Source organism: Vitis riparia, chromosome 13 (genome assembly GCF_004353265.1).
Source record: "Vitis riparia cultivar Riparia Gloire de Montpellier isolate 1030 chromosome 13, EGFV_Vit.rip_1.0, whole genome shotgun sequence".
In the NCBI taxonomy this organism is placed as follows: Eukaryota; Viridiplantae; Streptophyta; class Magnoliopsida; order Vitales; family Vitaceae; genus Vitis; species Vitis riparia.
The window spans coordinates 9,195,707-9,267,795 of NC_048443.1; the positions used below are offsets into that span (position 1 = coordinate 9,195,707).

Here is a 72,089-nt window from a genome sequence, read left to right on the forward strand (position 1 = left end):
GGCGAAATTTATGGATATTTATGTTGTCGATATTTCGCCCTCCTCTTTTGTTTCGCCGCCGCCCGAAACACAAAAATTCGTCTAAATTTCGGTGAAAAAAACAGAATTTTCATCCTTACTCCTTCCCACGCTGGCACGAGGGCATCTAAGACTTGTGTTGTGAGCCTACTAAAGAAACCATAGGCGCAACGCCATGGTTCGATGGGGCACTAGACGCACAGCTAGCTCGAGCCCATGATGACTATGCATGGCACAGAGGCGCAATGCCTTATGCACCAAGAAAGAACAATCATGGGTGCAATGCCATGGCTTGTGCTGTGGAGCTTAACCTAATAGTGGGAGCTAGCAACACGCCCAGGCCATGGGTACCTTGACATGGCATGGGCTTACACATCAATGTGGGAAAGGCACACTAATGCACCAGACACCTGGTCAGCTGGTTGGTGCATGTTGCTGGTTCAAAAGGGCTCGATCAGAGACATGTTGGTGGCCATCCATTCACAAAAGGCACCTTACAAGGAGGAGGCACCTTGTTAGGGGGACTCATTAGTAGCTTAATGGGAAAGGCTTGAGGGGATGGCAGCTAGATAGTGGTAGATAGCTAATGACGGCTAGCTAGTGGCAGCAAGTGATCAGGACAGCATTCAGCTACAAGGAACTGGAAGATGGTTGTGGTGCTGATGGCTAGTGCAAGGAAACATTTTGGACTAAAGCAATGTCTCCAGGTGGGTGGTTATGCAAGCAGTTACGACGGTTGTGGCAGTTGCATAAGCACTAGCAAGCCCTCTGGTTTTGAAATTCAAATTGTAAACTACAGATTTGGTTTTTTAAAAGGGTCTCCTGCATCTCTAAGATAGAGCATGAGCTATGGATAAGGTCTTTGAATGCTTAAGGGTTCTAAGCATTGTACTCTAACTCAGACCAAGTGTTAAGACACTTCAGTAAGACAATTTTGTATCTTGTAGAATTGAATAATACAAGTTGGGAAAGGTGTTCACATAATCTTGTGGTTGCCTGTTACTTGTTTCTAAGGGCTGGAAGGAAAGGTTGGCTTAGGAAGGGTCCTTAGCACCGCACACTCAGTGAAAAAAAATTGGGTTGATATTCAGGGGTGTGACAACTACCATATAATTCAATCCACTATTGAATGAAGATGTATGCCATTTTCCTTTTTTTTTTTTTGTTAAAATTAAAATTATGAAAATGTTTACCAATAAATAAACCATCTCCAACCTCTTGTTCTCCAAAAATCTTATAAAACAATTGTTTACACAAGTTTGAATCTCACAAAACAAACTTCAATGGTCATAGATTTAGTAAAAAAAAAAAAAGTTTCTAAAAAAACATTTCTTCTTAATTTTTTTACAAAATTATTCTTATTCTCAATGGGCCTCAATTAAACATGGACATGAAACATTTCTATCGACTTTTTAGGCTATGTTTGATTTTATTTTTTTAAATTTCTTGGAAATTTTGAGGGGAAATGGGAAAAACAATATAAAAAATATATAATGAAAGAAAAAATGAAGGAAAAAAAAAATAGATTTAAACTTAATAACTTATTTTTATATATTTTTTTAAACCTATTTCACTTATTTCTCTCTATCGTATAAAGACTAAATAATTTTAAAATATATAAAAATTTTAAGAAATTTAATTATATTTGGTTTTCTTCTGTTTTTTTTATGATGAAACCATACAAAAGAAAATCATCTTCCTTATTATTTTTTTCTTTTTTTAGTACTTTTTGGAACCAAACATAACCTAAGAAAAAAATGTTAAAGAAAAATTATTTTTCTTATATTTCATCATATTTAAAATATGTCTTTAAATGATTAAAATTATTTAAATGATTTAATCATATATATATATAAAGTCAAACATAATTAAAATTAGTAAAAAAAAAAAAATATGTCTTTAAATGATTTAATCTTTATATAAAATAATTAAATAAGTAAAATAAATTTGAAAAAATATTTAAACTATTTTTATTCTCATTATATTTTTCCTCTTTACTTTCTTTTCCTCACATTGTCTCCCAAACTCTTGGAACCAAATATAGTGATAAGGCAAAATTTGTTAGTACTCACCTACTTAATTTTAACAACAATAAAAAAAATAAAACAAAATAAAAATAAATAAATAAATTATTCTTTAGCTTCTTATTCATCCAAATTTAATAAAAGAATTAAAGAAATTGCATGAAAAGTATGAAAATTGAGAATTACAATCTTTTTTATAAGATATATCAATAAATAATATAATAGCAGTAAAATAATTTGGAAAAAAAATATCTTTGGTTACCTTAAATTTTATTTATTTTTCCTCTTTATAGATATAATAGATATTGTTTTTAATATACTAAAAAAAAAGGAAAATACATATTTTTTATATAAAAAAATAAAAATAAATAAATAAAAAACCTTAGGATACCTGTAAAAACATTGTATTAAACATTACTAGTGCTAAAAGAAGGCAAAAAATTTATGCTAAATTCATTCTTTAAAAGTGAAAAAGAATTTAATGTATTCATAATAATAAATAAATAAATAAATAAAGTAAAATAGAATCTTATGTAATGTTACGGTTTAAAGCCGAAAATAAAAAGGAAAAATTGAAGTGGAAGGTAAGAAAATGAAAGAAAATAAAAAATATATTTAAAGTCAATAAATTATTTTTTTATATTTTTTAAAATTCACTTCACTCATTTTCTTTCATTATATAAAAATATGTAAATTTTTTAACAAATTTTAAACACATTTGATTTTCTTTTATATTTTTCATGGTAAAAATAAATATGAAAAATTATTTTCCTTAATATTTTTTTTCTTTACTTAGTACCTTTTAGGGAAAATAAACATAGCCTAACTAAATTTCCCAAATTGTAGATAAACATCATCATGTAGTGTTATAAACTATTGTAATTATGTCATTATTAAGCTTTCCTTTTATTGTAAAATAAATTATTATGAAAAGAATATTTGATATTATAATCCAATTTTGGGATAGTAATAAAGAGGTTACATAAAGTTGTATTGTTGTTATTTGTATAATACTTATTATTATTATTATTATTGCTAAATCATTGATCGGGTCCAAGTTGAATTCGAATGTAAAACTTAATACTAGGTATTAAACATTTCCTTGTTAATCTTTTACATGCTATCACATAAATCCAGTACTAAACAAAGATGTGTTTCCATTTTTTTTCTTTATTTATTTATTTTGAAATGTACTGGGAATAAATATCAATACTAAATAACCTATTTGGTAGTATGATTTAAAAATAGTTTTTTATTTTTAAAAATAGAAAACTATTTTTAAAATTTCTTAACATTGACCGTTGTTTTTTTTTAAATAATTTTTAAAAACAAAATGAAATAAAGAATAATTTTTAAAAAATAAGTATGAGTTGTTTTCATTGGTTTTTAAAAACAAAGGAAAATATGGACCCATTTGACTATGTTTTCTAAAACTTATTTTAAAAAACTGTTTTTTATTCTTTAACTTAAAAACAATTTTTGAAAACAAATTTCATAAAACATGACCAAACGGGCCCTAAACTTTTTGTTATTATTATTATTTTTTTAAGATTGAAATTGTATGAAAGTTTTACTAAATTATACCAAAGATGGTAGGTAAATTTTTTCTAATCTTGTATGATTAAAATTGTGAAAAAGTTTAACCCTTAGGAACCAATGATAGCGTTACTGTCCCAACTTTTTATTCATAAAAAATAAATAAAATAATTACAAAAATACAATAAAAATAAAAGTTTGTATTTCTAATGATAAATTTCAATTGAAAAAAATAGTAAGAATAAGATTGTTTGGGGACTATAACTATTTAGATAGCTTAAAATTTTCTTATTTTTACATATAAAGAATATTATTTTCAATATTCCACAAAAAAACAAGGAAATAAATATAAAATATTCATAAAATTAACAGACATAATCACAAAAATCACAACAACAATATGAAATATAAGAATTACAATCTTGCTACGAGATACATCAATAAATAGTAATAGCAATAACATAATTTAGGAAAAATAATATCTCTCAATACTTTAAGACTATATTTGATTCCCAAAAAGTACTAAAGAAAGAAAAAAAATAAATTAACAAAAATGGTTTTCTCATATTTTACTGTGGAAAATAAGAAAGAAAATCAAATATAATTCAAATTAGTAAAAAAATTATCAATTTTAAAATTATGTAGTCTTTATATAATGGAGGAAAATAAGAGAAATAAGTTTGAAGAAGTATATAAAAATAATTTATTAATTTTAAATCTATTTTTATTTTCCTTCATTCTTTCTTCCCTTTCACTTTTCCTTTTTATTTCTTTCCCTCAAACTTTTCAAAACGAAACATAGTCTAAAATTTTCTTATTTGTAAACATAAAGGATAATGTTTTTAATGTACCACAAAAAAAAAGAGATATAAAAAATGGATATAATTAATATACCTATGGAAGCATTTTATTAAACATTGCTATCCCAAAGGAAAGAAGAAAAAATTATACCAAACTTATTCTCTAATTTTTATTGCAAATAGAATTAAATCGATTCATAATGAAGGAAAAATTAAAATAGAATGTTATATAATGTTGCATTCATAATATGCTTTTTCATTTGACTTTTACTTTTTAGATAGATACTTTTTTCTTGAAATAAAATTTATTCTCCAATTTTTTGCTAAATATTCCCTTGATCAAAGTTGAGAACATCTTCTAGTATTGCTTCTACTCTTTTTTTAGATGGGCTAGGGTTTTTTTTTTTTTCTTATGGATTTTTTCCAATATGCATATATATATATATATATATATATATATATATATATATATATATATATATATTAAAAAAATTGTAGACGAATATATACATTCTTATGAAACACAAAATATTAACATAAAAGTTTAATAAATAATTTAATTTCAATTATCTTATATTCAAATTTGATTTAACAAAGTATTAAAATATAAAAACCATTATCATAATTTTTTAATGAGTCTTTCTTAATATTTTTTATATTAATTAAACATAATAAAAATACAAATTTAAAAATCAAATTATAAATATTTTTAAAATCATAATTACTACTCAAAAAGGAAATATTTTAGATAATAATTCTCATAAGTTTCACATCTTTTTAGTAGTAATTATGCCTAAAATACTCATTTAACATGTTATTGCCTTTAAAAGAGTTACTAACAAATTTTACGAAGTTTTGAAATCATTTTAAAGTATGATTTTGATAAATTGGTAACAAAAAAGATAAATCAAATTGAAGAGAACAAATAATGTTGATGATGGTCCAAATGCATAATGAAAGAAGTAATGCAATTGGTTTAGACCAGGATTTGGAGTTCATTTGGAGGTAGTTGAAGTGGAATCATAAGAAGAAAATAGAAGAAATGGCAAAAAAAAAAAAAAAAAAAAAGCTTAAAAATCAAATATTTCCATTTCACATAATTATTCAAAAATTTCGCATGACTATGCGAAATGGACCAAAAGGTGGAATTATACTACAGGCTAAGGAAGATGTGCAAGCTAATTTCGCACAGTCATACGAAATGCTCCAAAAAGCTATAACTGTTACTGCTGAATTACTGATTTGCACAACCATGCAAAATTGGTTAAGCTTGTTCGAAAAGGTCATTTTGTTGTTAAACTTCAGATTGCTTGATGAAGAACCTTTCGAAAGACCTCTTAGATGATGTCAAGTGTCCACTTGACCTTGGCCTATAAATAGAAACTTGAATTTCTCATGTAAAAAGAATGGGTTTTTGAACACTTCTAATTGTAGAATTTTCCAGATTCTCTCTTTCAATAGAATTCTCTATTTTCCTTCATTTTCTCTCATTTTTTCACTAGCTAAACATGCCTTGTGAGACCAAATCTCCAAACATGAGTGGCTAAATCTCGTTTTGCTCGGAGGAAGGAGGATCTAGAGACAAAATTTATGGTGAATTAGAGAAATGAACTTTAATTGCAAAGGTAATTTGATTCAATTGATTGATTAATTGAATTTTGGGGATTTTTCTCTTCAAATTGTCTTGGATGACTACTACAATGCAAACTAGATAGATTTATTAAATTCTTAAAGCTATATTTGATGAGATTGAATAGATGCATTGTGTGGATCATTAGAAGATAATTTAAGATAATTAAACATATGATTTGAATTGATTTCTTGAATTAAATAACCTAATTTGAAGATAAATTAGATCTAAACTTAAAACTAAATCAAAAATCGATTTAGATGAAAATTTAGGTTTTCAATCTAACTTAATGAAAATTAGATCTCAACATCTATTCACTATGGAATTTGTTTTCTAGAAAATTCTAACTCCAAGAATTTCATTTCCTATTAATTTTCTTCTATTTCACATTTCAATGTTCTTCTCAATTAGATACCATTGTTAAAATAATTTTTCACCATGAATTTTCAAATCAATTTCAGTTGATCACAATCATTTCTTCTCCTCTCAGTCAAACCTTAATTACCGAGAACAATCCGCCCTAGTGGATGACACTTACAAACCACTACACTACAATAATTTGTATTAAAACCACTTTTTGATCTGGTACAAGTAACTCTAAAATAGTGAATTATGTTATAAATTGTATTTTGATCCAATAAATGATGAAAAATCAATCGATCAATATGACATTATTTCTTTTATATCTTTAAATATATATAAATAGATAGATCGATATAAAATGTGTTTTCAAGGTCTATATATTATTAATTTATTACCAAATGTTACAAATTATGCTACAGATGCATTATTTCTAAAAATAATAATAATAAATAAACTTAAATATATGTATTATTTCTTGTTTTATCATTTTTGGGATTTTGCACAAAATTTCTTTCATCGATATTTTTTATTAAAATTTATATCAATACTTTTCGATATATCCATCAAATCTAATTATTACTAATATATCTATGACAACCGATATTTTCATCAATGATAATGATATTTGTAAAAATCTTTTTTTCTTTTTTCTTTTTTTCCTTTTTTTGCTCCTGCGGTTTTTCTTTTCCTTTTTGCAAACAAGAAAAGACTAAATTCCTTCTTTTTTTCCCAAAAGAATCATATGAACTCAACACATGATGTTTGTGATTCGCTGTCTCTTGTTTGTTTTTTTTGTGGGGCAAAATAAAAACTTAATATTATATTTGTATTTTTCAATATTTTCATAATCCTACCAATCATTTAATTAAAAAAGATTCGATGGTACCCAATAACATTATAAAAATATAATTTATATATTTTATAAAATTTAATAATGATAAGAAATTAAATATATATATATATATATGGAAGGAAAATTATAATTATTTAATTTTATATATACGCCAAAAGTTATATATCTTGTTATTTATAATTTTAAAAATTATTATATTATTTCATACTTATAATTATATAATCATTATAAAAATAACTATTAAGGTAAATTCTAATATTTATTTAAGAGTTTTAAATAATGAATCTTTTAAAAACAAAAAAAAATGTGCAAATATTTATGTTTATTTAAGGGTGGTGAAAATTTGAAGAAAAAAAATCAATATTCCTATTTATTATTTTAAAACAATATTTAGCAAGTTGTTTTGTTGTGTAAGGCATCCTCTCATTTTGATAACATGGAGATCGGTGGCTCGAGTCCTCCAAGCGCAGAAATTGTTTTTCTCATCTCATGAGTAATATAACAACAAGGTGGTTGAATATCAGACTGCGGACGATGTTGGGCCCAAACGTGTAGCAGCCCGTTATTATTTTGTTGTTATAAATTACTCGCAACAGTAGAAAATACAAGAAGTTGGATGAGTGGAGGGGACCGTGCATGGTATTGGGCTCAAATGTGTAGCAGGCCTTTATCATTTTGGGGTCAAGTAGGAGCTAACCGGTTCTTAGAGAACCGACCATCTTCCTTTTTTTTTCCCTTTTTTTTTTGTCATACCTCTTCTTGGGTTTTTTTGTGGGGCAAGATAAAAATTCAATAATATACTTGTGAACTTCTTCTTCTTAAAGCAATTCTTCTTAGGTTTTTTTATATTTTTGAAATGATCAAGGACGAAAATCTCGAGAAATATCGTCAAAATATCAACTTTTGGATCTAAGTGACCAACGAAGTGAGATACATGGGAGAATTCTTGATGGATTTAAAAAATCGGTAAAAAGTCATCAATACATCTAAGAAATATCAGTTGAAACAAAACTATAGCCAATAAAAATCGGTGATTTATTGTTGATGATTTCATTTCATTTCATATATAATTCAATTGAAATCTTGTTGATCTTATATTACTCTAATTTTGTTTGCGATTTCTCTCAAAATTTTATAATTTTGAAAATTTAATGTTGAAGTTGTGGATTAACTCCAAATCAAGACTCATTAATTATTTTAAACTATGTATCTAATTCAATTTAAATTATTTAATCAGTAAAAATTGAATAACTTGAATGATTAAAATGAGTAGTTTTATCTTAATAATGGTTTAATATTTAACTTAAATTATAGTTTGTATTTGCATATTGAATTTCATTTATGTGCATAGTTCAATTTTAATTTCAATTATTAATATTAAATTATGAAGCAAGAATTGAGGGGGAAAAAGTAACATTAGTTTGGACTCAAATGAAAATAGTTTGGCAAATGTTGTTGTTGTCTTTGGACATAATCCCCAAGGGAAAGAAGCAATTTAGTAATTTTGGTTAGAATTTATCTAGTGGACTTTCTAGTGGCCATGGGAATTTTCCCTAAAATTTTCCTAGTGGACAAAACTTTTATAATAGAGAGGGCTTTACTTTAAATGGTCTTAGAAGAGGAAGAAATAATTTCTTTAGTGGATGAGGTGTCTGAAATTCTAACAAACCACAATGTCAATTGTGTGGTATGCAATGCTAGTATAGGTTTGACCAATCATTTCAAGAGCCTTAAAATGGATCTCAGGATCATCATTAGGGGCTTCAAATGTCTATCATGATGGCTGCACCAAAGCCTATTCTTGATGCCAATTAGTATCCAAATTTTGGAGCATCCAATCACATTACCTCATATGCCACCAACTTGATGACAAAAGTTGAGTATTTTAGGCCTAAGCAAGTTCACATTAGAAATGATAAGGGTCTTGCAATAAAACATGTTGGTTAATCAAGGTTTTCAGCTCCTTATACCTTAAAATTACTCTCTCTAAAACACTTCCTTCATGTCCCTAAAATTACCAAGCACCTTCAAGTATGTCAAAATTTGCTCAAGATTGTAATGTCTTTGTTGAATTTCACTCACACTCTAATTTTATGAAGGATTAGGATTCTAGAATAATGCTATTGGAGGCCATGGTTAAAGATGATTTCTATGTTTTTTTATCAGTCTCAAATTGATGTCAATAATTAGTGTAAGTTTACTCATTCAACTCCTCATCTATCAGTATGTTAACAAAGATGTTCAACTTTTCTATAGTTTCAATACTATCTTCTTGTTGTTCTATCTATGAATTATGGCATAATAGGTTTGGCCACCCATTAGAAAATTTTGTCAAAAATGTTCTTTCAATGTGTCAAATACCTTAAAATCAATAAAATTAGCTCTACTTTTTGCTTAGCCTCCTGTGTTAGTAAAATCCATAAATTTCTCTTTCCTTAATCGTCAATTTAAACCTTTATAGGCCTCATCTACACAATCCTCAAATGGGTACAAATATTACATCAACTTTGTTCATGTCTTTTTATGTTTTACAAGGGTTTATATGTTAAGAAACAAGCCAAATGCTCTTCAAGGTTTTGTCCATTTCAAAACATAAGTGGAGCTACAACTTGGCTATAAGATTAAAGCAATCCAAATAGATTAGGGAGGAGAATACAAAGCTTCTACTTAGTCTCTTGTATCTAGTGGAATGGTTTATAACACTTAGAGTGTATTTTGGAAGTGATTCTAGAAAGTGTTTCTAACATTTTTAACACTTGAATGATAAAATTTTTCAAGTATTATAAATATTAAAAGTGTTTCCTAAAATCACTATCAAACAGACACTTGTTATGATTGTTATGATTGTTTTCAAAACACAAGACCATATAATAGACATAAAATGTACTTTTGTTTAGTTCAATGCACTTTCATTAGTTATAGTCTAAATCATAAAGGTTAGAAGTGTTTAGACTAAAATGATAGAATTTTCATTTCTAGGGATGTAATTTTTTATGAAAAATCCTTTCCTTTTTCTACTATAAAGTTATCTAATTTTGCTCTCGTTTCTTCAAGCCATTTTACTATGCCTTTGACCTCACCATCAAATCTTCATGATCAATCCAACACTCAATCTACTCAGAATGAGGTAACTCTATTTGTTCTGGATTCTTCTTAACCCATTGTTCATGTATAACATACTATTTATCCATTCTATTCCACAAATACTCTTAGTCAATCATAAGAAAATCCTATTGACCAACCTATTGTATTGTTAGAACCCGAAATTACTACTAATGAGCATGCTTTAGCTCCTTTTGGTCAACTTAGCCACATGTTGGCAATACACATCCATTGGTGACTAGGTCCAAAGCAAACATCAATAAACCAAAAACATTCTTGCAACTAAGGAACTCAAATCAATTATTAACGTTTTACAACATGAGTTGTGGTTAGCATTTATGACAAACAAATTCCTAGCACTAATCAAGAATTGAACTTGATCTCTTATACCTTTTCCAAAAGAAAGAAAAACAATTGGGTATAAATGGGTGTTCAAAGTGAATGAGAATCTAGATGAGACAATAAACAAGTATAAAGCTAAGCTTGTAGAAAGGGATTTCATTAGACAACTAGGTTTGATTTCAATGAAACATTCACCCTGATAATTAAACAAACTATTATTAGAGTTGTTTTTACCATTGCTCTAGCTTAAGGGCAAAAAATAAGACATCTAGACATCAACAATGTCTTCCTGAAGAGAGATCTATAAGAAGAAGTTTACATGACACAACCTCTTGGTGTTGTAGATCTCAAAGCTCTAAATTTGATATGTGGGTTATACAAATCTTTACATAGGCTCAAGCAAATGCTAAGAGCTTGGTTTAAGATATTGTAATTCTCTTTTCACATTTGTCTTCTCATCTCCAAAGTCAAAGCAATCTCTCTTTGTCACGATCACATCTACTCATTCAAAATTTGTTCTTATATATGTTGATGACATTTTGGTAATAGGCAATTGTGAGAAGATAGTATAACTTCTATAAATTACTTCTTGGAACTTCAAGTGAAGAAGATTGCAAATGGTATTCACTTATCTTAGATCAAATATATTACATATCTCCTCTACAAGGCCAAGATGCAACTTGCTAAGAGCACTACCACACCAATGACAAATGGTCATAAGATGACAACCTTTGGAAGTGATCCAAGTAATAATGATTAGATGCATAGAGTTTGTCAATTCATGCAAAATCCACTAGAGTCACATTGGCAAGTTGTTGAGAGGATTCTTAGGTACTTAAAAAGTTCTCTAGAATATGGTCTACATCTCAAGAAGTCAACAAGTTTAGACTCATATGGTTTTTGTGATGGAGATTAGGCTATTGATGTAGATGATAAAAGATCAACCTCTACCTACTATGTCTACTTGGGTTCTAATCTATTGTCATGGTTTTCCAAGAAACAACATATAATCTCAAGGTCCTTAACTGAAGCCGAATACAAAAGGCTAGCTAGCATAGTTGCAAAGATGAAATGGTTATGGTTTTTACTAGGAGAACTAAGAATAATAATTTTTAAATCCCCTTTGTATGGTGTGACATTGTCAACACTATTTTATTGGCAGCAAATCTAATATTACACCCTCGGACAGCACATCGAGTTGGATATGTATTTTGTTATAGAAAAGGTATTGCAAAAAAAATGTTGAAGTTCAACATGTGTTATCAATTGATCAAATTGCTGATATTTTCACCAAGTCTATTTCAAGCTCTAGATTTCCTTTCTTAAGACACAAACTTAGAGTAGAAGATTTATCTATTCTAAGTTTGAGGGGGGTTATTAAGGAAAACCGATTAGTAGTTAAGTCAATTGTAATTAGTTTTCAAACTGTTATATTTAGTAGAACGTCTTGTACAAGTATCACTAGACTAATGGAGCTATTGGAAGGTAGGTAGAACTTAGTCTCCTATTTAAATCCCTCTCATGTGAGGCTTTCCAAGATTGAAAGAATGATTTGCTTTACAACTTAGTTTTATTTATAGACCTAAGACATGTTTACTTACTAAAGCTACTTTTTTTTATGAACAAGAACTTTAAAAAAAAAAAAAAAAAATCTTCTTGGATTATTCTTTAGAACGGATTTTTATAAAATAATCATTAAACAAAATTAGTTTTTTTAGATATTATTAAAAAATAAAAGATCATCAAGGATGCATGGAAAAGTAAAGAGAGGAAGTAGGATTAAAAGATGATTTAAAAGAAATAGCCTAAAATCAAGCAACTTAAAGTTAGGTTGAATGATAAAAAAGGAAAAGGAAGTGAAGCAATAAAAAGTTTATTAAATAAATGATAAAGTTAAAAAATAAACTAATATAATCATAAAAGGAGGCTCAAGTGTAAAAATACAAAACTATCATGCTCCTAACATAATATTCATAAAAATCACTGTCCTTCAATGCTGGCCGTTCAGAAGGCCATACAAATCTGTCCTCTCCACTCACACCCATAGAACAGAGCTGCTACAAGATTATCAGAATAATAGCTATGATGGAGACACTCGATTTTCTATACCCATCCTCTTCCTTCATCACAACCATGTCTATGATAAATATTCTAGGATTATCCTTCTTTGGATTCCTTGAAATGATGGGAATTAATCTTCAGTATTCCAAATTATGGAATCCCAATTCCAAGAGAATCAAAGTCTCCAGCAGAACGGGGATGCTTCTACTTTACACTCCGGCCTTTCTGGTGGGTTTTGCTTCCTTTTGGATTTTCCCAGAAAAAGGTTTCCGATCTCTGTTGGTCACTGCAGCTCTTACCATCCATTTCTTCAAGAGAGTTTTGGAGGTATTTCTCTTCTATTTTCTTATCTTTTTGTCTGAATTATATATCATCCAGAAGTTATTGATGTAATTTAATATGATGCTTTAACTGTTCCATTCAAGAAAGATGGGAAAATACAATATGATCTTCCAAGAACAGAAGTTGAGAAAAAATATTATTATTATTATTATTATTATTATTATTATTATTATTATTGATAGGGTTTAAAACCTATATATAAATACTTAAAATGATAAAAGATATTTATGTCAAAAATGAATCATCATTTTATTCCCCTTTAACCAATTAATTCAGTAAATTTTGCTCTTGTTTATTTTTGTGTGAAAGAAAGTTGATAAAAATGAATTATTAACTTGAAACATCTAAAAAATTATGTGTTGAAAATAAAATAGAAGGTTTTCCTGCATATAAAAAAATAAATATTAAAAATAAAAAATCTAGCATCATTTGGGACAGTTTCCTATTTTTTTACTCTCACTAATTTTTTTTTATTGTAAGTAAAAATTAAAATTGAAATCAAAGTCATAACTTTTACAAAACAACATTTATATTGTAAACATTGTACTAAACATAAAAGCATTTACTATATAAGTCTAAATATAACTTCTACAAGAAGCAACTATTTTTTACTTCTATATTAAGCTCTTTTTTAGTTTCAAACTCTTAAAAACTTTTATTAAGAGTGTGTTTGCTAATGTTATTTTTAGAAGTGATTTTAATTAAAATGCTTTTTTTAAAAGTGTTTTTAAAAAAATCTTTTATCAAGTGTTATTCAGAAAACACCATAAATAATTTTTCAACTTTTAAAAATATTTTCTAAATTTTGTCAGACACCATATTTTTTTTTTTTTTTTTTTTCTAAAAGCACTTTTTATGTTGAAAGTGTTTTCTAAAAACACAGTGAAACATGCTCTAAGCTTATAAAATAGAGTTTTTAGCTCATCGAAATTAAACCTTAATTCTCAGTTGATAAAGCAAATCTGGTGTGTTTCTTTGCAGGTGCTGTTTGTACACAAATACAGTGGTGGCATGGTCCTGGATTCTATCATTCTCATCTCTTCTGGCTATTCTACCACCACTGCAACCATGATCCATGCCCAACACATTGCTCAAGGGTTTATGGAGCCAGCAATTGATCTCAAATGCCCTGGGATTCTACTGTTTTCAGTGGGAATTTGTGGTAATTTTTACCACCACCACCTCCTTTCCAAACTAAGGGGAAAAGGTGAGAAAGGCTACAAAATTCCAAAAGGGGGTCTCTTTCACCAAGTTATATGCCCACACTATCTTTTTGAGATTCTAGAGTTTGCTGGGGTATTCTTCATCTCTCAAACACTCTATTCATTATCCTTCACAATAAGCACAACTTTGTACTTGATTGGAAGGAGTTATGCTACTAGGAAATGGTACATATCCAAATTTGAGAATTTCCCTAGGGAGACCAAGGCTCTAATTCCATACATTTTCTAGATGTATATTAATGAATTTGGTATTTGCCTAAACATATTATGCACATATGATGTTGAATTATATATTTATATTTGTATGTTTACAATGAAGTTCACAATATCCATTCAATTTTTACTATGCATCATATTGTTAAAGACCACCTAATCATTAAATTATGAGCAAACTATTTACTTAATGCTGCAAATGAATGTAGAAAGGTTTTTTCATGTTGATATTCTTTGGATCATTACTCTTCTTTTAATCACCACAAAAGCCCCTAAAGGGCTACTCAAGAACAACTCAAACTTGGATTTGGGAACAGGCTTTGTTAGCATATGTGCTAGGTTTTCACCAATAGAGATCTTTTTAACTTCACCAGTCATTTGATCAAACATATCCTTTATTAAATGCAGTCTAATGTCAATGTACTTTGTTCTCTCCTGAAACAGTTGATTACTTGTGAGATAAATTGCAAATAAAAACCTTTTGCTACCCCTATAATGCACCAACCAGACCTTTACCATATTAGATTTCTTCCCTACTTTTATTGAAGCAATGTACTCGGCCTCTAAATCCCTATTGACAGTAAAGTTGCTTCCCAACTAATAGTATTTCCCCCCAAGAGTGAAAGTATACCCTGTCATTGATCTTCTCTTGGCACAATCCCTAGCAAAATTTGAATCAACATAGTCCACTATATCCTTTGTTTGTTCTACCACTTTTCTCACTCCAAACCAACACCTGTAGAGCCCCTTAATTATTGCATATCCATTTGAAAGCAATCAAGAGACCACACAACCACAGAAGCAATTGGTCAAGAAAACAAGAAGTTGCAGCAAGAAAGGAATCAGTGAGGACGAATTTATGTGGTTCAAGTCCACAAGGATCCTACTGTTATTCTTATTAGTCTATCTTTGCTTGTGAAATGAACACTATTAGAATGGGCTCATTGGTTGAGATTCATCCAGACCTATATCCACATGTAATCAAAGAAATATTCTTATACTGTACAAATGAGAATTGCATAAAGCAATCTTTCCTCATTTTCCCTTGGCTCAAACAAGTCCCACAGCAACTTCCCAACCCTAAATTCATAGCACTCCCATGTACTTCAAGAATTGATCTCTCAAAATTAAATCTCCTCTCAGTTAGTTTTCCCTGTATTTATACAAAGTCCCTAGGCTTGTAACTATGTAACAAATTGATTAAAGAACTAATTAACAATCAAACTTTGATTTTGAACAAACACGAGCTTTTAAATCAAGCTTTGACCATCTCATCAAAAAACCAACTAGTGTCTAGTAAGGTAGGTCAAACCTTTTATTACATTTGACATCACACCCCATTGACTTATTCTAAGAGCCATCATTTGGGTGATGCATCGTCTTGCAGCATTGTTACATCCCAATATGACGTTCTCATGACTCAAACTCATGACCTTTAGCTCTAATACTACTTATCATCTAAAAACCAATTGGTGTTTAGTGAGGATAGATCAAATCTTTTATGGTATTTGGCATATCACCTTGTGGGTCTGTTCTAAGAGTCATCATTTAGGTGACCCATCCCCAAGAGCAGCATTGTTGCACCCCAAACTATTAAAACCGTTATTGCCACTTCAGGCAGCCAACCACCAAGTCATGTCTACTGAGAAGATAAGTGAACCACTTATTCATAACACCATCTATAATAGATAGTAAGGGTGTGAGTTTCAGCACCCAAGATAGGTTTCCCTGTAGTCCTCTACATGAAAGATAAAATTATGCAATTTGTCTGTAATTTGTGTAGACATGTTTCACTGTCCATATGTTGGTTCTTTCTTGGGCAAGGTGGGGACTAAGTAGGACTCTCTGTGTTGCCACATACTACAAAAAGTTGTTTCTGAGCTTGGTTTTGTAGCTTCTTTATGCATTCTTATTGTGATATCCTAGATTTAATAGCAAATCAATCTACAACAACCATGTAACAGAAAATTAGAAGATGTGGAATGACAATCATGATGAAGATGCATAAATCTCTCATAAATCTTTCACAGATAATAATAGAACACCGAGAGAATTTTTAGAGAGGAGCCTTTTGCAAATAATAATCATGATGAAGATGTTGTATCATATTTTTTAAAAATGACAAAGGAGAAAATAATTCGTAAATTACCTTCATTGCACAGTAAATCATCTTTTGAGAAAGGTTTCAATATTTTGAATACACGAGTTTACACCAAAATACTGAAATTATTTGTTCAAAAATTATTTCAACATGCATTTTTACTACATATGGCAACTGTGGTATTTTTAGCACATAATTTTTAACGTGCCATTACTTGCAAATTTTTGTATAAAATAACATTAAGATAATAATAAAAAATCCTGTAACATAATACGAGAGACCATCATACACAAGAGTCACTAGGTTAAAACATAACCTATTAATCATGTTAACTTTCCTTATCTGGATCACTTGGGAATGATTTCACTTCTTGTTGCATATCTATTCGGAACTTGCTAGCTACCTATACATGAAATAAGCTTATTACAATTTCTTTTCCTTTTTCAAAATATGAAATTAATTAGACATAAAAGCATGGAATACTATATATATTTGGAAAGGCATACTCATGCCTTGCTAGTGTAACATACCTAACAGTATAGAACTATATAGTAGCCTCCACCTATTTATCCAAGTAAAGTATGAGAAACAGGAAAACCAACCATTTGATATGCTACATAATTCCACAGCCTCCATCAGGATAAGTGAAGAAACTAAGAATAATACAACTGTATATTCAATCGTATATAATTTACATAATCGGGTCCCTATTTAATGTATACACAGAGAGCAAAATATGGAAATATAAAAATCAAACCAAACATTTAACCTAAATATCAAATCTAATTGGGGCCTCAATCTTCTACCACAATATCCTCCAAATCACCCCCCAAATCATACAGGATTTCCACACTTCCCCTCAAGTTAGATCATAGATATTGACCATGTCCAACTTGCAAATAAAATCTTCAAAGCTAGATCTCTGTAACCCCTTGGTGAATATATCTGCCAATTTTTCCCTTGTAGGGATATAAGTCATGCAAATCGTCCCCTTCTCAATTTTCTCCTTTATAAAGTGTTTATCCACTTCTATATGTTTGGTCTTGTCATGCTGAACAGGATTATGAGAAATACTAATGGCGGCTTTGTTGTCGCAATAGAGTTTAATGGGGAGCTCTACTATAATGTGTAGTTCTTCCAATAGTTTCTGCAACCATAGTCCTTCACACATATCTTATGCAACTACTCTAAATTCAGCCCCAACACTGCTTCTGGCTAGTACACTCTACTTCTTACTTCTCCATGTTACTAGATTTCCCCAGACATAGGTACAGTAGCCGGTAGTAGACCTTCTATCTTCTTTTGATCCCACCCAATCTGCATCTGTATAGATCTCTACCATCTTACTGTCACCCTTCTTAAAGAATAGTCCTTGCCCTAAAGAACCCTTTAGATATCTAAGGATCTTATACAATGCTTCCAAGTGACTTTCCTTTAGTGAATGCATGTGCTAGCTAACCACGCTTACGGCGAAAGCAATGTCTGGTCTAGTGTGAGAAAGGTAGATCAGTCTACCTACTAGTCGCCGATATCTCCCTCTATCCACAGGTTTTCCATCGCTTTCCGTCCTTTTTCTTGCCTTGATAGGGGTATCGCTTGGCTTCCAACTAAGCATACTAGTCTCAGTCAACAAGTCAAATACATACTTTCTCTAGGAGATACTAATTGCCTTCCTTGATCTGACAACCTCCATTCCTAGAAAATATTGCATTTGACCCAAATCTTTTACCTCAAACTTTGTGGCTAAGACCTTTTTCAACCTCTCCACTTCTCCTGTGTTATCTCCAATGAGAATGATGTCATCAACATACACGATTAGGATCGTCATCCTTCCATCGTTGGATTGTTTAAAGAACATAATATGATCTAAATGTCCCTGTTGATATCCTTGGTTCTTAATCACCTTTACAAATCTATCGAACCATGCTTTCGAAGACTGCTTGAGACCATATAGAGATTTCTTCAATTTACATACCCTAGTTTCTTCTTCTTCCTTACACTTCTTCGATAGTAGCGTCATAAACACTTCTTCTTCTAATTCACCATTTAGAAAGGCATTCTTGATATCAAACTGATGGAGTGGTCAGTCTAGGTTTGCTACCAAGGATAAGAGAACTCGTATAGTGTTCAGCTTTGCCACTGGTGCAAATGTCTTGGTGTAATCGATGACATAGGTCTGAGTGAACCCCTTTGCAACCAGGCAGGCTTTGTATTATTCTACTGTGCCATCCGCCTTGTATTTCACTGTGAATACCCATTTACAGCCCACTAGTTTCTTCCCTCTTGGAAAAGTCATCACTTCCCAAGTCCCATTTTTTTTCCAATGCCCTTATTTCTTCCATCACTACCTCTCTCCATTCTGAAATCTCCAAGGCTTCTTGAATGTTTTTAGGAATCTGGATTCTATCTAGGTTAGTCACAAAAGCACGACACTTTGCAGAAAGAGCATTATAAGACACAAATTTCGAGATAGGATGGAGAGTACATGAACGAGGTTGCTTCCTAAGAGCAATGGGTAAGTCATCTGTTACCTTATCAGGATTAGAGCCAGACTCCTGAGGGGTTGGAACTATCACCGATTCTGACTCTCATTGGACTTCGATTTTGGCCTCCTTGAGTAAATGAGTGTTTCCCTATTTGTTTGTATTTCCGTATCTCCCCCTAAGTTCAAGTGTCCTTCTGTATTAGGCAAAGGGGTAGATATAAGGCATAGAGTGGATTTGAACACAGCAACATCGAGGTAGTCTAAGGTTAAGGGTGGTCTATCTTCAGTCACGAACTCCCCTTGAAGCGAATAGTAGGGAGTATGCTCAAAGAAGGTGACATCTAGGCTGACGTATAGCTTCTATGAAATTGGGTCATAGCATTTGTAGCCCTTTTGTGTAGAAGAGTAGCCAAGGAAGACACATTTAAGTGCTCCGGGATTCAATTTGTTTCGCTTGGGTGCGTGAGCATGGACAAGCACAGTGAATCCAAAGACATGAAGTGGAAGATGTGCACCGAGTCTAGAATGGGGAAAAAATTCTTGGAATTTCTGGAGAGGTGTGACAAAAGATAGGACCAGACTGGACATTTAGTTAATAAGGTATGTGGCTATCAAAATGGAGTCACCCCAAAATTGTGAGGCAATGTGAGAAGTAAACAACAAGGCACGAGCAACTTCAAGAATATGTCTATTTTTCTATTCTACAACCCCATTTTGTTAAGGGGTGTCAACGCAAGAACTTTGATGGATAATACCATTTTCTTGTAGATAAGTGCTCAAGGAGTGATTGAAATACTTAATACCCTTATCAATACGAAGAATTTGAATTTTGGTGTGAAACTGAGTCTATATCATAGAGTGAAAGTTCATGAAGACTGATCAAACCTCAATTTTATCAGTCAACAAATATACCCAACACAAGCGAGTGTGATCATCAATAAAAGTATTAAAACATTTTTTATGGGTCTTACTAGGGGTACGTGAGGGTTCCCATAGATCACTATGAATCAGAGTAAATGGTATGGATGGTTTATACTTAGATTTAGGAAACGATGCACGATGGTGTTTAGCAAGTTCACACACTTCACACTGAAAATCTCATGAAGCTTTATTTGAATATAGTGAAGGAAATTAATGTTGCAAGTACTGAAACCTAGGATGACCATTCTTTTGTACCATAACAAAAGTTCACTTTCCCCAGGACTAGATGCAGAATTACAAATAGTAGGACACTATCCACTCACATTAGCTTCGTCGAAGTAATATAGCCCTTCACATTCCTTAGCACTACCAATCGTCTTCCCCGATGATAGGTCCTGAAAAACACAATGAGAATGTAGGAATTTAGCTGAGCAATTAGACTGTTTGGTTAACTGGCTAATAGACAGCAAATTGCGAGATAAATTAGGAACATGTAGGACAGGGTTGAGAGTAATAGACTCACAAATACGAATACTCCCTTTGCCATCAATTGGGGAAAAAGCACCATCTGCAATTTTTACTTTTAAATTATCGGCATGAGGAGAGTATATAGAAAATAAATTATGAGCATCAGTCATATGATCAGATGCACCAGAGTCAATAATCCAGGGAGTAATATGAGACGTGGTGTTAAGTGCTGTCAGAAAAGTACCCTTATGGGCTAAAGAACCAGAGGACAGAGTAGTAGAAAACTGACCAGAGGCTTGGAAATTAAAAAGAAGCTCATATAATTTCGCAAGCTAGTCGGAATTAAACCTCACACTAGAAGTTGACTGATGATTTTCTATGGGTGTTTTGTCTGTCTGGGTTTCGGTGGAGGCCTGATGACCATGGGCTTTATTGGGTTGTCTGGGCTTCCAATCCACGGGCTTGCCATGTAAAGTCCAGCAAGTGTCTTTAGTGTGGCCCATTTTCTTACAATGCTCACAGTAAGTCCTCTTAGACTGTCTTGGGCCACATCCAGTGTGAGGCCTACGGGTTACAAATGTTGAAGCCTTGGGCCCAGAAGTGATATGTTCCTACAACATCACTTTCCTTTTGCTCTCCTCACATCGCACCTCAGAGAAGACCTCTCGGATGGAGGGCAGCGGTCGGCGACTGAGAACTCTGCTCCTAACGTCATCAAGCTCGTGGTTCAACCCCGCCAGAAACTCAAAGACTCTCTCATTCTCCATTTTCTTCTTAAATCGTACACTATCACCCATGCACTCCCATTCCTCTTCGCAACTGAGATTGAGTTCTTGCCACAAACCCAGCATCTCGATGTAGTATTCTGTGACTTCTTGATCTCCTTGCTTCATCTTCCAAAGCCGTGTCTTGAGTTCGTAGATTTGGGAAGCATTCTCGGCATCGGAGTATGTTTCCCGTATCACAACCCACACATCATTTGTCGTCGGGAGGAACATGTACATTTTGCCAATGACTAGCTTCATGGAGTTGATCAAGCATGAGGGGATGAAGGAGTTTTCGAACCACCATTTCTAGGATGCTATTGCAGCGGTTGGAGGTGGTCGTCGAGTCTCATCGGTAAGAAACCCGAGTTTTCCCTTTCCATCAATAACAAGCTTGATTGTCTGTGCCCACTCTCTGTAATTCTTACCATTCAATTTTTAAATGGTAAGATGGAGTGGGGAGTTGTCAAATGCACCGGCCGAGCCCATGGAGGAGATTATCTCCGACTCTCCTTCCTAGGTTGCCGATTGGCTAGGCTCATGGCTGTCGCCTTTTTGGGCAGCCATGGATTGATTAGGGTTTTAGAGCAACCCGAGCTCTGATACCATGATGAAACTAAGAATAATACAATTGTATATTCAATCGTATATAATTTACATAATCGGGTCCCTATTTAACGTATACACAAAGAGCAAAATATGAAAATATAAAAATCAAACCAAACATTTAGCCTAAATATCAGATTTAATTGGGGCCTCAATCTTCTACCACAATATCCTGAAAATCACCCCCCAAATCATACGGGATTCCACAATAAGTTCCTTGTGTAAATGCATGCTTACCACGGGGAGAATTTCCCTATTGTGTCAATGGTAGCTGAGATGAGTAGCTCAACTGGAAACTGTATCCTACCTAGCAAATTGATGAATTAAGAATGCACCATTTTTCCTGCATGACAATAGAGTTACAAGCTATACAAATTAATAAAGCATATTAGCATTGCCAATCATTATATATGTCTCTTTGAAATAACAGACATGCTGACTGTTTATGGCCCCATATACATGCAATACGTACATGCAACAAGAAGACTCTGGAAGATGACTCAAGTACAATATAAATGGAATGTACAAAATGTAGAGGGATAGCACCTTTCTCTTTTTCTCTTTTCTTTTTGGATCAGAAACAAAAGAAAAACTATATTATAAATAAAAGTTATTTAAAAGAACAAGATATCCTACAAAGGGGGAATAAATACACAGCACACGTCCAAGACCCAACAGTTCAGCACAGTAGACTGAGCAGAAAAGCTAAAATTTAAGAGGGAAAAAAAAGAGAGAAAAACTGAATCAAGAAAATATAAAGAACTAATCATTGTGATCAAGGGGACTAAAAATGCCCTTCAACAAAACCTCAAGGGATTCAGCACCCCTCTTAGCCAACCCCTCAGACAGATTATTGGATGATTAGGCTCCCAAAAAGGTTAGAAAACAATATCCCCTAAAGAAAACAGAATTTTCCTCAACCAGTGAGTAAGCCTCCAAGGACCCCAACTCCCTGAAGTAACCTAGGAGATAACCACTACAGGATTCTTTCTGTATTACCTAATGGAATCACTACAGCACCTGATATAGTATTGCAGTAACTTGCGACACTGCTCCTACAGTACCATTTAATTCATGCTATGGACTACTAGTATTGAATTCAACTTAATTATCACGTAAAGCCCATTCCCCTGCATTTTGTTAATCCATCTCCACTTTCTCATGCCAACACTCAGCTAAACCTTGGAATTTCCACCAGCTAGGTCGCTTTGGCAATGCTCTAGTGGTGCTATAAAATCATCAGGCCAAGCATGGTTTCTTGTGCATGGACAGAAAGTCTACAGACAACCATTGCCTTCATGTTCCCTTTGCCCTTGAGTAATGGCAAAGGTTGCTCTTGTTGGCTGGCATGTAAACTGCACCTTGAGATATCACAGATATATTGGTTATTTCCTTGCAGGTGTTTGGAAAGGAAGCCATGAGGGAGACTGCTGTGGTACTATTCCATTTTAGCTGCTCTTTAGGTGATTTGGTTGGCAAACACCAAAATCTTATGAGTTGTGGCGGCTTGTGGATGGCTTCAAAAATACCTCTGTTATCTTACTTCTCTTTGGGTGGTTGTTGACCAGTATTTACTTCTCTATTGTATAAGATTACTAAAGCCTAATTACCTAGTGATCTTGGTCAAGAAAAAACCAGAGAAAAGATCACACTGCATGTAGTATTCCAGGTTATCTTCCTCAGGGAATCAAAAATTGTAACCAACCTTGTCTAGGTAAAATCAACTAATGATCTTTAAATGGAAAATTGATTGAATTGGTAAACTGAATTTTTAATTGAGAAAATAATGATAAACAAATCTAGAGATTTTCACAAATCCGGTTTTAAACCAAGGACTAAGGGATAACAAATACTAATTAAAGAATTTTTGGTCTTCCAAGATTGGATCACTGATATACGTTACCCAAGTCTAGAACCATGTTTTAAAATTTGAAATTCATTATTTAACAGTCTTCTAAGAAGTAATCTGATAAAAAGTATTAATCTTGATGACATTTAAAACTCGAGATTCATTTGGTAGATTCTCCTCAGTTATAAATTACATGGAATCATACCAGGTCTGCCACTAATCATAAACTTTTATGCATCAGCAGAATGCTAGCATGCATCCCATGTATCTCTAACAGGGACGAACTAATAAAGAATTTAACTTGCACAACAAATTTAAATATTAGAAACTTACTACCACAGAAAAAAAAATATATATATATATATATCAGAAACAAAATATATGTATTAATAAAGAAAAGGGACATGAGAAGGATGAGAGATCCTCCCCATGAAGTACAAACCTGATCAAAAGAACTAGGTAAACCTCCACTAACCAAGGAAGGCTACACAAGAGGTACAAAAGGCCGTGTGATCGAAAGAACTAAGTAAACCTCCTCTAACCCAAGGAGGGCTATACAAAAGGAACAAAATGCCTATACAAGTAATAAAAACCTGACCCTATAAACCCAACCCTAGGGTGTACATATCGGGGAGCCAACTAAGGTGGATTACACTCAAAGGATAGGGTTAAAAAATGTTTGTACAGTAAGCCCAAAAAGAAACATAAAAATGAAGCTGACCCACAACATCTCTAGCGTCTTCCAAATGTCCTAAAAAATCCTAGCATTTCTCTCTCTCCACACAAACCACAAGAGAGAGAGAGAGAGAGAGAGAGAGAGATGCAATTCTCCAAAAAGTCTTACCTCTAATAGAATTCCCAAAACACTTGAAGGAGATCACCAACATATTGGAAATGCTGCTAGGCTGAACCCACTCCATTCCAGCCTGTGAAAAAATTTTATGCCACAATCCCAGAGTAATCGGAAAATGCAAGAAGAGATGATCAATTGTCTCTCTACTCCTCCTACATAGGATGTACCAATCAGGGCTAAGGGCTTTGAAAGGTCTTCTCAATTGCAGCATGTCATTGGTAATTTACCTTTTTATGAGCCACTAACCAAGCAAAGGCCCTGACCTTAGAAGGGACTTTTGAGTTCCACAAAAAATTAGTTGGGTAGAAAGGAATAGAATTTGAGACACTAGCTAAGGCTGAAAAATAAAAATTATAAAAACTTAACATCTGCCCCCCTGGGACCTATAAAAATTCGCCACTGCCTGTATCAATTTCAAAACCTTAACATCAAAGAATATAATAAGTCTCACCTTGACAATTTTGGCACCAGCATTATATGCAGAGAAGATCTGAGGACACGCAAAATATTGGTTAGGCCCATCTAGAGGGAGAAGCAAGGTAAAAAATGCAAAGCTCAAATAGAATGAACACATGAAAAAGATCTTCTACAATTTCCATTATAAAAACTAGTTAAGGCCAAAACAAAAACAACAAAAAAACAAAAATAAGTTAGGTGGATTAAAATATGTACTATGGATGTTTAATACTTAAGTATAGAAACAAAGTTACACAGATGTCCTACTTCTGTTGGGGTCATTGCACCAGGCATATATAAAACTTCACCACCTTGGACATCATCCATAATCTCCTGGTGATCATTAAGCATGTTTAGAAAAAACAAAAGTTCTAAGTTCCAAGAGCATGCCTTCACAATTACAGGACTCATGAGGAATTTGGCTCCAGCATTTATGGCAGTTTTGGCGTCCTTAGCATTTAAAACAGTTCCAACCTGCACGATGGTTAACCACTTCTGAACAATCTTGGAAGTTGGAATGCAGTTTTGATGAGCTGAGTAAATGACTTGAACACCAGGAGGCACTTGTCTGGTCTAACAATTCAACCATTAGCCTGTTAAACTCTGTAGACTGGACATGCATCATGCATGTTCAGTCATGACCAAAATAAGTCAAGTTTAATAAACTTATTAGCTAGGGCACTCAAATGTTCCAACAAATTTCCTTTTTTTTCTCTCTTTTTTGATAGGCAACGTACTTTTCTATTGATTTACTTAATGTGAAGAAAGAAGGAAAAGAAACAAAGAACAGTAAAGGATGCCTTTTTGGTGAGTAATCTATTATGCAGTTGTTATTATCTTCATTAATTTAACAATTTTTAAGCTCAAACATGGCTAGAAAAATGAAAACAATTGCATATGATTCTTGCAAGTAAACAAGAACACAAAATTCTATGTTCCCAAATTTCAAACACAGAAACACCTCCAGCTAGGGTAGAAGAGTCCTGATGCCTAGATTCTGGAGAATCATAAAGCCAGACTCCCGTTTCCATGTCCACCAATATAACTAGAACAAATATAAAATGGCATAAAAAATACCAAAAGAAGTAGTGAAAATGATTACCCCTATGACTTTTCTAGGATGATTCTGCACCAGCTCCTGTAAAACCTGTATAGTGGAGAAGAAAGCATGTAAGCTTTCATGTTAATTGTCAATTATAGTGAAAAAACTGGGGATTATTGCATATATAAACAACCTCAAACACACCTGGGATTGACATAGTAACCTCCATCTACAAATCAAGAAGAATTACAAATTTAGAGAACTTCATTATCAGTATATTCATGAACTGCAAGACTAAGAATGAAAATAAATTCATCTAGTGTAATATGGTGTTTGATAAAAAATAAAATAAAAGCATACAAAAGTGATGATTAACTATTGGGCTATGGCACAAGCTCTTGAATATAGCAAGGTTGGATTGGGTTCCACTGAGGAGAATTGGAAACATGATGATTATTACTTTTAGGGGTTTGGGGAATTCAATCAAAGGCAAGACACTTTGGCAAATTGCTTGTCTCGTCTTATTGTGAATTGTGTGGTAAGAGAGAAACGCTAGGATTTTTTAGGATAAGGGGAGATCAAAAGGGATATTATGGGATTTACTTCACTTCTACTCCTCTCTATGGGCCTCTTGTAGTGTTGCTTTTAGAGGAGTTCCTCTTTTGTGTCATATAACTCAACTGGCTTGCAATTTGTGATTCAAAAGTTTGAGATAGTTGGGGGTTATCTTTGTATATGGTTTTGGATAGAAGGGTGTTTTACTTTGATCAAAATTTGTTTTTTTGTGGGAAAGACCTCTCATCATTCTCTTGTACCTTTACTATTATTATCATTAATATAATTTATATTTTGTTTCTAATCAAAAAAAAAAAAAAAAAGCATGCAGAAGTGAAAACATTGGACAGGCTCAAATTTTAAGTACGTTTGATAATAAATATGTCATTACCATGCAACACTGATTTCTAATCAAAAATCACTTAATCAGCTAAGTAAATGAAATTGACTTTTCATTTAAAGCAAAACACAAAAAATCCTTCAAAATTTTTTTAAATATCAAATCCTTGTAATAAATTTTCCTTTTTGCCTTTTCTTATAAATCTAAAAAAAAAAATACTCTATAGAATACTTTTACCAAATGAAATATATATAAAATAGGAATTTGAGATACTTTTCAACAAATAATAATAATTTAAGAATAACAATAACATAAAATTTAAAATAGGTATTTTTAAAAAGTTATATACAATTTTACAATACAATACTTTTCAAGTCATATTTATAACTTTGGTTAAAAATTATGGTCATTAAATGTAAAGACAAATTTGTGAAATAAATAGATTTTAAACTTTTTTTTTATTAAACACTAAAATTTAAATTCATCATTTAGTTTTCAGAAGATACTTTCAATAGTTCTAATTCTTAGCATTTATAATTCATCGGTAAAATTAGTGGCGAATGAAGTGCTAAAAGAAGACATTTTGGAAATTCAAGAGTTGTTTTAATTGACTTTCAAAAGGGTTAAAAACATATGGATTGCGATATTTTGGATGATACTTTAACCACAGGTTTTAGTCCAAAGTGGAGATTGTGGATTCAAGGGTGTTTATCATTAACTAGTTTTGCTATTCTAGTCAATGGATCTATCAAAGGTTGGGTTTTAGAGGTGTAAGATAAAGCAACCCTCTCTCCTTTTTTCTTTTCAGCATTGTCGCTGATATGTTGAGTAGGATAGTAATGAGAGTTATGGACCATGGTTCACTGGAAGGCTTTTTGGTGGGTAATTATAGCACAAGTATCTTAACTTCAATTTACTAATGATAATATTTTTCTTTAAGGCTAACCTTGAGGAAATGCAAAACCTTAAGTTCATCTCAATGGTTTCCAAAAGCAAACTAAAGATTAATCTAGAAAAAGGGTCATTAGCAGGTATTGATGTCAAAGAGAACTTTGTTCATGATTTAGCTTGCCTCTTGGAATGTAGAGTCTCTAATTGGTCCCTTACCTACCTAGGTCTCCCTTTGGTGGGGAACCCTAGAGTTGTTTCATTTTGGGACTCAATGTTAGACTTGTCAATTAGATGGTTGAAGAAAGTTTTTTTATCCTTGGGAGGTACAACAACCCTTATGCATTTATCGCTTAACCTCATTTATTTCCTTTTGGTTTTCAAGGTCCTAGTAAAAGTGGCTTCTAGAATCGAGAAAATGTGTAGGACTTTCTTTGGCCAGGATTTAGAAAAGGAAAGAGAGACCACTAAGCTGATTGGGAACATGTGTGCAAACCCAAAAGGGGTGGAGGTATGGGGTTGGAGAGAATCTCCTTGAGAACTATAGCCCTTCTAGGTAAGTGGTTGTGGAGGCTTCCTATAACAATAATACTTCCAGTGTAGAGACATCTTAAATATTATAGCCTCACTCCAATGGTTGGGCTACCAACATTGTTGTTAAGTGGTTTCAATGATTTCTCTTATTTTACCCAATTCTCAGTGATAGAAGGTAAAAATCTGATTTTGGGGGGACATTTGGTTGGGTGATCATCCTCTCAAGCTTTAGTTGTCAATTTTTTTCAAGGCTACACGGACTAGAAACTTGCTTGTTTCCTCTATTCTAGTTCCATTCTCTAACTACATCTTGAAATTTCAATTTCCATCAAAACCTCTCCAATCTAGAAATCGAGGAGCTAATTAGTCTTCTTTCCTCCTTGTTACACCTATACCCATCACCTTTCTTCCTATATGAAAAAGTTTGGTCATTTACACCCTTAAGAACGTGCTCATGAGTGATTCCTTTAAAGCTTTTTCAGTTTCTCCTATCTTTGACTCCTTTAGCTCTTTGCTAATTTAATCTGGAATTCAAAGCTCCATCAAAAGGATTTCCTTTGGGGTGGGGGTGCATTGGAGAAGAGGTCACACCTTGTAAAATGGGATGTGGTTCGCTATCATAAAATGAAGGGAGGCTTGGGGATCAGAAATTTTTCTATCCTCAATAGGGCCCTGTTGTGTAAATGGAGCTGGCGCTTTGCGGCTGAAAGGGAGTCTCTTTGGAAACTTATTATCAGCACGAAGTATGGGGAAGAAGAAGGAGGGTGGATCTCTTGTGAGGTTAGGGAAGGCTATGGGGTGGGGTTGTGGAAGGAAATCAGAAAGGAAGGCGGGCTGTTGTTTAAAAACGTTTCCTTCACCGTAGGGGATGGTAGAAGGGTGAAATTTTGGAAGGACATTTGGTGTGGAAACATTCCCCTTTGTGAGACATTCCCTTCTCTGTTTGCTTTTGCGGTATCCCAAGATGCGTGGGTAGAGGATTATTGGGATTCCATGGGGGATGCGGGGGGATGGTATCCTTGTTTTTCTAGATCATTTAATGATTGGGAGCTGGAGGCGGTGGTGAGTCTCCTTTCGGTCCTTCAAGGTAAGAGACTCAATGTTGGGATGGAGGATAGAGTGGTATGGAATGCTTCTAAGAATGGGATCTTCTCTGTAAAATCCCTTTACAATACTCTTGATTCTGGTGGTGCAGTCCCGTTTCTGTGGCGTATCATTTGGAGCCCTTGCGTGCCTACTAAGGTGGGTTTTTTTGCTTGGGAAGCTTCTTGGGGGAAGGTACTAACCCAAGATCATCTCCAAAGGAGGGGCTAGTCTCTAGCAAACAGATGCTTCTTATGTTGTGATGATGAGGAGACAATTAACCACATCCTTATTCATTGCCCCAAGGCGAGGGTGCTGTGGAATCTTGTGTTTACGTTGTTTAGGGTTAATTGGATCCTTCAGCTCACGGTTAAAGACACTCTCCTTGGCTGGTCCGCTTCCTTTGTAGACAAGAAGCGTGGGAAGATTTGGCGGGCAGCCCCTCTTTGTTTATTCTGGACGATGTGGAAAGAAAGAAATAGGATAGTTTTTGATAATGAGGCTTTGTCGATCCAAAGATTGAAAGTCTCCTTCGTTTGTAATCTTTTCTCTTGGACTAAGTCTTGTTTAGATGGAGAGCCCCGTTCCTTAATTAACTTTGTAGATTGGTTGGGATCTAATTGAGGGTTGGTGAGTGTAAGCTTCTCTGTGCTTTTTGTTTTTGGTGCTTCTCGTGTATACTCCCTGTATGCTTCGGGTTGCCTTCTTACTTCCCTCTTTTAATGAAAATTTTCTATGTTTATCTATCAAAAAAAAAAAGCTCTATCAAAGCTTAAGGCTTTTGCATGGTTACGGCTAATAAGAAGGTTAATACCAACAACTTGCCTTAGTTTCAAAGACCCTACAAAGCTCCCAGCCTAGGCCAATGTTTGTGTAGAAGTGTAATGAAACAATTGATCATCTTTTTTCTTCATTGTCTCATAGCACTAGAACATTGGCATAGATTGTTTTGTGTTGCCATGATTGACTAGGTACCTCCTAGAAGTGTAGCAAAGATTTTAGGAATATTTTTTAAAGGCTTTGGCAATAAATCAAAAAGGAAGGTTCCTTATCAAGTGGTTATCTTATGCTTGATATGGTTTTTATGGTTAGAGATGGATGCTAGGGCATTTGAGGATAAATAGAGATCTATGGATGCTATTAGGGATTAGATTTTACTTTTTCTCTTCCCTATGGGTCTCAGCCACTTGGTCTTTTGTTAATGTTCATTTATATCTTGTATTACTAAATCAAAAGAATGTCTACTGCTCAAAAAAATGAATAGAAAGGCTACAATTGATAAGCTACCCCCACTTGTAAGTTTGTTAAAGTTAAACTTGACAAATGTTTTTTAAGTAATCCTAGACAATTAAGAATTGGAAGTGTGATGAGAGATCATTCAAGCATAGTACTGTGAGCTTACTTTAAACCTACAGCAAGAGATTCAGCTATTGAGATAAAAAGAAAAGCATTATTGGAGGTGCATACTAAAGCTTTGCACCTATCTAATCTAACCGTAAAGGAAGATTTTGCTATTATAATATCTTAGGGGTCTAATAAGAAAGAAGCTCATAGAAGTTTGACGATTAGATCCAGAAAATTATAGATGTGGCTAGAGAGGTGGGATGCTCCTTCTCTTGGGTTATTCATTCAACTAATCAAGTTGCAGACCAGTTAGCCAAGCAAGAAGCAAAGTATTTGGTCTCCTTTGTTGAATATTTTCTTCCCCCATGAGTGTATAAAGTTTCTTTAGTGTTTGCATGCTTTTTCTTTTGTTTGTGCAGATGGTTATAGCTTTTTTTTTTTTGGTGGAGCAAGATACTTGTTTACTTTTTTATCAATAATTGTGCATCTTGGAAGGATTGTTTGTGCTTCTTTCTATTTACAATTCAATGAATGAATATGTTTGTTTTTCATCAAGAAATACTAATAACAATTCAGCACTAAAATTTTCAATACTAAATTTTTTATATTATCAAACACCACTTAACTTTTCTATACAAAGTATGTTTGCTCTAAACATTTAGAAGCAACTCATTTTAACAATAAAAATAAGGGAATGATTTAATTCTTATAATAATGTTTGCATAGAAGTAACTCATTTCTATACAAAGCATCAATGTTTGGGCTATTCATTAATGAATAAAATATATAGGAACACAAGGTGAATTAAGAGGATATACCTTTTTTTCCAACAAGCTTTTTCCTGTGCATATGGATACCAAAAATTTTGCAGATCCTATCAAAAAGATTTTTTTTTAAAATGCATATGGAGAGGACCCTGATCCAATCTCACATACATAAGAAGCAAAATGACAGTAAGAAGACTCACCACTGAGATGTCACCAGTTAGTGCAGTACCTTCAGCTTCCAACGCTAGCTCTACACTAGACAAAAGAGTGAAAGATGATACGCCTTAATCTAGCGCATTGACTATAAAACGAAATTTGAAATAAAAACAATATATCATATAATACCACAAAAACATAATTACTGATGCAAATCAGGCAGATCAAGGGCCAAACATACCCTAAACAAAGAAGGGAACTCTAGTCCCAACCAAAATCAAATGAAAATCAATGCAAAGTGCTATCACCAAGGTGTAGCTCAGTGGTAATGTCCTCTAGGAATGAACAAAAGGTCCTGAATTCAAGCCTCCTCAGTATTAGAGTGGTGTAGGATAAAGGGGCAAACCCATGTTACCTGGGTTTGCTTCACTTATCATTTGGATGTTCCGGTGGATTCCTCCTTATAAGAAGTTAATAAAAATAAATAAATAATAAATAAAAAGATCAATGCAAAGTGCTCAATTTAGTTGAACACCACCAGATCTATCTTGTCCTCATTTTTTTTTTTTTTTCTGATAAAATCCCATTCAAAAATCTCAACATTAGTGCAATTCATCTTCTGTTAGTGCAATTGTTAATAAACCTTCAAAAGCAAACTTACACCCTTCTTCTGTGCCTTGGACCATTAGCTCCATGGAACCTCTTGACTAGTCCTTGAGGTACAACCCATGAAAAGCAAAGAATAGTTTTATATCATAACGATTCCAAAGAAATGAGAAAACAAAACTCTTTGGCCAAAATAGTTTAGTCAGCCCTCATACGACCCCTGGAAAAAATAATACTCCGGACTCCCATCAGAGAAGAAAACTAAAAAGCTCAACTTTGGCGGAGAATGAAAACCATGTCATCGCTTATGAGCAAAACTATTGCCAGACTAATAGTCTTATCTTGTATTAAAATTTATTTTCAAATGAGATACAATTCAAGTCACTTCAGCAAATTGGATCAGTCGTTGATCTTAACCTCTTTCTCAGAAGCTTGATTCTTGTTCTGAACAGCAAAATGAAATTGAGTGGAGCATATATTTAAGGCCTCTACTCTCTTCATAACCTACATTGTAACTCTACGTCCTTTACTTTATCATTGTAGAAGCCTAAAATCCCACAAAAATCAGGGTCTTTTTTTCCCAATTTGGTGACGGGAAGAAATCAGAAAATGTGGAAAGAGAGCGGGACCTGTTGGCAACCGGGCACGAAGGCATGTGATTACGCCGGCCTTGTTGATTTCAGTTAGGGTTGTGTTGAGTTTGAGAGAAGAGCAAGAAACCCTAAATGAGGGCGCTGCGGCAGTCGGAAATCCCAGGGAATGGCAACGCCAGAAGGAGAAGCTCGCCAAGGCCACATCCTCATCCGCTGCCACCTCTGCTCTGATGTTTTTTTTTTTCGTATCCTGAAGGGCGCCCCGCCACTTGGGCCGGGTTTTATACTTATGCGTTTCAACTTTCAACCGTGGCATTTGTCTTTTTCTCAGCCTCCATGCCTACTACTAAAGGGTATTTTCGGTAAAATTTAGAGCAATGTTGTGATTAAATGAAGTTTCTATTTTAAAATATATATATATATATATATATATATATATATATATATATATTTAAAATTTTATAACATTGTTTACTTTGTTTTTCTCTATTTACAAATTTAAAAAATAATAAAAGAAAATAAAGTAAAATAAACAACCATTTTTTTTTATAAAAAAAAAAGTTGTTTTCACTGGTTTTTAAAAAGAATAACATCGAGATATTAAAAAAAATCATTAAAAAAATTAAATTTAACACGATATTATTTTTTTTATCCACGGGTCTAATATCAATATTAAAAATCTTTAAACACGATATTCCTTTAAATTATGTGTGCTTTTTAAATTTCTTTTAACTACTATAAAAAATTTTTAAATATTTGAAATTCAAAAACTGATTTAGTTAATATTAAAAAAATTATGGAATTCAATAATATTATAAATTTATAAACTAAAATTTATATTAAATGAAGTATTAGTTTTTTTTGTACATAAATCGTATTTTTACAAATTTTTCAACAAATAAACTCTAACTTAAGCAAGACTTAATTCGGGATTTTCATTGACAAATTAATATCATAAATTTATTTGATAGAAATTAATTTAGATCATTATTTTTCTATATTTTTATTAAATAAATAAATTATAAATAAAACAAAACTTAATATATTGGATTCACTTAGGAGTATAGTAATTTTTAGAAATAACTTAAAACTTAAATAATAATTCAATTAATACCAAAAATTTATAAGCAATCAAACGAAGATAATATGACTTTTATTACTCAAATTGCCTCCAACCGGGCTCACATGATTTTGCAGAGATGTACTACAACCAATTTACAAAATTAATGGGGTAGATTTTTACAATTAATACAAATTAATCATTTTTTTAATGCATTTAATCACCATTAACTAAATAATTGTAGTTAAAATGCTTTGGATATTAACCATTTTTATTGAAATATTTTAAATATATGTATAATATTTAAATATAAATTAAAAATTATTTTCACAAGGCTTTTGTTAATATATTAAAAACAAAAAATAATAATATTCTTAAATGATCACCCCTCAAATAATTATTCAAGAATTATTTAGAATGATTCTTTAAACTTTTTAAAAAGTCCCTCTAACGTCTAATTTTGAAGAACTTTGGCTGATATTTAAAATATAAATCAAAAAATATTTTCACAATGCATTTGCTTTAGATGATTTATTAGTAACAATTTTTTTATTTTTTTTAAATAATCATCTTTCGAGTGATTACTCCGAAATTATTTAGGATGGTTTTTAAAATTTTTAGAAATCATTTTTAAAAATCTGTCAAACATTAGAAAACGGTTTTAACCCATAATAGAAAATTGAATCGGATAGACCAGTTGAATAGGTTAGATTGTAAACCGAACCTTGATCCTGTCCAATTCATGCTCGGTTTGGTTTATCTTATTTTCAGTTTTCATATTTAAATATTATACATATTTTATTTAATAAAATTTAAATTATTAATATATTTATATAAAATATGATAAATAAATAAATATCATTTATTTTTAATTATATACACATATTAATTTTAAAAAAATAATAAAATATAAATTGTATATTTATGATATCACTAGTTCTACATAGTTCGACCATCAGTCCAACTGATGAATCATGAACTAGTAACTTTTTTTTATTACTAGTCCGATTTTTAAAATATTCATTTTATTTCATCAAAATATAGATTATATTTAATTATTTATTTTAAAGACTTTGTTATGATTGACCGATTCATTTGTTATGCATCCAATTAACATGATGTGATTCAGAAAGGATCGTTACTTCTCTACGTCAAATAATACAAATTGTTAATTCTCCCTCCTTTGTTGTCATATGTTTTTTATTTAATTCTAAATATAACTTAAAATTAAATAGAAATTAAATAGTGTTTTAATAGTGTCAAAAATTAAATTATTTGTTTTCTTAATATTTTATTTCTATTAATTATTATAAAGTTAAGAAAAATCATCAAATTACTTTTACTATTCAAAAAGAGACAAATATTTTATTTTTTATTTAATTAAAAAAAATAAAATATAAATAAGTTAACAAAAAATTTAAAAAAAAACAATTTAAAATTTAAAAACAAATTACTTTAAGTAAATAGTTGAAATAACAAACACCACTTAAGAAATGTTACGAATTATAACCCGAGGTATCAAAAATATAATTAAAAATCCTTTAAATAAATTTATTATTTTGTTTCTAGCTTCATTTATATGGAAATTTTGGAACCCAATAATTTCAAGCTTCAAATTTTGTATTTTTACATATCTTATTAATGTGTCACGTGCTTCATACGTGGTCACATTTATATTTTTTATTGCCTAATATATATATATATATATATATATATATATATATATATATATAGATATATATATTTGCCATGGAAAGTGAGACACTTGACGTTGTTTCTCACTTATTAGCAACATGCTCATAAACCATATCCTAATACGTTTCTTGCGGTGAACTTTTCTTTTGGGTCATTATGCTCCAAATTCCAAAAGAAATTTGTTTGTTTTAGGGAAACTTACCGAAAATTTTAAGTCACATGATATTGTATTTGGAATTGTTTCATTTGGTAGATTAAAATATTTTAAAAAGATGAAGTGAAATTAATGTACTAAGAATGGATTGTTGGGGAGATTGGTGTGAAGTTGAACTTGTGAAAACGAGAAATGCCACAAAATTTTGATAAAAAAAAAAAATAGTAGTTCTAAGAGAGAGGATAGGAACAAAAAACTTATTCCTCACATGGGGCAACTACAGACAGCTAAAACCATTACTCAGAAGAAAACAAGAGGGAGTAGTCCCACATCGAAACATTGGAGAATATTTGCCCACTTTATTTTATGAGGTTGAGACGTAATAGTCAACTTGAGAGGGTGTAGGTCGGGAATTGTGGACAAATGCATTACAATAGTCTAAAACCATAGACTCAAAAAATGGGTTGGTTTAGCCGGCATTTTCTTCCCTCCAACAACATGAAAACCAAGCCCAAGAGGCCCCAGCACACCAAAATCCAAAATTCCCAATTGAAAAGAGGCCCCAACAGTTCATAGATGACAGGACAAATATTTACAAGGTGTTCAGAGGTTTGGTTAACAATAAATACAAATATGGTAAAGTCTTATGAGATTTGACTTTTGTTTCTTCTTTTACCATTCGTCTGGTCACTTCCTCCTTGTCTTTTTCTTCTCTTTTCTTTCACATGCAGAATACGTGGCTTGTACATGGCTTTACTAGTTCTGAACTTCTACTGCTACATTAAATTCTTGTAGTTGGAGACGCATTTACTGTTTTACTGTCGTCATTGTTGACATCAACCTTCCATTGCATTTTACTGATTATAATAACATTCATCATCAAGGTTTTCCCAAAATGATGTGTCATCACTGAGGTAAGAAGATGGTTCTGGTACTTCCACACTGAGTTCAGTTATAAAATCTTGTTCTTGATAAGTGATAAGAGGTTTTGGAACAACTTGAGAGGGTGTAGGTCAGGAATTGTGGACTAGTGCATTACAATAGTCTAAATCCATATACTAAAAAAGGGGTTGTTTTAGCAGGTATTTTCTCTCCTCCAACAAAATGAAAACTAAAGAAAACCCAAGAGGCCCCCAGAGACACAAAAAAGGGGTTGGTTTACCAGGGTATTTATCCCCTCCAACAAAAAGAAAACCTAGCCCAAGAGGCCCCAGCACTCCAAAATCCAAAATTCCCAATTGAAAAGAGGCCTCAACAGTTCATAGATGACAGGACAAATATTTACAAGGTGTTCAGAGATTTGGTTAACAATAAATACAAATATGATAAAGTCTTATTAGATTTGACTTTTGTTTCTTCTTTTACCATTCGTTTGACCACTTCCTCCTTGTCTTTTTCTTTACTTTTCTTTCACATGCAGAATACGTGGCTTGTACATAGCTTTACTAGTTCTGAACTTCTACTGCTACATTAAATTCTTGTAGTTGGAGATGCATTTACTGCTTTAATGTCATCATTGTTGACATCAACCTTCCATTGCATTTTACTGATTATAATAACATTCATCATCAAGGTTTTCCCAAAATGATGTGTCATCACTGAGGTAAGAAGATGGTTCTGGTACTTCCACACTAATTCCAGTAATAAAATCTTGTTCTTGAGGAGTGATAAGAGGTTTTGGAACAATAATGTGCTCTAAAGGTTTGTTTCTCCATATGAACATGGTTTTTGTTTCTCCAATGAGATGAAATAATTTATTCCAGGTTGGTCTAAGATCATAAATTTGAAGGGCTCTAAAACGAGTAAAAAATTCTTGAAATTCATTTGGACGGGTCATTTCCCATTCTGGTTTTTGTTAAGGAATCTGTGGTTCTTTATTATGTTTTATATATACATGGTGATAAGCTGGCACTACTGATCATCAGTTTTAAATAAAGGTGGAATGGTTTCAAAAGAAATGTCTATCCGTTTTTCGGTTTTGAAAATATAAGTTAAAATATATTTTAATTTTTTTAGGAAATTTTCAAGGATTTGAGATACATGGTTCATAAAAATATTTTTTTAAATTCCCTAATCCATGAACTAGGGTACTAAATAAAAAATTTCTTTATTTACAATAGATATATTTACATAAGCTAAATATATAACAAAGAAAAATTCGAGGTCATGATATGCCATATACCTTGTTTTTGTCTCGACATTTTTGGTTTTTAAATGTTTATATAAAAGTTTTTTATTTTTAAACACTTTGTTATATTAGATTTGCAGAAAGAAGGTTTCGACTAAAGAGTAGTTATCAGCCCCAATTAGGTTTTTAACAACAAGTTTTTCTTATTGTTCAGACAAAAGAGTTGATTTCTTAATTAAACTAAATATTTCAAGTTGACTATTTGAACAACTGGTTTGACTGGTTGACACTGTACTGGTTTTCAAATCCTTCATCGGTCTTTCTCGATTTTCTTGGATTTTAAGCTTTTGAAATTTTAGGGTTTCTAAAGCAATCGGTTGGTTTTGAAGGTTTTGTAAATATTGGGCTAAAGCTGACATGGTTTTTCCATAAACATATTCTAAATTTTGGTTTGGAAAACTCTATTGTTTTATAGACCAAAAATTATCTACAATAACCTTATATTCCTCTAAAAGGTTTTGAGAATATAAAGAGTTAAACCTCAAATTTGGATTCAACGCTTCATTCAGGCATATGGTTCCAAATTGAAAGGTTCTAGCTTTAGTGGGTTTTCTTTTAGCACTGTTCCTGTAACATAAAGTCAATCATTAGCATTATCAAGATTATTAATTATTTGTCTACTTAACCAATCTGTTAATATATTATCTTTTTCTTTAATATGTTCAAATTTAGGTTTGAAACCAATTAAAGAGTTTTGAAACTTTATCCATCTTTTGGTGGACAATTTTGAAGAATTTTTATTTTCAAAGAATTTTTTAATATTCTCATAGTCGGTTCTTAAAGTAAATTGTTCTTGGTTAAAAAATAATTGAAAATTTTCTAAGACTAATATTATTGCTTCAATTTCTAAGTCTATAGAACTAAGGTTCTTTTTATAATCATTAAAAATTCCACTACAATATCTACAAAGTTTTTCTTCTCCTAGATTAGTGATTGCTAAAAGTATACCTTCCCATCTTGTTTGGCTAGCATCAGTTTGAACTATTTTATGTTCACTTTCTAAGGGTAAATGTAACGTTGGGAGATGTTTCACAAGTTCTTTTATTTTTTGTACAAGTCTAATATATTTTTGGTTAAAATATCTTTGTCATGTGCTTTTTGTTTTACTATAAAGGGGTCCAGCTAATCTGCTAAGGTTTTTAATATATGGTCTAGCATAGTTTAATAATCCTAAAAAACTATGAAGAATTTTTAAGTCTTCGAGTTTATTTGGAAAATTATTTATTTTTTGTATTATATGATCTTGCAGTTTTATTTGTCCATCCTTTAATTCTAATCATAAAAATTCTATTTGGGTTTTAAATAATTTCAGTTTCTTTTTGCTTACTATTAATCCATGACTAATTAGCTTTTCAAAAATAAATTCTAAATGTTTTATTTGTGACACGACTCTCCTTGTCTCTCGCTTACCCTCTTTTTTAGTCACAAATAGCATTGTATGGATTTGGCATCCAAAGACCCAGATATTATCAAAATCTATTGGAGTTTTCCTAAAACTTTAACTTGAGAAAAACAAGGGAAAATGGACAACATGCTTTTGTGAAAAGGTTAGTACAAAGGTAGAGTTAGGAACTCATCAAGTTGACAACATGAACCACCAACAATGTCTTTTACACGTATTGACTCCCATAGTAAAGGAGTTCAAGAGGCACTTTAATGGCTGACAAACATGGTGGGTACATTATAAGATATGAATAGCTAGATAAAAACGTTGATTAAGAGCACTTAACAAAAATTGGGGGGCAGAACCCAGTACACCAGGAGTATACAAAGAACACAAAAACAAAGAAGAAAAAAAACCAAAATTGAAAAAAAATGTATATACAAACTAGTCTTTAACAAAAATTCATTATGGAAAAGTCAAACTCCCAAAGAGATTCTAGCCTAATAATTAATTCAGGAGAAAGTCTTTGAACTCTTGATGTGAAGACTCGTCTTCCCCAACAATTATGTTGTTGTGGTCTTCCATAAGCACCAAAACATGCATGAGGGCCATGTTCCAGATTCTTCATATTTTCTGCATTTTTGTACCATGCCATCCTAAGAGAGACACTCTGACTGACTTTGGGAATATTACCACTAAAATTCATAGATGGAAGCATAATACACACATTTCACCTAATGAAATAGTATAAATAAAAAAATTATGGATGGTAATATTCTAATAGGCAAACTTATATATGCAAAGGAAAAAAGGGGTTTTAATTTTTCTTATCTATCTTCATCAACTAGTGCTCAGACCATATAACCAATGCGTTTTCCCATTCATACTAGTTGAATTTACATGTTTTTAGAAAATCAAAAGAAATAAAAAACAGCTTATTTAAATAAGTTTTCTGTTTTTTATTTTAAAAAACTATTTTTAAATACAACTTGCTAAACACCCTTGGTTTAGAAAGAAAAACATATCAAAAGTGATGTAAGACAAATCAGAAAACTAAGTGTCATACTTAGGTCTTTGGATAATATGTTGCAAAAGAAACACATGTCTATTACCATGGTCTATGATATTCTTTTTAAAGTTGCAATGATTATTTGATGATAAGAGCAAGTCAATTAGACCATTAATTATCCTTAAGACTATTAAGAGCACTAGGATTGAAGAGATCATAGAGACCTTACTAGAATCCTTTGGGATGGCTAAAGGGATTCTTAAAGATAAAAAATGTGTTAATATGAGAGTTAAGGGTTCTTTAAGCTCTTATACTAAGAAGAAAAATAACAACACCAAATGAGAAAAGTTCAAAAAAAGAAATAAGAGAGCAAACTCTTGGGCAAGTGATTCCTTTTTGCCTTTTTATGACATTAGAGAAAGAATGTTCAGTTTGCCTAAGGAAAAAAGGAAAGTACACACAACTTTCTCATTGTTGAATATAAAGTGATGGATTTCACCAGTTATGGAGGATAGATTTCAAGCTTACTATATGTAGTTCTCTACCGGGTTTTCAACAAGTGAGAAGGTTGCTTGATGAGATTGTACTTGTCTTAACTTTAGTTGCAAGATTTGTTGTGCAGACTAGTGGGAGACATTTCCTTTCTTTTTTGTGTGACTCCATTATCACTTTGTCAAGTAATGGGAATAGTCAAATCTTACCAAAAGAAATAAACCTAGCATTATTCAAACATTTAGCTCTAATGTTTAGGTCATATTAATCTAAAGAGGATCCAATCTTTGGTTAAGTTTGCAGACTTCAATTCCAAAGAATCTTCCAGTATATGGATCCTATGTAAGTGGTTGAATGATTAAAAGGTCTTTTATTTCTAAAAGACATAAAATCAAGGAAAATTTAGAGTTCATGCATACTAACATGTGTGAACCTTTTTTAGTTCACACATGGGGAAAGTATGAGCATTTCATCACTTCCATTGATGAATACTCTAGGTTTGGATATGTGTACCTAGTACATAGCAAATCCAATTTCTTAAATAAATTCTTTTAATTTTAGGAAAAATCGAATAACCTATCGGGTAAACATATTAAGACACTTCAATTGGATCAAGGTTGTGTATCTAGTTAGTCTAATTATTTCCTTAAGGAGAACATGATTATATCCCAATTGTGTGCACTAAGGACTCCATTAAAAAATGGAATAGAGGAAATAAGAAATCAAACTTAATAGACAAAGTGAGATTGATCATTGGTTTCTCATAACTTGCCATATTCTTTTACGGATATGTCTTAGAGTTTGTGTCTTTATTTTTTTTTCTTAAGAGGTATATCAATTTATTGAATATCTTAGAGGATTGAGGATTTCAGTGTTGTTACTTTATAATTAGGATGATCAGAAGGTGTTTATTGGTACAAATGTCAGATTTATGATAAAAACTATAAGATAAGTAATAAGGCAAAGAGTGATACAGATTGGAAAACACTAGAAGATACTCTAACTTTTGCATAAAATACTATGAATCCAGAAGTATAGAGATATACCACTTCCATTACTTTTAGTATACCAATATCTCATTATAGTGAGAGGTTTATACCCCACAAATTTTGATGAAGTAATGAGCAATATTAATGCTCATAGTTTAGTAAGGAGCTATAAGGGATTGTTAGAATTTTTATATTCTATCAGTATCTAGGTTCCTAGAAAAGCACCTAAAGGGATAAAACTCATAGGTGTAAGTTGTTCTACAAGAGGAATAAAGAAGTAGATGGAAAAGTTGAGATTTAAGTGGCTAGGTTATGGCTAAAGGTTATAATTTGAAACATTGTTTCAACTATGACAAACATTTTAATCAATAGTCATACTCAAATCCATTAGAGTACTCCTATCCATTACAGTGAATCTCAGTTATGAGATATTACGGTAACATATCAAGATAGTGTTCTTAAATGGTTATCTTAATGATTAACATCTATGATGCAAATGACCGTTTTCATATCAAAGGGCCTTTGGGGTGCAAGAAGGCACAAGGAAACATGATGGTACTCTAAGATCTTGTAGGTAGATAATGATCTACTCATTGAGAATGATATAGGGATATTGTCATCAATTAATATCTAGTTGTCTATTCAATTATGGATGAAAATCTAGAACGAGTGTAATATATTCTTGGGTTTAAGGTCTTTGGGAATGCAAGAATAGGAAAATTGTATTATTTTAAACCTTTTACACTGATAAGCATTTGGTCAAGTACATAGTATAGGACTCTAAGAAATGATTCATTGTCTTTTAAGTCTACAGTTGTCTTTTTTTCTCAAGATTAATGTCCTTAGATATCTTATGAGAGAAATCACATTAAGATGGTATCCTATGCATCTACTAGATGTAGCAATATGTATGTGATGTTATGTACTAGATTAGATATTTGTTTTATTATAGGTATGATGAGTAGAAATTAGTTAATCATAGTTCTAAACACTAAACATCTATCAAGCATCAATGTTTTTAGAACCGAACCGATCATTGAACCGGAAAAGTTACCGGTTCACGGTTCATTGGTTGGACCGGTGGTCGAACCGCGGTCAAACCGGTGACGTCATAAATATGTAATTTATATATTATTAAAATTAAAAATAATTATAAAAAATTAAAAATATATATGAATAAATTAAAAATCAATAATATTATTTTATATCTTTGATATTATCAAATTAAATCATATTAATATTTTAAATTTTATTAAATGAAATATGTATAATATTTAAATGTGAATATATTAAAAATGAAAATTTAAGCTAATTTTATAATTTTAAAAATTATTATATTATTTTTATTTAATATTATAAATTTTTTAAAATCTAATATATGTTGTTTTGTTTGGCATATTAGATAACAAAATGCATGTAGCCGAGTGGTGTTCGGTGTTGATAACAGAACCTGAGGTCCAAGGTTCAAACCCTCTTGGTGGAGATTTGATATATTTTTTTCATTGATATTAGTTAGTAGTCCCACATCGGATTTTGAGAGAAAAAATGATGCAAAAGATGCCTATAAAAGCCATCCTCACTAAAGGCAAAGGCATCACCTGGGCTTAAGATTCAGCCCATAAAATGGTTAGGGTGGGTGTGGGCTTTAGCAAAAAACATTTGAACTCATTGAACCCTTTTAGGCCTTTCGTGTTTACAAAATAAGGGAGTAATTTGAATCGTTCGATTCGTTTAGAACCGTTCGATTTGTTTAGAACCATCCGGTTTCATCGGGTCACCGGTCCGACTGCTGGTTTAGGCAATTCGTGACCGATCCAATACCCAAACAGTTTAATAGAGTGAACCGGACCAAAAATGCCACCGATTGATTGTTGAACCGGCCGGTCTGGTCCGGTTTTTAAAACATTGTCAAGCATATACCAAAGTATCTTGAAAGAACCAAGGATTATGTGTTTGTGTTCTAAAGTATTAAGATAATTTAGAGAGGTGATGTGATGGTTGAAAAGATATCTTGTGTGGAAAACCTAGTAAAACCTTTTACCAAGACATTAACAGGAGAGTTTTTTATGCTCATAGGGATAACATAGTTGTTGGATGTGTATCTGGTATGCCTTGATAGAATTATTCTTTGAGGACTAGTGAGAGATTGTTTAGATAGAGCCCTTAAAAATATGACATGGTGTAACAAATTTGGAATTCATTATTTATTTAATGATGTTTGAGTTTCACATTTATCTATCCTTATTCTATGCATTATACTTTATGAGTATTCTCGTCTAACATCTTTTGTATTATACATGACTTGGGTGCGTTAGCAATTGCATGGAAAACTTAAGTCATAGGTTCCTTGCAAGTAGATGATTTGTTCACAACTAATTCATGGACTTGGGTAATACATTTGAGGCTATAGTGCACCACTTTCTAATTGGATGGATAACTAGTCTTGACCATCGGGATGAGGTTCCCATAGTGAGTATACTAGTGTGTACGATTACATATTAGACAAGGCCTAGGTAAGTCCTGATGTAAGACTATCATGTAGTCATGACTTCACCAAGTTGTTATACGATATTGTCTCTTAACCTTGAGAGAATATTGAGTTTGTACCAAAGTTAAGAATAACTTTGACCTATGGGAGAGATCCTAAACTAATCATATATTTCTTATGGATTAAATCAATATTGATGGAAATCAATAGCAACATGTATTCTCAATAAAGGCATCAAGATATCACATGGACTTTGAGACAGTGTGTCCTATTGGGTGATCTTAAGGACATGTGATCATAAAATTTGTGGGTTCATAATAATTCATTTAGTGGAATTTGATATATGTTCTTAGTGAGTTAGAGTATGTAATTTGTTCATATAGTAGAAAGATCTATAACTTAAAGATGATAAAGGTAATCTTGAGAGCCTAATTGTTTTCATCTTCTTAGATTATGGACACTAATTCATAGGGAAATTGTATATAGTGGATAGTAGGTCATAGATCCAAGTACTTAGTGTTTTGTTGTAATATATATAAAGTACTAAAGTGTAGTTGACTCTCTATAATAGGATGTTGAGTTAACTTTAGAATTGGCTTCTAAGAGAGTCAATGATGTCTTATGGGTCCTAATGGTCCCACTCGAACTCATATACCTTGATGACATGGTTTATGAGGGTTGGATGGGTTTTTAGTTCACTTAGATGCATAAGGGCATTTTGGTAAATACTAAGATTGCATAGAAGTTAGTGAACAATATTTTTAGAGGATTAATTAACTAATAGGAACCTAATTAGACTAATTAATTAATTAAGACCATTTTTTAGCTAGATTAAGTGACCTAAGCCCACTATAGGCTTATGTCATATAAGTCTAGTAAGAAACCTATAAATACCCTTTTAGGGATTAGGGCTTCAATTTTTTAGACAATTGTCATTCTCTTCCTTTAGTTCAAAGAGAGAATCCTAGCCTCCAACCCAAAGATTTACACCATCTTAATGACTAAACTAAAGGAGGAGTCATTGAGTAGAAGACTATTGCATTTATAAGATCTTCTACATTTTTAGAGTTTACTACACCAATAGGAATCAATCTTGGAACATCTAGATTGCACCTATGACACTAATCTCTAAATCTATGTTATTATTCTTGTTTTTGATACCATGTTTCCATTGTGCTTAGGTCTAGAGAGCCTGGGATAGAATTTCATGCACCCTAATGATCCAAGATCTAGGAACAGAGTAATTTGGGGTTCCCTATACTCTCCCACTCAATATTTTTGAATAATAGATTTGTTTTAATTTTGGTAATTTCCTTAAAATAAATTCTCTATCATGAGAATTCCAAATTCTCTTTTTTTTCCCCTTAAATTGGAATACATGTGTTCATAAGGAATATTCATTCTTATGAAGATTCTCAAATAAGAAAATCTTTCTTTACTAAAGAAAAAAAATCTAAATCCTTAAACATCTCATATTTTAGAAAATTCCAAAAAAAAAAATCCTCTAAAGATTATTATTGAAAAAAAAAAGTAGATTCTCCCATATTTCAAAAAATCATATAAAAATTCCTTAACTTAGCACATTTTAATTTTGAATAAAACTTTTTATTGAAATTACTTCTCATGACAAATTACTTTCCATCATAAATTACAAAATTATTCTACATGCAGTACACTAGCTTCCTGAATCATGACTACTTAGTAGCTAATGTCATGATTCACTATAGGTCTTGCTCAATGTATAACCATATACATTAATGTATTCACCATGGGAAAGTCATCTCGATAACCAAGATAGGTCATTTCTTTAATTAGCAGGTAGTACATTAGAGTCTTTAATGGATTACCCAAATTCATAAATTGAATGTTAACCACTTATCACCTTATGAGGAACCTATGGCTTAAATCTTTTGTGTAACTCTTAATGCACCCAAGTTATGTACAATACAAGTGATAAGGGTGTAGATGCTTAAATAAATAATTAATACAAATAGGATAATAAAAGAGAACAAAAATTATAAATCAATGAATTTATTAGTGAATCTAAATATGTTACATTATCTCATGCTTTCTAGGGCTCTATCACAACACTTACACTCCTTCAAACCAAAGTTTACAACCAATCTATCAAAATAAAATATGGATTTTTTTACATAAAAAAAAAAATAAAAATCCTATATCCCTTATAGGATTTAATACTCTCTTGAGAACAAAAACAATCAATCTATTCATTCATGCATTCAATATATGAATAATTAATAACCATTCATTCATCCTATCATCCCTTTGGGCTATGGGATGAATAAACAATCCATGTAAAACAATGGTTAGCACCTCTTAGAAAGGTTCTATCATGTTTTTACCTAATCTAAGGATTTGATACCAATTGTAGGGAATCCCAGATTACTTTATTCTCTGGCCCTGGATTTGGTTAGGTGCATCAATTGTCCTAAGGTTACTAGATCTTAGCATACAAAAGTAAACATAACAATAAAAAAACTTTTAAGATCTAAATCTACAAGTTTAGATGTTCCTATATCTATTTTTGTTGGTGTACAAAGCTCTAAAGTTGTATAAGATCTTCTAAAGATAATAATCTTCTACTCGATGAGTCTTTCTTGATGCTTGACACTAAAATGGTAGATATTTCTAAGATTATGGAAACTGAGGTTCTCTCCCCCTAGGCAAAAAAGAAGATAAAGTGTTTGAAAAGTGAAACCTTAACCCATAAGATGAGTATTTATAGAATTTCCATGGGCTTAAGTGACTTGATCCCACATTGGGCTTGGGTCACTTAATCTAACCTAAAAAAGGTCCTAATTGATTAATTAGCCTAAATGGGTTTCATGAAATCAATTAACCCAGTCGAGAGAGACCATTCACTAACATTTATTTAATCTTGCATATTTACCAGAACACACTTATGCGCTTAAGTGAATTAAGAACCAATCCAACCTTTATAAATGGTCGACTGGTCTTCTCTGTTATCCAAAATACTCAGCATTTTTACATAGCAACTCTGGTCAAGAAAAAACCAGAGCAAAAGTCACTATGGCTTTTGTAGTACTTCGAGTATCATCCTTAAGGACTGACTTATAAAATTTGTTAATACTAGAATAAATGAATCACTTTTATTTGAATCTTAAAGTGAAAAATAATATATGAATGAAGTAAAACTAAGTAAAATAACTAAATTAATAACAAAACAAATATTGATTTTTAATTCAATTAATTCAATTCTGAGGCTTTCCACAATCTAACTTAAGGTATAAAAGTACAGAAAACAGAGGTTTCTTAAGTAAAGTGATCTTAAAGTTTTAGGATCCTTGGCCGCTGACAATCAACTTAAGTTCTACAACTCAAAATTGCATTTGAAACCTAATTTTTCATTTTTGAAACAAATTCCAAAAGCCATCAAATGAATGAGATTGATTACTGGTTTAAGGTTTAACATTTTAACTCTTCTTACTACTTATAGTTTTGTTTTGGGGAAAATAACAATAAGGAAGATTAGGATTACTAATGATCAAGAGTTACCCAAAATCACTTGTATCGGGTAATAACCTACGTATCATTCCCTAAATTAACCCACAAGGATAGGATAAAAAAAATTGATAAATTGTCATCCAACTAATAATTAATCTCATTGTTATAATAATTTACCCATTGTTCCTATAAGTTTCTAGCCTTTAGGTTTTCATGCTTCAAGCTCCAAGTTGGTTTTCTAGCCTCTCATGGGGGTGATGCCACATTCACAATCCATAATAGGGTAAAATCCATAATTTGAATCAAAAGAAACTAAAAACAATATATACAATAAAGAAGAAAAGAAAACAAACCAAAGTTCTCGTCTTCTTTCTTGCAAAACTGTTAAACTCCTGGAAGATGATCTAAGATCCCCAAACCCTAAAACTAAGAGAGTTTATATAATATCATAAATTACCTAACATGTGACATACTCTCATTAGCCACTTATTATAAAAAAAAAAAAAAAAAAAAAAAAACCTTAAATTGGACTAAAAACTAATAAAATGGTGATTTCTAGTCGTATAAGAGGGTGAATGGAGTGCTCTAAATGCAATTCCCGAGGTGGAGGAGGCGAAACATCAAAGTGGTAGTGAGTGAATTCGAAATTGGGATCATTTCGAATTCATAAGTTGGATTTTGAATTCATAAGTTGAATTTCAAAATCATTTTGAAACGGTCCTTCAGCTTTGTGTAATTGCCTTCAAATGACCATAACTTCTTCATTTCATCTCTGATTTGCACATTGTTTGAAGTGTTGGACTTCTAACTTCCTGAGCCTAAAAAAATATATAGTAGGCCTAAATGGACTTTAAGAAGTGCTTCAAATTTTGCCTCAAAATCAGAGTACATGTTGCCACCAGATTTTGAGTTCCAAATTTTCATGCAACTTGATGAATTTATTTCATGCCTCATAATCCATGTTTGCTTGCCATCTTTCTTACTCCATAATGGTCATTTATGATCTTCCAAACTCATGATATCCTCATTTTGTCTTTCCTCATAGTCCATGAGTCTTGACTCGCTTATTTCCTTATTTAACTCTTTCTTGATCTTTCAAAATCTAAAGTGATTCAACTTGCATCATTTTCTTCCCTTAAACCTTAGATAAATCTCCAAAATACAAGTTAAACTCATGGCTAGAGCCTTAGCATCGATTTAGGTCAAGTTGGGTGATTTGAGTGTCCTTTAGGGCACAAATAATATCAAATGTATGCCATTAGAGTACATATTTTTGTTCCAATCAATGATGTCATCAAGGAATACGAGCTTGAGGAGGGACCATTGGGACCCATAGGATAATATTAGCTCCCTCATAATCCAATTCTCAATTTGAATTAACATCCCACTATAGAGAGTCAATTGTACTCCAATACCCTATGAAATTAAAATGAGACATAAGTGCTCATGTCTATGACTGACTCTCCACTATATGTAGTCTTCTCATTAACTAATTTATGTAATCTAATAAGGTGAATGTTTTTAAGCTCATTCTTGGGTAACAGATTCTCTTATTGTGTGATTAACTAACATGTCCTAATTCATAAAAAGCTTCTTTCAAGTTCCACTTAAGGAACTACTATAGCTATATTTTTCCTAAAAATGCTTCCTTAGGATCACTTAAAGACACACTTTGTCTCAAACTTTATGAGATATTACGATGTCTTTATTGAGAAAACTTGTTGCCACCAACTTTCATTAATAGTTTCTCAATAATATATGATCATTTTAGGATCTTACCCATAGGTCAAAGCCATTGGGAACTTTGGCACAACTTAGTATCCTTTTAAGGTTGAGAGGCCATACAGTATAGTAGTTTTGTAAAGTCATGACTACCTAATAGCTTTATATCATGACTCATCCTAGGTCCTGTTTAATGTGTTACACATTAATGCACTTACCATAGGAAACTCATCCTAATGGCCAAAACCAATCATCCCTTTAATTTGTAAATAGTATACTACAACCTCAAATGGCTTGCTTAAATCCTCTACTTACAAGGAACCCATGATTTGAATCTTTTATGCAACTCTTAATGCACTCAAGTCATATACAATGCAAAAGATGCTAGACCGGAATTTTTATAAGATATAATGCATGGAATAAGATAAAAACAAATAGAAAACTAGAATCTTATTAAATATATAATAAATGAAAATTTTGTTACACTATGTCATGCTTTTTATAGGCTTTATCCTAACATTAACAACATAATGATTTATATCAAAAGTGAGTGTGCTATAATTGCACGAGTCTAATAATTATGAAAAGCTCAGTTGTTTTGCTCCTATAATTTGTGAAGCCATCTCAAATTTAGATAATGCAATGTCCTTAAAGTTAATTACATTGAAAAATTAAGGGAAGATTACATGAAAAGGAAAGTTTACAATAGAAACTAAAATTAAACTAAATTAAGTTTATCTTACCCCTACTCCTACTCCTAAATCTAAAAACGACAAGAAAAAAATGAAGGTAAGGTGACAGAAGGTCTGTAAGAGTGAGTTATTAAACAATTTTTATACTGGATTTTTCTACCTAAGGTGCATAGTCAAAGCTAGCCATGCCTAGGAGAGATGTTAACTTCCAACAACGTTCCTCAACTACTCTCACCTACTCCAACAAGGCATGCTTTTGCCCATACCCAAATATTGATATAGAGGAGTAGGAATGTAATAATGGTCACTTTTATTAGGGACATGAGTGAGGCGCCAAGGTGTAAGGACCATGGCCCTTGCCAGGTGGCAGGTTGGGAAGGGCCAAAAAACTTGTCGACATATGTAAACATGCTTAGGCTTCCTAAGAAAGGTCGTGGTTATTGCTCATGGTCACTTAGTTTACTCGAGCATCGTGCATGAAGCTACCTGAGCAAGGTTGTGGGAGTGCCTTGTGCATTACAAATTTGCTCAAGTAGAAATGCTTAGGAATGCTTGAAGAAAGTCTCGGGGCTTAGGAAGTTGGAAGCTTGCTTAAGAGTTTCAGCTTAAGAATGCCTAAACAAGGTTACCTTACCTAGGCTTGCTTAGGCAATCTTTCTTCCTTTACTTCGATCTTTAAGCATTTTTGAGCCTTAAGGTCCCACATAAGGTCTCCATTGAAGCTTAAGACACTCGTTTGTATTGACTTTTGTTGAGTTTGAGTTCTCATCAATGAAATATATGTTTGTTTTACCATAAATAGATTTTGAATATGGTATTATGGAAATGTTTTTTTTTTTCCTTTTTTGTAAAGATAATAAAACTTCTAAATATGTTTGAATAATTTATCATAAGAGTTTTCATCTTTAAAAAACAAAAAATAATATGAAAGCAAAAACAATGTTACAACTTGTGAAAGGGTTTTTTTAGCTAATGGAAAAGGTAGCTTCATATCCAATGAAAGAGTGATTGGTAATGGATCCAAGAAATATTTCTACACACCTAATTTTTTGAGGTATCTAAAATTACTAAAATGACCTCTTCTTCTTCTTCCTCCTACCATGCTTATCATGTTGGGGCACAACCATGATGTTGCTTCCATAGCGTCCTTCATGGCTGCTCATTTCCCTATCTTTGCCCTTTTTTCCTTTTTAACTAAATTAAAGACAAGATGAAAAAAAGAGAGTTAGGATTAAAGGAGTTACGGTTGAAGAAAGGGAATGAGGGCATTGAATTACATGCTTATTTATTTTTAAAAAGAATTTTAAGTGTGTACGAATATTTTTTGGTAGTAGTTTTGAAAAATAAGTTAAATGTAATTTTTCAAAGGTGATTTTTAAAAATAAGAGTGTTTTATATTATATTGCCTACTATGCCATCAAATAATCTCTTTATGATTTCTTTATATATTTTGCTTCTCATACCCTTTTTCTCCTAAAGCTCTTCTTTTTCATTCTTGTTTTTTTTTTGTTTTTTTGTTTTTTCTATTTTAATATTTCATTCAAACTAACGAAATTGATTGGTATGTTGACTTTATCTTGATTGCTTGTTTTTAATTTATATATAATGGTTTAGTTCCAAATCAATTCCATTGTAATTGATGTGAAGTTCAAAATATCATAAATGACTTAGATAGTAAAAAAAAAAAAAAAACTTAGAAGGTGTTTGGTAAATTAACTTAATAAATTAAAGTGACTTAATGACTTAATAACTTAATTTATATCCATCTTAATTTATTTATTTTTTGTTAAAATAACTTAATAATACAAATTAAAGTTAAAAACGACTTTAAGTATTAAATCAAATAGTTAATTTATTCTTACTTAAATCTAAAATTATGTTCACAAAAAAAAAATAATAATAAAATAAAATTTGAGGTTGATACAAACTAAGTCATTAAGTCTTTTTATGTTATTAAGTTGATTTACCAAACACCCTCTTAGTTGTTTCATTTGGATATCGAAGAAAATTATGTTAAAGGCTTGTCAAAATGATATTTAAACGAAGTTAAAGGTTTCAAAGATTGGGTACCCCTTGAATTTGTACCATATTCATAGGAGGAATTTAGTTAAACATTTAGGAAATAATTTTTTTATGATTTTATTTTAAAAAAATTTGTTGGAAAATTAAAATACTAAAAGTGAAAAAAATGTTATAAACATTTTCCTAATTTTTTCCATTATTTTATTAAAAAAATCGTAAAATAGGTATGAAACTTTATGTATCTATTTTGCCCTCTTTTGGTTCTATTCCAATTTAGGTCATCCTTTGAGAGATTCTTTTTTACCCACTTGTAAGAAAAAGTTAGGGAAGGAGAGGCCATTAGGCTGACCTTTCCCAAAGAGTTAGTTACAATTGCACTAATGAGAGATCATTGATTATTTTCAAAACCATCGAGTGAATTAATAATGCCCATTATGTTTGGGCAATAGCCATTATACAATAATGAATTTGCCCATTTTGTTCTTAATATGGGATCATGGGAAGGTATAAAAACTATCTAAAGTAGAAAAGCTTAAGTCATACTTTCCTATACTAACAAGGGTTCTTAGTAGAATGATAAAGGATTTGGGTGTAACCCATTGTCGATCAGAATCCATAAGAGAAGATATTTCAATTACATGCATGATAATCTATGATATTATGTATTGGTGTATCGATAAATGATAATTTTTTATATTTTTTTCTCACAAAATCTGTAAGAAAATCAATAGTAAACTTTCTTCATCACTTAACAAAAAAAGAAAAAAGAAAAAGAAAAAGAAAAAACACACAATTTGATATCATCCCAGTAAAGATAATGTTCAAGCTCTTTTAAAATGACAGAAGACGTTTAAATATAAATGTAGATTAAAGTTATTCTCCAATCAATCACCATACAAGAGCTACCTGATGAGGGGTTCAACTTTCACTTGCAAAATAGATATGAAAGGAATATTGTAGGTGAGGATTCTCTAATGATGATTTTTGTATCATTAAGAGAGTTCAATGCAAGGATAATTTTAGTTTAGTTAGGATCGATTATTGTTTTGTCATTTAAGGGGCGATACACACCCACAAATTATTATTCACAATATTTTATAATTACATAAGCCAAACTTACTTTCCTCGTTAATTTCGTTGAAGATTGACATTTTAAAATCATGTCATTTTTCTTTCGTACTAGCCCATTCCCAATCTCCAAAATTTAAAGTTATGTTTGTTCCAAAAATATAAAGGAAATAAAAAAATAGTAAGAAAAATGATTTTATTATATTTTGTTTTCCTTTTAAAATTTATAAAAACATTAAATATGATTAAAATTAATTAAGAACTTTTAGATTTTTAAATTATTTAATATTTATATTAATAGTTTAAAATAAATAAAAATGAGTTTAAAGTAATAAATAAAAATAATTTATCAAATTTTATTTCTATTTTCTTTATTTTTTTTTCTATTTTTTCTCCTTATTTATTTATTTATTTTTGCATTTTTCCTCGTATTTTCCCGCGAAACAATCATAACCTAAATAAATATCCATTAAAGGTATCGTAGGCGAGAAACATCGAAACGCAACGTGGGCAGCGCCACGCAACCACAATCGCGTGAGGAGTACGTCCACGCTACCCATCCTAGAATCCGACGGCGCTGAAACCCGGGAGAGGCACTCCTGCGCCACACTGTGACAGCCACATTGGGAGAAAACATACAACACAGTAGTAGAAAAAGACACGCCTCCGTGTTTGGGCATCGTGGAGACAGCACTGTAATTACAAAGCCAAGCGAAGAAACAACCAACACGGCCTTTCATTTCTATTGAACAAGAAAGGAGAAAGAAGAAATAAGGCTAAAAGAGAGACGAGATTAGGAACCTACGCACAAAGTTAGATCTCGGATCCAAATCTATCATACACCAAATCATTTTCACGATTTTTTCTCCCAATCTTTCCGATTTTCCTGGAATTAGCAGTTTCGGATTTTCCTACGGTCAATCTCAGTATTTCGCGAATGATAATTTTTTCTTGTTTTCAGGGTTTCAGCATTGCCATGAATTTCTTTTCTATGCAGATGTTTTAGGAGATTCTTTGATCTTGCAACTGATTTTTGCTGTTACTGAATCAGTCCTTGGGAGTGAGGTTTCTTTCTCTCTTTCTTTTTCCCTTTCGTTTTCAAATTTGTGATTTCGGAACTGGTGCTTTGAATCTTGGATGATTAATGAAGGTTGTGGTGTTTTTGATTTTGTCGTTTGTGTGTTGTGCTCTGTTTGGCCGCTGAGAAAATGTAGGGAAAGTAAAGGTGTTATTGCTTGGAGACTGAGAAAAAAAAAGAAATTTGTGTCAAATAAGTTTAGTAGAGTGAATTTTTTAGTAAAGATCGGGTATCCTATTTGTTTTCATTTTTTTTTCTCGGCATCCAAATTGGGTAGATAAGCAACATTGATCATGGCCTTTGCTGAAAATGTTTTGGAAAATTGCTCTCCATTTTTGACCAGTTGCTTATTGGAAAATGGTGTTCTAATGTGCATTTTGTAATTGATTTCGTCTTTTCTCAGTTTAATTCCGATGGAGAGCTTGGCCCAGCTGGAGGCCCTGTGCGAGAGGCTCTATAATTCGCAGGACTCAGCGGAACGAGCTCATGCAGAGAACACTCTTAAATGCTTTTCAGTGAACACTGATTACATTTCGCAATGCCAATACATTCTGGACAATGCATTGACTCCTTATGCGTTGATGCTGGCCAGTTCGAGTTTGTTGAAGCAAGTCACTGAGCATAGCCTTGCTTTACAGCTTCGTCTTGATATCAGTAATTTTCCCAGTTCTCAATCCAATTGCATTGTCGTTACAGCTTTGTTTTATCCTCCTTTTTTCTGAAGTGAACATGTTGGATTCTGTCTATAGGAAATTACCTTATAAATTATTTGGCGACAAGAGGACCGGAACTGCAGCCTTTTGTAACTGGATCCCTAATTCAGTTGTTATGCCGAGTTACAAAGTTTGGGTGGTTTGATGATGACAGATTCAAAGATGTGGTTAAGGAGTCAATGAACTTTTTGAGCCAGGTGATATGCGTTCTATGCAGTGTATAAGACAGTCATTTGTATATATGGAGAAATCTTATACAAACTATTTGTTGATGTCTGCATCAATGTGTGCAGGCAGGTGTTATTGGACCTTTTGAGAGAACCCCTCATCCTTCTCTCTTTCTGTTATCAATAAAAATTTATCTTTGTTTCCGATCAAAAAATTCTGATTGGTCAATAAAAATATTTTTCACTGCTATTTCATTTTTTTTTTCCTTAGTTTAGCCAACCTATCATGTAATTGTACTCTTAATGTAAGGTTTCTTGTTCTGCATGTAGAAAATGAATAAATAAATCAGTCAAATTCCAGGATGCTTGATGAACTGCTTCTTTAGGAGTTAAACTTCCATTGCATAGGTTGGCTGAGTGCAGCCCTTTAAAATTTCAGTAATCTTCTTTAATTCATTTTTTCCCATGTCAGGTTTTGTGGTTTCCTGCAGTTGTGGAGAAATCATGTAAACATATAAATTAGGAGTTTCTTCCTTATGTACCTTAGGTTTTGTTAATGATGAAGAATATGTGATGTTGGTGGCCTTGTTTTCCATTGTGGTTAATGGAAGTTTGTCTCTGCTACTCCTTTCTGATTATTATTATTGCATGCACTATGTAGATTACTCTTAAGTGCCATTGAACAAGCTTGTTTGTAGAGTTTTGGGTGGAAGGGAGTTGAATTGAAAGTTGTATAATACTTTATTTCTTAGATGCTAATGATGCCTTCATATTTTGTGGGAGTGTGATGGAACATGTCCGGCAGGTGTTTAAGTGGTGTTCTTCATTGCTTTGAGGCATTGCCCTGCTTGAAAGTTAATTTTATCAAGAGTGAAGGGATTATTGTGGTTGTCTGGTTGAGATTGACGAGCTTGTGAGTAATTTTGGATGTAGACTAGTAGAAATTGTATCATGGTATTCTTTTAGGTCCATTGTTCTTGGCAACTGACCAGAGGATAAATGTTTGACAAGAGGTTTTTCCTCTGAAAGGAGCAAAAAATGATACTAATTAGGAGCACTTTATCAAACCTGTCAACCTAGTTCTTTCATTTTCCTGTTTTTTGTTGTTGCAAGATTGGGGAGGTTTTCAAGAGATTCCCTTTTAAAGGCTTGACAGATGAATTCAAGTATCATCTAGTGGATTGCAAGTTAGTTTCCTCTCCCAAGAAATATGGTGGTTGTGGTTAATGTTACTAGTGCCAACGAATCATACTCCTTTACGCAAATGGTTATTGAAGCTAGCAATGGTGAGGGGTTTTTTTCGAAGAAAGTGGTTTTGTGGAAATTTGTGTTGGCTAGGGGAGATTAGTAGTCTAGTGAGTTAAGGTCTCATGTGATTTGGGTCTCATGTCAAACAGTTTGGGTTTTTGTGGGTGGTGGGAAAATGGTGAGTCTTTGGATGCGTGCTCATTGTGGTAGCATGGTGTAAAAGGAGGTGTGGATGGGTGTGTATATCTTATGGCAGGTGAATGAAGTTACTTATATGGCAACTTTTTCAGTAGTGTCCATGATTGGGAGATAAATACTGTGGGTGCTTTCCTTAAACCTCTTTAAATTTGATAAATCCAAGAAGAGAGGACATTGTAATTTAAATTTGTATTAACTATGGAGTCTTTTTGATGAGATATTATTTGGATGGCATAATTCTTGAAGGGTGAAGGTCTTTCCATTGGATAGTTTAAAGTCTAGTATTCTTTCTAAAGTGGCTTTCCATTGTTGGATTATGGGGATGGGTCAAGGTCCAATGGTGGATCCTTCTGTAGTAGCAATTCATTTATCCCTAAAAAGCAAAATTGGGGGCCATATGTTTTTGCATTTTAAATTTAAATTTGTATTAACTATGGAGTCTTTTTGACGAGATATTATTTGGATAGCATAATTCTTGAAGGGTGAAGGTCTTTCCATTGGATAGTTTAAAGCCCAGTATTCCTTCTAAAGTGGCTTTCCATAGTTGGATTGTGGGGATGGGTCAAGGTCCAATGGTGGATCCTTTTGTAGTAGCAATTCATTTATCCCTAAAAAGCAAAATTGGGGACCATATGTTTTTGCATTTTAACATGGATTTGATGTTGTGGGCTCTTGTCTTCACTCCTTGGAATTAGGTGGGTAATGGCTTGGAGTGGTAAAGTGTTCATGGTTGGTTGTCATGTTGGGAATAAAAATAAGAGGAAAAGGGAGGTTTAAAACAGGACCTTATATGCACAGTTTTATGGTGTCTTATGATGGAGAGAAATAGAAGAATTATTAAAGAAGTTTTGAAGTTGAAGTTGATGTTCTCAAATATATTTTGTATGAGCCCTTTGAGAATGAGTTGATTTGGCAGAACACATGCTTCTCATGGAATAACCCTTTACTTGAGGATAAGTCTCTTTTGTTGATTTCTTGGAGGTGCTATCATTGTATTCTTCTTTGAGAGCCTTGTATGCTGCTTTACACTTACACTGCAATTCTAAGGATGCTTGGGTATTGGAAAGTTGGGAGGTGTCAAGCGTTAGGCCCCCCCCTTTTTTCCCTTTTTCTGTCATGTTGAACATTGGGTGGTAGAAATGGTTGAAGCTTTGCTTAAGTATATCTAGACCCAATGGTTCGAAGAGAGTGTGAGAACTAGTTGGTTTAGAAATTGAATAAGGATAGAAGTTCTTTGTTAAGTGCTACTATAGTTTTTTGGCATTAGTTTCTAGAGGTCCTTTTCTAGTCAAAGAAATTTGGGGTTCTCTGGCTCCTCCAAAGGTGAGTTTTTTTGAGAGGCATTTTGGGGAAAAAAAAATATGATATTAGACCCTCCAAGGAGGATAGGTAGCGCTATAGCTGATTGGTGTTGCTTGTGCAACAGTGATGAGGAATCAGCCAATCATATTCTTCTTCATTGTGGTGCAATTTGTAGTCTTTGGTACCTATTGTTCTTGCTCTTTAATGTGTCATGGGGGTTGCCTTATATGATGAAGGGTGTCTTGTGGATTTTTTTTTGGGGAAAAAAGCACAGAAATGCTTAGATTAGCCCGCTTATGTTTGTTCTGCACTATTTGGCAGGAGAGAAACTGAAGAACTTTTGACAGCATGGTGAAGTAGATTCAATTGTTAAAGGATTCTTTTATTCAAACATTCCTTTTTTGGTCCAGATTTTGTTTGTGAGCGAGATGCTCATCTGTGTATGATTTTGTGGATTGGGTGGGGTTGCACTAGTATGTTTCCTCTTTTTGTTTCTTGCCCTTTGGCAACCTTTGTATACTTCTATCTTACTTGGTTTTCACCCCCTTTTTAATTGGCATTTTTAATAAATTGTTCTACAAAAAATAAAAGTTGTAATTTTCTTGTTCAGTTTCTTTTCCCCTTTTTCTTTTATTCCTTCTATAGTTTGTGTATTTGGGCTTCAATCAATTTTCTTGGAATGATATTATCTATTCATACCAAAATAGGAATGACTTATTTGACTTATTTTCGTTCTTGCAATGTTTGGTTTGACTAACCCTTTTTGGCCATGTCATGATTAGAAGTTGAGATGTGCCATGCAATTTTGGATCTGCTGAGTTGCTTCAGTGAAAGCAATCCACTAGTTGATAGTCAAACATCCAAGCATTTATAATAGTATTTACTTTGGAATTCTACAACTCCAATGTATATGAGAAGCAAAATTTATTTACATAGAGGAAGAACTACTCAAAAGAGGGGTTCCCCTCCAGGGATAAGGAGCAATGTGGAGAAAAGAGAAAATGAACGGGCCAATCTAGAACAGATGCAGTGGTTTTACGAGGTCTGCCTCTTTAGGAAGTCAGCTACTGTGATGGGAAATTATCCTTTTTTATTTTTTATTTTTGTAAATTTGTAATAAATGAAGTAATTATAAAGGGAATGTAGTGCAAAAAAAAGACTGAATCTCCTAAGGGAGAAGAATGGAAAACGCAAAAGATTATTTTCTAAGAAATGACAAACTAATAATCTTCTCTCCCATTTTAGATGATAGGCCTAGTTGTGAAAATAGCTGATCTTCAATTCAAAAGAGAGGAAGAAAAAGTAAAAAAAAGGGAAGAAAAAATAAGGAGGACAAACTACAGTAGCTTCCTGATCAAGCAAAGATGTCTCCTTGACCCTGTCCCTGTTATATCCTTGAACCAGCACTGAAATTTTTACGCAATAAACAATTAAGCGTAATTTACCATCTGCAATGGGTCTGAAATTACTAGCTGTGGTAGAATCTTTAGGGCCATATGAAGAGATCCAACATTTAAAAAATCAGCACTGTAAAAGTCTCTTTGACCTACTAGTCAGAGAAAGCATCAAAAGAGTGCCATTGTTAACTTGGCACTGACCATCCATGCCAATCTGCCCTGAGTTTGTTGTTAATGCCTGCACAGTTGCTTCTAATACATTCTGGCCTCATGGATGCAATTATTTGTTTGTTGCTTTGTACATCCTAAGAAATTTTTTTATGCATTGCATCTTATGCATATTTCAGTTTACTTTTATTGCATCTTTTGAACAAAAATATTAGTAAATGACTTTTGCATGAGGTGCTACTACTGGTTGTGCAACTGTGAGTGTGTCAGTCTTGCATGTGCATGTTGCTCATAGACCTTTTTTTTTTTATTCTTTGTCAGGCAACATCAGATCACTATGCTATAGGTCTGAAAATACTGAACCAGCTTGTGTCTGAGATGAATCAGGTTAGTCTTTTAATTTCATCCAAATTTTATTTTATTTTATTTTTCATTGTAGGATTAGTAGGAAGTGAAGGATGAAATATTTTAAGCCTTTCCTAGCAAGAATAAGTGCATGATTTGTGGATTGGTTAGTCCAAATGCTGATATTTTGTTGTGTTAACAGCAAATAAGTTCGATTGTACTACCACAAAAACATATTACAATTTGTCATGCTATTAAATGGTTCTTTGCATGGTATGCTATGAAACAAGTGGCAATGGTACTGGTATAATTTGGTGTGCTGTAATCAAGAAATCCCAACTAATGTGACAATACCCAATACCCATCACCTCATGTTTTAAGAGGTTCCAACAAAATTGCCAAAACATCGTAGCAGAGCCATTCCTTGGAACTTTGTCTCCACGTAAATGGGACAAGGTAGCAAATGCTTCCTCCTCAGTAAAAGGAATTTCCAAGCTCCTACAATCCTTGCTCCCCACTGCTTCAAAGTTCATCCCACTTATGTTGGATCTTCAATTCCCTGCTTCGGACAAAAGGCTTTCAAAAGCCTTAATCACCCCTTCCTTTATATAAGCTTCCTTGAATAGTCATTCTCCATTTACTCAGACTTTGGTCAAGAAATTTTTATGTCTATGTGCATTGACCAGTTTATGGGCTGGTGTTTCTATCCTCATTCCATTGTCATATTTCTCTTGATTTCTACCTCTGCATAGTTTCTTCCATTGTAGCCCACTTGCAAAACTCATTCACTGCCTCCCTCCTAGCTTTAAACTTTTCAATGGAAAGGATTGCTTCTCTCTCCTTAGAGTCTTAAAGGCCAATCTGCTTTAAGGCCTCACTTTTTCTGGTGGTGACGATTCCAAAAACCTCTTTCTTCTGTTTTTTCAGATCTTGTTCGAGGGCCTTTTGCTTTGATGCTAGAATTTGGCTATGAGGGCCTTTGAAGTTATAACCCGTCCACTAGCTCCTCATTGGGTCTTTGAAACCTTTGGGATTAAGCCACATATTTTGAAACCTAAATGGAGATCTGCCCCTCCTCAGCCCACCCCAATCTAAAATAATGAGAAAGTGATCAAATGTTGGTTTTGATAAGATGTCTTGAATTAGGCTTGAGAAATGATCCTATGGCTTCCACTGCTTCCCATTCCAGGAATCTTCCCACCCCTAGACTTCTTACCAATTGCATATTCATATGTTAAACCTTTGTTTCTTGTAGGAAAACAAGGTCAAACCTTTGGGATCTAATTAGCGACTTAATTATCTCCTATTTCTCCCTATCATTGGCCCCTCCAAAATTTTATGCTAGAATCCTTCACTTCATTCATAATTAGAAAACAAGTCCTAGTTACTCCTTCACACACCTCCTCTCTTTTCCAATTGAACAATGGTAATTAATTGAGCATTCTAACTTTAAAGCTCCCTATCAAAATGAGATGTGAAGGAAGACATCCTCTTCTTTCCCAAGGCCGAAATGATGCTCCCTTTTCTAACCTCCATCTTCCTAAAAACTGGAAAGGATTTCCTTTTCAAAACTCTCTAAGTGGCATTCCCACAAATTCCTTGAAGGATGCCAACTTGTAGAAAGACAATTTAGAGGTGTGCTTCTCCCTCACCAAACTCTAGCTCAAGCTGTCCTTACTTGAGACCACCTCCTTTTTTCTCTCAACAACTTTTGTGCTCTCTGATCCTCTCATGAGTAGTGTTTTGAAAGGCTATTGGGGCTTACACCTTGAGGCTCGCCTTCAGGCAAGGATATGCAAATTAGCCTTGAGGCAACAACCTCGACATAGGGTAATCGAGGTTTAAGCCTTACCTAGTTGAGGCTTATAGCTTTGAGGCTACAACCTCGAAGCTATTGAGGCTTAAGCCTTAAATATTCAAAGGTGTGTAGGGCTTTTTTTTTTTTACATATTTTGCAAGATGTTCAAGCCTTGATATTCAATATATTTAATGAATTATGCTTTTGTTAGCCTTTGGTATACATTATATGTTTTTTCTTGAGTTTAAGATTAGGATTAATGTGTACATAGATGATTATTCAGTGATTATGATAAGATTTATTGATTGAATTAGCTCTAAGTAAGGAGAAGAAGCTAACCCATCAAAAAAAAAAAAAAATGTAAGGAGAAGAAGCTATTTTTTGTTTTTGTTTTACTTGCTTACTAGTGCCTATTATATACATCGTACATACTCTAGTGCACTTTTTTCTTAAGTATTGTTAATATATGTTTGATTTTGCCATAAAAAAAAAACAAGACTAGGATTAAACGTTTTATAAAGTGAAGGGATTAGGAAAAAGAAAGACCACTATAACTAATGGATGAAAAAGAAGAACGCTTATACCTTAACATTGATGTGGAGGATAATACAATTATGCAACAATTGGATGTGATTATGATTCCATGGATGATCCTTTCTAGTGATAGTGATGTTGGTGTTAAAGAAAATTTGATAAAGCCATGAGAGAGAGTTGGTTTATAAAAGAAAAAGGGAGGAACTAAATTAGAAACTATTGATGATGAGGAACAATTAATTTGATTATTATGAATTATGCGGTTTTCTTATTGTTCAATTCTCATGCGATTTTTTTTAAATTTTAATTTTAATTTTTTGAGATTTTTTTTTTCTTTTTTTTCATTATTTATTTATTTTAATTTAAGGTTTACGCCTTGTTTTGCCTCAAGGATTACACCTCACCTCATTTAGGAAAAATGCCTCAAAACCACCTTTAGTCTTTTAGAATACTGGTAGTGAGGATTTCCAAAAACTCCACAAACACATTGTCATGAGAAATCATCGTCAATGGTTGACTCCCCACACTATAGGTGCAATGGATATCCCTCCATTTGGTTCTTTCTCAAGGACTAAACTATTATCTAGCCTTAAAATTGGGTTCCCATCCTTGGAGAGAGAACTAAAAGGTACCTTACCCACTAACAAGAAGAGGCTTTCCTTCAAATCAATCTTTTAGCTTTAACCAAGAGAGCCTCATTTGCAAAGGGCACTCTCCCCTCAGATTAACCGAGGGAGCATAAATAAGGGTTAATGGGCCAGGGCCTGCAACGATCCCTCACATTGTGCAAAGGAGAAATTTGGATGGGACATCGACTCCTTGTAAGAGACTAAACTCTTATCTATTGTTAGAATTAGATTGACTTCAACCATGAGAAGGTTTTCAAAGTTCATTGAAGAGCTTATTGCAAGATCTCCCTTTGTTGGGGGGTCTTGCACCTGGTGTAGGGGATTGAATAATCAATCGTTTCAAGATTAGACCGGTTTTTGGTGTCTAAGAAGTGGGAGAGTCACTTTAGTTGGGTGGTTCAAAGTTCTTTGCTGAAGATTGTTTTTGATCATACTCCTATTTTTCTGGATGAGGGAAGTTTGGAGAAGTCTTGTCTCATTTAGGTTTGAAAATATGTGGTTAAAGGAGGATTTCAAAGACTTGCTTAGCGGTTGGTGAATGGGGTATAACTTTAGTGTTACTACTAGTTTCATTTTGGCTGCAAAATTGAAAGCTTTAAAATCGAGCCTGAAGGTGTATAACAATGGAGTTTTTGGAAATGTCTCTATTCGGAAGGAGTTGGCTTTGAGTTAGGTGGGTTTTTGGGACTCCAAGGAGAGGTGGGTCCCTTAGCTCAAGAGGAGGATGAAGCTACGACGTTAACTAAGATGGAGTTTCATAAGTAGACCCTTTTCAAAGAAGCGTCATGGAGACCAAAATCGGGAGAGAACAAAAATACTAAATTTTTCAATAAAATGGCCAATGCTCATAGAAGAAGGAATTCAATGGCTAGGATTAGAATTAATGGGGTGTGTCTTATCGAGGATAGGGAGATAAAGGAAGGAGTGGTAATGACATTTTGAAACCTTTTATTTGAGACATATGATTAGAGACCTAGCATCAATGGGTTGGCTTTTGAGTCCTTGGATGGGTTGAAAATAGGGAAGCTAGAGGAATTGTTTATAGAAGAGGAGGTGTTCAGTGTCTAATAAGAGTTGAATGGGGACAAAGTCCCAAGATCAGATGGTTCTCCATTGCTTTTTGGCAATTTAGTTGGGACTTTGGAAAGGTCGAGGTTATGGGTTTTTGGGGAGTTTTATGATTCTGGAAGGTTTGAGAAATGTCTTAATGTGACTTTCTTGGTGCTAGTTCCTAAGAAAGGGGTGCAAAGGATCTCATGACTTTAGGCCTATTAGTTTGGTGGGAGGTTTGTATAAGATTCTTTCTAAAGTTTTGGCAAAGAGATTGAAGAAAGTGGTGGGAAAGGTGGTTTCAAAGTATCAAAATGCGTTTGTTAAGGGAAGAAATTCGAGACGTATGTTGATAGAAAATGAGGCTATAGATTCAATGCATAGGAGTAACTCATGTAGTGTCTTGTGCAAGTTAGATATTGAAAAGGCATATGATCATGTTAACTAGAATTTCTTGCTAGCTTGGAGGGATCACTTTCGAGCAAAGATGGATAGGGGGGATTAAATGGTGTATTTCTTCTGCAAGTTTTTTAGTTCTAGTTAATGGCACCCCTTTTACCCCTTTTTTATTTTTATTTTTATTTTTATTTTATTTTTGAAGTTCTAGGGTATTGAGGTAAGGGGACCATCTTTCTCCCTACTTATTTGTTATTGCAATGGAGGTCCTTAGTAATCTACTTATGTGGGCTAAGGAAGGTGGTTTCTTATGCAAGGTTTTTGGTTCTAGTTAATGACACCCCTTCTATATATATATATATATTTTCCCGAAGTTTTAGGGGATTGAGGGAGGGGACCCTCTTTCTCCTTATTTGTTACAACAATGAAGGCCCTTAGTAGTCTGCTTATGAGGGCTAAGTAAGGTGGTTTCCTGTTGGGATTTAGGGTGGGAGGGAGAGGAGGGATGAGGGAGGAGATTATGCATTTATTATTTGCTAATGATACCCTTGTTTTTTTGTAAGGCTTTTGATGACCAGATGGTTTATTTAAGCTGCGTGCTCATGTGGTTTAAAGTCATCTTGGGTTTGAAAATTAACCTTGATAAGAGTGAGTTGACTAAAGTTGGGAGGCTAGACAATGAAGAGGAGTTGGCCTTCAATTTGGAGGTGGGTGAGCTTCCAACCACTTATCTAGGGCTTCCTTTAAGTAATGGGATGGAGTGGTTTCAAAAGAGGCTTTCTTTGTGGAAAAGGCAATAATTTTCTGAAGGGGGGAGGATTTTTTTGATCGGGAGTACTTTAACCAGTTTGCCTAACTATTTTATGTCTTTGTTTTCCATCCAAAAGAAAGTTTGATTGAGACTTGAGAAGATTCAAAGGGATTTCTTCTAGGAAGATGGGGCTTTGGAGAGGAAACTTCATTTAGTGACTTGGTTTTTTGTTTGCATGGAAAGAAGAAAAGGTGGTTTAGAAGTAAGGAGACTCTCATTAATTAATAAAACATTGCTGTGTAAATGGAGTCGGCGATATGCAACCAAAAGGGGAGCTTTCTTGAGATAGGTAATAAGTGAAAAATATAGTGAGGAAGAAGGGGGTTAGAGGTCTTGTCAAGTGAGAGGAGGGTATGGGTTTAGTTTATGGAAGGCTATAAGGAAGGAATTGAATACTTTTAATAGCAAAGTATCTTTAATCAGGGGAAATGAGAGGAGGGTGAATTGGAAGGATAGGTAGTGTGGGGAGGAGCCTTTGTGTGTCTCTCCTTTCCCTTCTCTTTTTGCTTTAGCCTCATTAAACAAGGCTTAGGTGGCAGATTTGTGGGAACAAACAGGAGAGATGGATTGTTAGACTCTTTGCTTTACTAGATATCTTAATGATTGGGAGCTTGAAAACATACATTATTATTTTTGCTGAATTGCAAGGCATGTTAGTGAGTGGAGAGGAGGATAGGGTTGTGTAGACAGTTAATTGGAAAGAAACTTTCTTGGTGAAGGCTCTTTATGCTATCTTAAAGGTAGGGGGCTCAACTCCTTTTCTAGCAGGGGTCATTTGGAATCCTGTGGCTCCATCAAAGGTGAGTTTCTTTGTGTGTGAAGCTTGTTGGGGAAAGGTTTTGACTCTTGATCATCTATAGAAAAAAGGGTGGACATTGGTTGATAGATGTTTCTTTGTAAAATGGATGAGGAGTCAATTGATCATATCTTTCTCTACTGTCACAAGGCAAGAGTTCTTGGGCAGTTGTGGTTTTCTTTGTTCGGGATATCTTAGGTTGAAACAGCCACAATGAGGGAGACTTTGCTTGGGTGGTATGGTTCTTTTGTTGGTAAAAAGTGAAAGAAGGTTTGGAGAGTTGCTCCTTTATGCAGATTTTGGACTTTGTGGAAAGAGAGAAACTGAAAGTCATTTGAGAATGAGCAAATGTCTATCCAAAGTTTGAACAACATTTTTCTTAGTAATCTTCTTTTGTGGGTAAAGTTATACATAGGGAATGTTTCAATGTCTATAATGAATTTTGTCAAGTGGTTGGGTACTCATTAAGGGACAGAGGTTGTTTTTGTAATCCCACCTCGGTTGCTCTTTGGCTCCCTTTTTGTTGTTTTCTTTGGCCCTCTTTGTATACTTTTGGTGTACTTGTGTTTTTGTTTTTTAATGAATCACATCATTGCCTATCAAAAAAAAAAAAAAGGAAAAAAGGATTCAACTTATAGTTTTATATGAATTAGTTTGAGTGTTTTACTTCCCCATGTTATGATTTGTAAACATAAGTATAATATTGTTTTGTCAGTGTTAGAATGTGAGGATTGGTTAGGCTCTTTGTAGGGCGTGTTTGCTGGTTTTTGTGTCTTCACACTTCTTTTTTGGGTCTTTTGGTTGCTTTGTATACATCATGTATACACCCCTCTTTTATCATTAAACATTTTCTTTATCTATCACAAAAAAAAAAAAAATTGTTTTGTGTGGTTAGTTTTGGGGATTTTATCTTTTTTTCATAACAACTAGTATGTGGGTATCAATATCAGTTAATGATTTGTAAGGTGTAAGTACCTTAATTGTTGCTTTTGGTAAAGCACCAAAAGATTCTTGTTGGTGACCAAGCCAGAACACATGCACATAATTTTACATTTTTTTATTTATAACAACCACATTCTCTCCTGCTTTTCCCCTTATTTTTTATTTTGTTATTTCATCAAGTGCTGGCTAACATGCTCTTGTATCTCTCTTGACTGCCAACCTCTTAGCCTAATCCAGGGTTGCCTTCAACACATCATCGAAGAGTAGCCTGCTCTTTTAGAGATCAGTCACTTTTCCAAATATTTCAGATATCTTTGTCATCATTGCGTCAACTAAAAAATGATGGTAATATGCTAACGTTTATTATCATTTCACTATTGTCTTCTTTCTTTCCTCTAAATTCTTATATTAGTTGTATTGATGTTAATGTTATCGTTTCCCTTTCTGCAATATGCAGTGGTTAGCCGGTTACAGGAGTTGGCAATTTCTCTTTCCCTTAAATGTTTATCTTTCGATTTTGTTGGAACATCTATAGATGAAAGTTCAGAAGAGTTTGGTACTGTTCAGGTAAAGATGGTATTTTATGACAAATATGTTTATTTTGGTTTGTGTTGGTAATAATAAGAACGCCCTTTTAGTTGTCTCATGCATTGAATACTAAATAGTCTTCGCTTGTGATGATCCTAGATTCCATCTCCTTGGAGGCCAATTTTAGAGGATCCATCAACACTGCAGATATTTTTTGATTACTATGCAATTACAAAGGCCCCTCTGTCAAAAGAGGTTAGATTCCTGTTCTTCCTTCTGTTAATTTATAGCTATGAAATGTCTTAGAAGTCGCTGATTTTACTTTTGATAACTTGTTCCGTTTGTAGTCACTAGTTTTGTGCTTTCATATCTAATAATATTCTTTTATGCTATCTCATGTGCATAACAAAAAGAACACAGTGAACTGTCATAACTAGAAATTTTCAAACTAGCTTGAACTCCTCTAATATCTTACCTCTTGATCTGGTGTGTATTTTAGATGCCATTTTTACCCCTAATAAATAAAAAATGTGCATAAATCTTTTTATGCTCATTTGGAGCCATTAACTGGAACTTGAATGGTGCTACTATGCTTTAAAAATCTAAACGTTAAAAGTGCATAGTTTTATCTTTTGTGGAATTGTCAATTTGACATGATTAATTGAGTTGGGTTTTTGACTTCTGGTTTCTCCCAAATTGCAATATAGGGATTGTCACATGGTTCAAAGTATCAGCTGATAATTGCAATATAGGGATTGTCACATGGTTCAAAGTATCAGCTGATACTAGTACGTGTCAGCTGAGTTGTATCTGTTCTGGCCATGGCGGTGACGAGTCCGATACCAGAGTTGGTATTGTCTAGTTCAGCGATAACTTGGTTTTAACTCAAATATGATTTACTTAACTAACTCACAATACAACTTGGAGTCACAACACAAAAAATTCAAACTGATTTATTTTCAATATAATTATTTTTACCTATTACCTTTTGTCATTTTTATTTTTTATTTTCAAGACATACCATTATTGAAAATCGATACTTGGTGTAAAAATGCATATGATAGTGTTTTGAAATTTTTTAGTTCTTAGCAATATTATAAACAACTCCGGTGCATGATTTAAAAATTATTGAGATTATGTTAAATGTGAGATATATTAATCTATTAATTTGTTGAGTCCATCTAATTATAATTATTATTATTATTTTTTAAAATTTCATTGCTTTTTAAAAGTTTTTTTAACTAGCATATTATACATATTACCTAATACCAATTTGAGATACCAAGACTGATGCACCTTGAGACTTGTTGAGTTAGCAACCAATACCAAGACTTTTGAACCATGGTTTGGTGTGATTTTCATCTTCACATTTTCATGTTAATAACTAATATTTGAAATTGCTGCCAAAAGCTCTCTCTCTTTTTTTTTTTTTTTTTTTTCATTTATTTATGGGTAAAAGCATGATTGAAAATGGTCAGAGATGCAGTCACAAAGGAAAAGAGTAAACTAGACTGCTGAAAACTAAGTAATATGAGGAAAGGAGAACAAAAGCAAAGTAAAAATCAAGATCTCCTTGGATGCTAGAGCTGCTCAAGGTACTAAAATCCATGAGAAATTGTCTCCCGCCAATAGAACCTTCCTCTGCCCAAGATTGCAAGCAGAGCAGGGTCACATCTTTAAGCCTAGGAGTTGGAGCTTCGATCTCTTAGAAGTTTCAACCCCTTAAAAGTTCTCAGGTTCCTTTCTTTTTATATTGGCACAAAAAGGGGTAGTCCTTTATACCATTCTGTTGCTTTTCTTGATAATACTTCCATGCCTGCAAGGGAGTACACTCACTGTGCTGGAGGCATTGCATATATCTAGAACAAGGATAAACGCTTAGCCCACAACTCCCTGACTACTAGGCAGTGACTCATCTAACATCTAATGGTGCATTGATTCCTAATTATTCTTGCACTGGCAACACTTAATAGCCAGGCTTGATCATCTTGAAACGAGCTTGAAAAAAACCAATTCTCAATGATATGGATGGGAGGAAAATGGTGGGTGGGGGTTGCGTTGGGGCTGAATAGGTAACACCTCCCAAATTTTAAAGTTGACAACTTTGTAAGTAATCCATTTAAACCTAGTTGATCTCAAAGACAACTAGACAAAAATTAGATCACTTGATTTATGCAAAACCTTTTTTTTTTTTTGATCAGAAACGAAGAGAAATATATTAATAGAAGGAAAGATACAAGAGAAAGAAAAGAAAAAAGAATCAAAAGAAACCACTAGAAGGATGAGAGGTCCTTCCTACACAATCTGAACAACAGAAAAACACCCAACATTAGCTAAAAACAAAGAGAAACCCCCACAAACTCAAACTTTTGAAGTGCAAACCTCACTCCAATTGAGTTGTAACACATTTAAAGGAACTCCTCTAAAAGCTGCAGAACAAGAAGCCCAAAGAGAGGAATAGAACAAAATCAAATCCCATAACGTCTCTTCCGATCTCCCCTTATCCTCAAAAATCCTATTGTTTCGCTCTTGCCACACTATCCAAACCAAAGTAAGGCAAGCAACTTGCCAAAGAGTCTTGCCTCTTAAGGAGTTCCCCAAGCCTTTAAAAGCAATAACCAACATGTCCTCAAAACTCCTTGGAGGGACCCAAACCAACCCAGCTAGCTTGAACAACTTGTTCCAGAGTCCAATGGTAACAGGACAATGAAGAAAAAGGTGATCAATCGACTCTCCATTTCCTTTGCAAAGAATGCACCATTGAGGACAGAGGGACTTGTAGGGTCTTCTCAATTGCAACTTGTCATTGGTGTTCACCTTCCCATGAGCTACTAACCAAGCGAGGGCCTTAACCTTTGAAGGGGCTTTTGAACTCTGCAAAAACTTGGCCGGAAGGAACAAAATAGGATTAGCGACTTTTGACAAGGCCAAGAAAAAAGATTTCACTGAAAACAAGCCTGATGAAGACAAAGACCACGCTCTAGAATCTGCCAAAGAAGGAGAGAAACGCACTGAACTGAGGGAGGACATTAATCTCTGAAGGAGATCAATTTCTGAATCGGTAAGATTGCGGCGAAAATTTAAATTCCAAGCCAATGGAAAGGAATTGCCAAGGACATTTGAAACAGTGAGGTTTTTCACTGAAATAACTCTATAAAGATCAGCAAATTGCGAGCACAAAGATTGGTTACCCACCAAAGATCTTCCCAAAAGCGAATTCTCTCCCCATTGCCCACCACTAGGTGAACAAAAGGGGAAAATTCCTGGAAAACTTGAGCAATAGCCTTCCAAGGACATCTGTGTGACCATCTAACCACCATGTTGGCGTCCCATCCATTAGGATGTGTCCCATATATACTCACTATAACCTTATGCCAAAGACCACTCCTTTCTTTAGGGAACCTCCAAAGCCATTTCCCTAAGAGAGCAATATTTCTCAAAGAAATCTTTCCAAAACCCAAACCTCCCAACTCCTTTGGTCTGCTAACAACCTCCCATCTGACAAGATGATCTTTCTTCCCTTCCCCTGCCCCCCCCAGACCACAGAAAATTCCTTTGCATCTTCTCAATCTTTGAAGCAATTGAAGCTGGGATTTTAAAGAGGGAGATGAAGTAACTAGGGATGTGAGACAAACAAGACTGAATTAAAGTAATCCTCCCTCCCAAAGACAAATAGGCCTTTTTCCAACCATCCAACCTTCTCGAAATTCTCTCAACCACCGGGTCCCAAAAGCCTATTGTCTTTGGGTTCCCTCCCAAAGGAAGACCTAAATAAGATAAAGGCCACTCAGACACTCTACAATAAAAAACCGAGGTCAGACTAGACAATAGCTCCTGCCTAGTGTTAATACCTGAAATGGTGCTTTTCTTTAAGTTGATTTTTAAACTAGAAACTTGCCCGAAAACCAAAAGGATAATCTTGAGGTTTTGAAGATGTTCCAAAGAGGCTTTAGAGAAAAAGATAGTGTCATCTGCAAACTGTAACAAAGACACTCTTGTCCTATCCCTCCCCATAGAAAAACCCTCAGTAAGCCCAGTTTCCTCTGCTCTAAACAACAACCTACTCAGAACATCTGCCACTAAAGTAAAAAGGAAAGGAGAGAGAGGGTCTCCTTGTCTCAAACCTCTAGAAGCCTTAACCCAACCCTTTGCATTCCCATTAACTAGGATTGCAAAACTAGAAGAAGACAAACAGCCCCTTATCCACGATCTCCATTTCTGGCTGAACCCCTTCCTTTGAAGCACATGATCTAAGAAGCCCCAATCCACATGATCATAGGCCTTCTCAAAATCGATTTTGAAAACAATTCCTTCCTCCCTTGACCTTCTTTTCTCATCCACCACTTCATTGGCTATCAACACAGCATCTAGAATGTGTCTCCCTTCAACAAAGGCTCCTTGAGAACCAGATATTGTTTCATGAAGAACTTTGCGTAACCGCCCTGATAAGACCTTAGCAATTATCTTATACAAACTTGTAACCAAGCTAAAAGGTCTATAATCTGAGATTTTAAAAGATTGACTTTTCTTAGGCACCAAAGCAATGAAGGTCGCATTTGTACTTTGGTTTATTACCCCATTGGTGTGGAACTCGAGAAACACCCTCATAGATCCTCTTTTAT

General features: G+C 33.1%; 3 protein-coding genes across 9 annotated transcripts in view; 2 read left to right on the top strand and 1 right to left on the bottom strand.

The window, feature by feature from the left end:
• The first annotated feature begins 12,688 nt into the window (after positions 1 to 12,688).
• LOC117928955 (3-oxo-5-alpha-steroid 4-dehydrogenase 1-like) lies at positions 12,689 to 14,635 on the top strand. Its single transcript, XM_034849107.1, has 2 exons — positions 12,689 to 13,056; positions 14,053 to 14,635. The coding sequence occupies exons 1-2, from the start codon at positions 12,751 to 12,753 to the stop codon at positions 14,521 to 14,523; spliced, it is 777 nt and encodes a 258-aa protein (XP_034704998.1). The 5' UTR covers positions 12,689 to 12,750; the 3' UTR covers positions 14,524 to 14,635.
• A 7,279-nt stretch (positions 14,636 to 21,914) lies between these two features.
• On the bottom strand, positions 21,915 to 33,234 carry LOC117928285. Its single transcript, XM_034848192.1, has 6 exons — positions 32,955 to 33,234; positions 31,764 to 31,813; positions 26,113 to 26,157; positions 25,278 to 25,484; positions 25,006 to 25,044; positions 21,915 to 22,195 (listed from the first exon to the last, which is right to left on the bottom strand). Exons 1-6 carry the CDS (start codon positions 33,232 to 33,234, stop codon positions 22,160 to 22,162), a joined length of 657 nt encoding a protein of 218 aa, XP_034704083.1. The 3' UTR covers positions 21,915 to 22,159.
• Positions 33,235 to 53,932: 20,698 nt separating this feature from the next.
• The window catches only part of LOC117929306 (exportin-7-like), a 60,272-nt gene continuing 42,115 nt past the window's right edge, over positions 53,933 to 72,089 (top strand). For 2 of the 7 annotated variants that reach the window (XM_034849587.1, XM_034849588.1), the window contains exons 1-8: positions 53,935 to 54,179; positions 54,329 to 54,432; positions 54,849 to 55,099; positions 55,195 to 55,355; positions 59,960 to 60,025; positions 67,167 to 67,284; positions 67,397 to 67,506; positions 67,627 to 67,722. In XM_034849587.1, coding sequence (XP_034705478.1) covers positions 54,859 to 55,099; positions 55,195 to 55,355; positions 59,960 to 60,025; positions 67,167 to 67,284; positions 67,397 to 67,506; positions 67,627 to 67,722 — 792 coding nt within the window. In that variant the 5' untranslated portion in view covers positions 53,935 to 54,179; positions 54,329 to 54,432; positions 54,849 to 54,858. Of the gene's footprint in view, positions 54,180 to 54,328; positions 54,433 to 54,848; positions 55,100 to 55,194; positions 55,356 to 59,959; positions 60,026 to 67,166; positions 67,285 to 67,396; positions 67,507 to 67,626; positions 67,723 to 72,089 lie in introns of all 7 variants that reach the window. The other 5 variants (XM_034849586.1, XM_034849584.1, XM_034849585.1 and 2 more) reach the window with 5 other exon arrangements.

Bases quoted from the DNA above. Each gene is read 5' to 3' on its own strand.
- LOC117928955 (XM_034849107.1), top strand. From the start codon at position 12,751: ATGATGGAGACACTCGATTTTCTATACCCATCCTCTTCCTTCATCACA. The intron at 13,057-14,052 runs GTATTTCTCTTC...GTTTCTTTGCAG, and splicing joins TCTTCAAGAGAGTTTTGGAG to GTGCTGTTTGTACACAAATA.
- LOC117928285 (XM_034848192.1), bottom strand. From the start codon at position 33,234: ATGCCACGGTTGAAAGTTGAAACGCATAAGTATAAAACCCGGCCCAAG. The intron at 31,814-32,954 runs GTCCCGCTCTCT...TGTCTAGTGTAG, and splicing joins TCGTGCCCGGTTGCCAACAG to AGCTAGCGTTGGAAGCTGAA. The intron at 26,158-31,763 runs GTGAGTCTTCTT...TCCACTATACAG, and splicing joins TAACTGGTGACATCTCAGTG to GTTTTACAGGAGCTGGTGCA.